This window comes from Leuciscus leuciscus (assembly GCF_965113295.1).
Source record: "Leuciscus leuciscus genome assembly, chromosome: 8".
Classification (NCBI taxonomy): domain Eukaryota; kingdom Metazoa; phylum Chordata; class Actinopteri; order Cypriniformes; family Leuciscidae; genus Leuciscus; species Leuciscus leuciscus.
The window spans coordinates 40,037,346-40,100,256 of record NC_138732.1 but is presented as its reverse complement, the minus strand read 5'-3'; the positions used below and the strand labels follow the sequence as shown (position 1 = coordinate 40,100,256).

The following is a 62,911-nucleotide window of genomic DNA, read 5'->3' as shown; positions in this document are numbered from 1 at the left end:
TGCCAAGCGAGTCCTCAGAGTCGCTAATGGCAACAGCTCGCAGTGATGGCAGCCGCCATCAGCGAGCGCGAGAGCTGCATGTTCTTGACCCAGGCAGGAAGCGCAGATGACATGGCGGTCCCCGTCGCTGAGTGTGGCTTTGCACGAGCCACAAGCAGGCATCTTGAAAAAGACGCAGCTCTTTTAGACAGTGTGAGTCGCGCCGGCGAACACACACACACAGTGCAATAAAGGATATGGGCGCTGGATAGCGCAGCAGGAAGGCGATGAAGGCGGCGCGGCCAGCAGCTTCGTCGACTCGTCCCGCTGAGGTGCTTCTTCAACAGCGCGGCTTCTTCTCGGATCCAGCGATGTGAGTTGCTTCGCTGAAGGATGAAAAATCAGAGAAATAATGCCTGCGAGCGGTATTTATAGACCTAAGCCACGCCCGTCTCGGCGGGACGTGACGCAGAGGGCGCGAAGCGCCCTCATTGGGTCTGACGTCACTCTAGGTCTCGCTCGATAGGCTTAAGCAGTTGCCAGCAGACCAGCCAATAGGCGCGCGAGCTGCCTCGCCTATGTCTGTATGCTGCCGCAACGCGTTTTACATTAATACAAAATTAAAGGATAATTTTTTTGGCTTCAGTATTCTCGTGGAAAAGGATTTTCCCCTAGCGTATTCTACGCAGTACGAGAGTATCTCTCGTAAGAGAACTGACACTGTCATTTTCTTTTCCTCTTTCTTACCTCTGTATAAAGTCGTGTTTATAAGTGCAGCTGCTTTTTTACAGGAGTACACAAAGAAACACTTCTTCTCCATGAGCGCCACCTGCTGTCAGAGAGTGAATATGCATTTTCATTCAGTCCGTCTGTTTTTGTTTTGATGCAGGATTGTCTTATGTAACAATTTCACAAAACTAAAATCAGACCACGACTTGAAATTATGCAATCTAATTTAAATAAAAAAGGCCAGTTTGGGACTTTTATAGAGCAAATTAACAACAAATAAATTTACTTAAAGAAGAAGAAGAAAAAAAATGGCAGCTGGTATAGGAATTGGTCAATTTGCTTGTAACAAAATCGGAATCTCCATGAAAAATCTAAAGGTAGATGTAACAAGTTAGCTCAAAGGGGAAATATTAATAATAGCTAATAATTATCAATTATGATTAATTATTAATATTTGGGTCAGTCAATTGGATTAACTTGAGGTAGCTAAATTAATATTACAATCAATTAATCTGTTCCAACGAACTCTTTTCATTATTCATTTATTCTAAGAAAAGCATATCTTTCATGGCCACCAAAAAAATGATTTATGAGTCTTTGTTCTAAGCGTGCTCATTTGCATGTGCAGCTGGATTGGTTTCTGATGACGAAACTAAGAAAGATTCTTGTAATACTAATATGTTGTGCAGCTATCGGCATATCATGTACACAATCATTCTGATCTTCAAAGTAACAATTTATAGAGACCAAACATGGTATACGTGAGGTCACATTGACCATTGGTTCTATAATAAAATACATATTATCAAATAAATAATAGTATCAAAAGATAATAGTATTAAAAGACACAAGACAGTAAATCATTCACAAAATGTGCTGGGATGCATGTTGATTTCATGTTAATCAGTTCAGCGATAAATGAATGCAAGAGAGTCTGTTCTTTGAGTTTCACATTGCTAAGAGTCATAAAACCAACTTATCTGATCGTGGTCATGGTAACTAAGACCTTCTTGCCCTGTTTGGGGGGGGATGTGGCCACAGATCCCAGAGTGAGTTCTAATTATGTAAGGGTTAATGCCCGACGAGGTGTCCATTGTCAGGTATTAATGGACGACGGCGAGGCGTGAACCGTGCTTTCCTCACTACCATGACAGTTCTTCCTCACTACCATGACAGTTCTTCCTCCAACCCTCCACTGCTCTTATTCTTTATTTCTATTTATTTGTTACAAACTTATTTAAGTAGTCCTTTACAGCTGGAGTTGTATCTTGAGCCCTCTATCTTGGACAGCATGTCACATCTACTTACCTTCATCATACTCAAACATTATATGAACAAGCAAACTGCTAAAAACATTTTAAATGAATGCAACCCTTCAATGCCTCTGGGATCATAATGGATGCTCAATTATGACAGATTTCAAACAATGTAAAATGTGCAAGCTGAAGTTTTAAATCATATCACTAATGTCACGTTTGGTTTGATTTTGAGCACAGATAAAATGGTTTTGTGTTAAAGGTTTTGAGAAAGTGAGTGATGGTTTCAAGAAATGTGTTTTAGAAATTCAGAAAAACTGTAATTGCTGTGGGATTGTTTGCTCTTGTGTGCAACACCTGGAGATATTCTAGGATAGGCTAAATCACTTGTTGTGTGTGTGTGTGTGTGCGTGCGTGCGTGCGTCCGTGCGTCCGTGCGTGCGTGCGTGCGTGCGTGTGTGTGTGTGTGTGTGTGTGTGTGTGTGTGTGTGTGTGTGCGAACAACCAATATTTACTTTATCCCTATCATATTTCCCATAAACTCAGGGACCTGTTACATGGCAAACATTCGGGGCTAGATTTAAATAATTAGTAGCTCGAGTCCCAGCACCGCCCCTGGTTGATATATGATAATAAATACAGGATGCTCAGCATGTTTTGGTCAGACCTGAGAAGCGACTCTAGTGTTTGTGGTGACACAACCCTGCTGTAAGAATCATTTGCTGCTGCTGCAGGAAACATCATTTCTGTGAGTATTGCTTCTTATAGTCTAATGGAGAATTATCAACAAGGACAGAAACCATGGAAGTAACCCATATAGGTTATGGTAAACAACAATTTAAGTATAAATTAGATAATAATAACTGTAATAATAACAATATAAAAAGTTTGTTGACAACCTTTAAGTTGGCTTGAAAAAGCCTAGCCTGAAAGTTTGAAGTAGTTTTAAAGTTTGAAGGTTTTCAGTTTGAAATAGTTTAAGTTTTAGTTTGTAATTTTAAAATATAGATAAATAGATTTTGTTTAGAGATAGTTTAGAGTTTGAGTTTATGAGTTTAAGTTTGATTTTGAGTTTATGAATTTACAGTTTATGAGTTTACTATAGTTTAGAGTTAGAGTGCATGAGTTTATTAGTTTAGAGTTTATGAGTTTAGAGATTATGAGTTTATTAGTTTGAGTTTATGAGAGTTTGAGTTTATGAGTTTAGAGTTTGAATAAGTCTTAATGGCTTATAAATAATATATAGAATGGAAGTTTAATTGAGCCTAAAGGTGATACACTCTGCAACTTTTTGAGCAATATTGCTGGGCAATGTTGCCATTAACGGGGAATCAGATGAGAACAGGGCCCACGACCGATCTAAATTATCCAGATAGAAATTTGTTGCCCATTCTCAATGGGAAAGTGCCGAAGCAACAATCGCTCTGCAACATTGCTCTAAAAGTTGCCCTGTGTATCATCACCTTAATGGGCTTCAGGGAGTTTAGATTTGAATTTTTGACAGTGTGAGTTTAAAAAGTTTGAACATTCCGTCAATGTAAGTCTATTGGAGTTTGGGTAACACTTTAGAATACTGTATCTTACTTAATGCATAACTAATAAGGAATTATTGAAGAACTAGTAGGTAATTCTTCATTAACTAGCCTACTTCTTCATTACTGTTAACTACTAAGGAAGATGTGTCAACTAATCAGTATGTAATATAATTGTATGATTGTGTTAAAGGAGCCGTATGTAAGATTGTGGCCAAAACTGGTACTGCAATCACTTTCAAATGACTGTAGAGCGGTGTATCCCCTCCCCCCTGACTCGAGGTTGCCAGTTAGGCTGCAGGATCCAGCAGGAATGTAGGCTGATACGTAGCTGTGGTAACTAGAGCAGAGCTGGCAACCCGGATGCCGAAACGCTACTGACTTCGTGATTGGTAGAGGTGGAGGGTGGAGCATCAGGGCCAAAAAAAAAAAAACACTGGCCAGCAGCTATATCATCCTGTAGCCCAAGACTGGTTGCCCACTGAAGCTAAGCAGGGCTGAGCCTGGTTAGTACCTGGATGGGAGACCTCCTGGGAAAAACCAGGTTGCTACTGGAAGAGGTGTTAGTGAGGCCAGCAGGGGGCGCTCACCCTGTGGTCTGTGTGGGTCCTAACACCCCAGTGTAGTGATGGGGACACTATACTGCCAAATGAGCACCGTCCTTCGGATGAGACGTTAAACCGAGGTCCTGACTCTCTGTGGTCATTAAAAATCCCAGGATGTCCTTCGAAAAAGAGTAGGGATGTAACCCCGGCATCCTGGCCAAATTTGCCCCTTGGCCTCTGTCCATCATGGCCTCCTAATCATCCCCATATACTGATTGGCTTCATCACTGTCTCCTCTCCACCAGCAAGCCTGTGTGTGGTGGGCGTTCTGGCGCAATATGGCTGCCGTCGCATCATCCAAGTGGATGCTGCACATTGGTGGTGGTTGAGGAGATTCCCCCCTTCTTTGTAAAGCGCTTTGAGGTCTCAGAAAAAGCGCTATATAAATGTAACAAATTATTATTATTATTATTATTATTACAACATGACAACATCAACATCAGTTGAGGGCTGCAACTTCACTTTTTAAATGACAATATCCTGGCCGGACTACTGTTGTCAGTGATATAAGTATTTGAAATGAACATGATTTCTTAATGTCTAGTGACATATCAGGGCCATTTTATGATTAACTGAAATACATTTCTTACATACAGCTCCTTTAAGTAACAGTTAGTTAATCAATTAATAATGAATTATGTCATACCTCCTGAAGAACTACCACTAATTATCTACTAATTAAGGTTAACTTCTAAGTAACTAATGAACAGTCATACAAAACTAACCTCAGATTAGTTTTTATATTTTATATACAGTACTGTGTGTGTGTGTATTCCTCAGCATAGAATGCCATTGAGTAAATTCATGTATTTGAGGCAATGACTGAGGGGAACTGAAAATATAGGGAACTTATTAGTAATTAATAAAGAATTATTAGATAATTCTTCAGGAATTACTTATAACCTGAAACAGTATTCTAAAGTGAAAATATAGGGAACTTATTAGTAATTAATAAAGAATTATTAGATAATTCTTCAGAAATTACGTAGAACCTGAAACAGTAATCTAAAGTGAAAATATAGGGAACCCATTAGTAATAAAGAATTACCATATACTTCTGACTCAAATAAAACTTACTGTAAAACACTATTAACTATTAAAAACACTATTAACGTTATCATCTAAACCTTTGTAAAATACACAACAATGACTCGTTTAGGCTACATGATATCTTCCTTTATTTCAGATGATATTTCATTTTAACATGTACAATAGCCTACAGCCTACATTTAAACTCGTTTAACAAACATTTTAAAATCAAAAGTTAAACCTTTAAAAGCAATTCAAGTTATCAGCTGGTCTCGTTTCCACGGTAGTGGTGCTGGATCTCTTGCTGGAGCTGGGCTCGTGTTCACTGTAGTGGTGCTGGATCTCTTGCTAGAGCTGGGCTCGTGTTCACGGTGGGGCTGGATCTCTTGCTGGAGCTGGGCTCGTGTTCACTGTAGTGGTGCTGGATCTCTTGCTGGAGCTGGGCTCGTGTTCACTGTAGTTGTGCTGGATCTCTTGCTAGAGCTGGGCTCGTGTTCACGGTGGGGCTGGATCTCTTGCTGGAGCTGGGCTCGTGTTCACTGTAGTGGTGCTGGATCTCTTGCTGGAGCTGGGCTCGTGTTCACTGTAGTGGTGCTGGATCTCTTGCTGGAGCTGGGCTCGTGTTCACTGTAGTGGGGCTGGATCTCTTGCTGGAGCTGGGCTCGTGTTCACTGTAGTGGTGCTGGATCTCTTGCTGGAGCTGGGCTCGTGTTCACGGTGGGGCTGGATCTCTTGCTGGAGCTGGGCTCGTGTTCACTGTAGTGGTGCTGGATCTCTTGCTGGAGCTGGGCTCGTGTTCACGGTGGGGCTGGATCTCTTGCTGGAGCTGGGCTCGTGTTCACTGTAGTGGTGCTGGATCTCTTGCTGGAGCTGGGCTCGTGTTCACGGTGGGGCTGGATCTCTTGCTGGAGCTGGGCTCGTGTTCACGGTGGGGCTGGATCTCTTGCTGGAGCTGGGCTCGTGTTCACGGTGGGGCTGGATCTCTTGCTGGAGCTGGGCTCGTGTTCACTGTAGTGGTGCTGGATCTCTTGCTGGAGCTGGGCTCGTGTTCACGGTGGGGCTGGATCTCTTGCTGGAGCTGGGCTCGTGTTCACTGTAGTGGTGCTGGATCTCTTGCTGGAGCTGGGCTCGTGTTCACGGTGGGGCTGGATCTCTTGCTGGAGCTGGGCTCGTGTTCACTGTAGTGGTGCTGGATCTCTTGCTGGAGCTGGGCTCGTGTTGCACCAAATCGGCGCGGCGCTGAGAACCCTCCAGAAGAGTATGCAAATGCCCACGCTCTTGCATCACCAAATCACTGTAAAATGTAGGCTACCGTGATATTACCAGAACTTGAATGGTGCAAAAGAAGTTTAAAATGTATAAGAACTAAGTATAATCATATGATTTTTACTTTTTAAGTACTTTTTTTTTTTTTTTTACCTTTGTACTTTTACTAAGGTAATTTTGAAAATGGCCTAATTATAATTTTAATGGAGTAATATTTTATTGGGGTATCTGTACTTTTACTCAAGCACTTGATTTGTGTACTTCATCCACCACTCCACTGCTAAAAAAAAAACCTGGATTATTGTAGTGACTACTGTGTATGACTGTTCATTAGTAGTTACTTCATAGTTATTTTTCTTGAACCTTAATTAATAGATAATTAGTAGTAGTTCTTCAGGAGGTATGACATAATTCATTAGTTATTGATTAACTAACTGTTACTTAACACAATCATAACATTATATTACATACTGATTAGTTAACACATCTTCATTAGTAGTCAATAGTAGTGAAGAAGTAGTTAATGAAGAATTACCTACTAGTTCTTCAATAATTCCTTATTAGTTATGCAGTAAGTAAGATACAGTATTCTAAAGTGTTACCGGAGTTTGTCCAAGTTTTGGTTATTGTTTTTTAGGAAAACTGCAAGTCGGAACAGTTAGAAAAGATATAGCCCCTTAAGAAAAATATGTTTTTTTCAAGTGTGCTATTATACTTCTTTTAAACTAAAAACAAGAAAGTACTTTCAGTCTACTTTTTATACTCCTCAGAAATATACTTAAAATTGCACTTAGGTATACTTTACTTGTACTGACAGAGAGGTCTTAGTTTATTTAGCCTACTTGTCCCTATATTTTGATCGAGATATACTTAAAAGTATAAGTATTCTAAAATATTCGAATATAAGTATTCTATAAATGTCATAATTGTCACCTTGGCCCAAGATGTGTTTGATCAATTTTGACAAATTCCAATGTTTCTCTATGGCGCTGAAACCTAAAGATGTCAGAGTTCTGGTCCCCGTACAATTGATACATCTGCGTTCGAGGGGAGGGGCTTACCAGTAGGTCAATTGAACTAAGGCCTAATACTGACTTAAAGTGATAGTTCACCCAAAAATGAAAATTCTGTCATTAATTACTCACCCTCATGTTGTTCCAACCCTGTAAGACCTTCGTTCATCTTCGTAACACAAATTAAGATATTTTTGATGAAATCTGAGAGCTGTCTCACTCCTCCATAGGCTTCTATGTAATCGATATCTGCCATCCCATTAAAGTTAGAAAATACATCGTTACAATAGTCCAAGTGACTACAGTGGCTCAACCTAAAGTTTATCAAGTGACGAGAATACTTTTTGTGCACCAAAAAAATTAAAAATAAATAATGACTTTATTCCACTATTCATTTTCTTCTGCTTGGGCCTGAGTGAGTTCACGTAGTGTAACAGCGCAGCGCTTCTGTGTTGTACGTCACACGCATCACACACATGACCAGCGTCGGCCAATACGCTGATTTCACGCAGCCGTTATTTTGAAATCGAAAGCGAGGCTCCGGTGGTAAGAAAACCGGAAGTGTCGCCTTTAATCACAGGAGAGTCGTGAATGCGATGGCGTATTGTTGTGTTTAATGATGTTGTGTCAATTCTAAAAATGTACATACATTTCTTTCATACTTACAGTGAAATTCATTTATAAATTTTTTTTTTTTATGTATATAATTCAGAATGTAAAAAAAGAAGCAGGAATGAACTATATACATATCCTATATTGGATATTAACATCTAATAGTGTAAATCGCGGCAGCAGCTTCAGGTTGGTAATCCAAGGCATTGTTGTTTATCTTTACTTCCAGGGTTCTTCCCACCGGAGCCTCACTTTCGATTTCAAAATGGCGGCTGCGTGAAATCAGCGTATAGTGAGCCTACATGGTGATGTAGAACCCAGAAGCGCTGCGCTGTTACACTATTACCCCTTTTCCACCAAAAAAAGAACTGGTTCGGAACTGGTGCTGGTTCAAAGTTGGTTCAACTTGCGAACCTTCTCATAACCTGTTTGTTTTTCCACTGACTTGAGAGCCCAGTGAACGACGTCGTAACATCACTGTGTACGTTGCCATACGCCTTAGTCATACGAGGACCATACCGCAAACAAACAGTTTGTCTCCTCCACCGACCACTGTTTTGCTTTAGAATCTATCTTTCTTCAATCATTCTTTCTACTAGCTAGCGCTGTGTTTTTAGCAATGGCGGTCACAACCTTTCCCGTCGAGTTGTTGGTCACAATAACCCCACCCCCAGCCCCCGACGTAAGCATGACGTGGTAAAAGAACGGTTCTAGTCCAGCAAAGAGTTGGTGCCGCTTTGGAACCAATTTTCCTGGCCGAGAACCGGTTCTTTGGCTGTCGAAACACAAAGAACTGGTTCGCGAGTAGGCAACGGCTCCGAACCGGCACCAGCACTGCCTTGGTGGAAAAGGGGTATACGTGAACTCACTCAGGCCCAAGCAGAAGAAAATGAATAGTGGAATAAAGTCTCTTTTTTTTTTTTTTTTTTTTTTTGTGCACAAAAAGTATTCTCGTCACTTGATAAACTTTAGGTTGAGCCACTGTAGTCACTTGGACTATATTAACGATGTCTTTAAGACGTTTTCTGGGCGGGCAAGTTTCAATCCCAAAGAAGCCTATGGAGAAGTGATCCAGCTCTCAGATTTCATCATAATGTAACGGAGAGCAGATCACCAGTTGCAGGGTGATTAAATCAAATTAATTAATGCAGTCTAAATCTACAAAACCCCTGTCTCGCTCTGACTCAAGCTATTCTCACATTCCAAAGCACTCTCATTTACGACACCTCTGCTGTTTTGAGATTGCTCTGCGCAAGACGTGCAGCCCAAACGGCGCCGAAAAATGGTGTAAATCATTGACTATCTCTCACTCTACATGATCTCTTACGTCTAAACCAACAGAGACCGTCTGTTTATGGCCGGGAGAGCCTAACGCTGACCAATGAGAGCGATCCCGAAAGCACCCCCCCCAGGGAGTCTCTCGGACACTGATTTACACATAGACACTAATTAACTCTTCACAACAATAAAACAGTGTTGTAGAGACCAGATGCCCAGAACATGTGGTCTGTGCCTAATACATCAATCCAAAGAGCCAAACGCACGCACACACATAAGCCTCACCCGCAGCGACGGGGACAAGAGTTCAGCGGACGGGTATGAACTTTCAAGACGCACTCACATACACACACACAGAAACACACTCAGGCACCACCACGTGTGATCCAAAATCCTTGTATAAAACATTTTAAATGTATTTTCTTGATGTGTATGATCCCCTGTCCCAAATATTATGCCTATGTAGTTTGTTGGCCTGAAATGATGTACCTCCTTGATTTTAGATATTAGAACTGTCATTCGCGGTATTGCCGTGTTCCACGAACCCCAACGATGCTGAATCTTTAACACAAAATATCAGAGAATGCATTGTTTTATTAAATACCAGTGTTATTAAGTTATGGACGAATTCATCGTTTCAAAGCCCCGCGGAAAGGAGGCGCATAGACCTCAAAACGTCAGGAGGTGGGCCCATACGTTGTTAAAGACGATTGGCCCACGTACGTGAGGGAGGCGTGAGTTTAGCCCTTTAAAATTGCGCGCCCCTTTCCTCTCATTGCAGTCCGCCAGAGAGAAAGACGACACGCCTCCTTCCCTCAAGGAAGCTCCGCTCGCTTTTATTTTCCTTTTATTTCCAAGTCTTTTCTTAGAACTACTATAGTATAGTCTTCTGAAACCAACCCACAAAACCAACTTAAGGCTAAAGATAATCTTTGCTGAGTCTTCGCTCGCTCCAAGTCGCCATAGCAACCAGAACGCTGTGACCACGTGATCCAGGTGTCTTTATCCAACACAGACGAACGCACCCAAGGAAGGCCGATCTTTCAAACAGAGTAACGTAGATCTTTTAAATTTGCAATCTGAAGGAAATGCTGTTTAAAGTTGTCTAAATATTACTGAGAAACGTTGGGGTTTTGTGGTGAATGACTAAACTGTTTCTATCCCTCTCTCTAAATTCTCTTTCACACACACAAACATACACATACACACACACACATATACTCTCACCCACGTGTGCCGAGACAAACACACTACCACGTGCTCACGGAGCGACACACCCACCTTACAAACGCTACCATCTCCACATCTCACACACACACCTAAAATCATTCGTATCTCAACTATTAGTTTCCTCTCGCTGAGTTCCTCTCTCTCTCTCTCTCTCTCTCTCTCCCAAATCTCTCTCTAAAACCTTTTTATTTTGTTGTATTTCTGTATTACGATCGTTATATTGCCTGTTTTGTTTATGCATTTTTACTCCTGCGTGATTTAAAATAATTGTGTAATCGCTAGCTTGTTTAAATAAACTTTGTTAAATCATTTGAATTAAGTTTGCCTGTTTTGTTTCAAATTCTGAGTCCCTGACGAGTGCAGATTTTACCTTATAAGCTCTACGATTGGTTTTATTCTTAAAAGAAACCTAAAAATTGTCTAAAACACGGAGATAATTATCTTCTTTGTGGCCACAAGAAAGTGTTATCTATCAGTGTTAAAGACGCCTGATTTCTGTTCATAAATTATACATTCTGTCCGCTGGACGGCCAGTCTGCATGGTAAATGAACCTTCTTCAACTTCTACCTCAAATTCCCCAAATTGAGTAAATGCTACCCGTCTCTATCAGTGATTATTACAAGTAATTGTGTAATCGCTGATACAAGCCGAGATTTTGACCTATTCCCTAATTTGAATAAATTAATTTATGGAAGCAACAGATGCATATTCACATTGATGAATATTACCGCTAATTTGAGCTAATTAATTCCCCAACACAAAGTCATTGTTGTTACATAAATATTGGTTTTTTGAATGCGGGCACTCTCATACTCAGTTTTGATACAAATTGTGCAATTTGATATTCATGTGTGATTTTTGAAAGTTTAACGTTTTTGTGCGCGTTTGAATCTTGTAACGTTACTAAACAAGTATTGAATTACTGAATAAGTCGACTCGAAAAACTGATCAAAGGGCAAAAAGCCATAACCCACCAGTTAAGTCTGGTCGTGGAGAAAAACTGCAGTTAAGTTTACAGTAGTGTTGCGAGTCCAAAATTAGAGGAAAATAAACATCTCTTTTGCTTGACCGTACATGTAATTCTGTTTTAATACCTGTGTTGGAACAAAGGAGTCCATCAGGCATTGTTACCGGTATTTCTGTAAACCCCGAGAGCAAAGTAAGCTACTCCGGTCAGAAAGAATATATTCTATTGTATGTCGCTAGCAACGACACTTACGGGTTAAACCACTGGCTTTGCTAACCAGCAAGAAACCCGCGTTATAGTTCTGCACAGAACAGAAACAAAAGATCCGCCGTGATCTCTCAAGAATTTATTTGCAGTGTGATTTTTGTGTTTGCAAAAGGTCTGCGTGACCTTTTTAAAGAATTTATTTGCAGTGTGATTTTTGTGTTTGTAAAAGGCCTGCACGCGTGAAATTGCGATTGCTGAAGTCAATCTTACAGGCGTGTATTGTTCTCATGTTTTAAATTTACCACCTCGTGTCTTTGTTCCGCGTAAGCGCAACACTGCCACCGCGTGGTCGACGACGGGGTAAACACCCGTCGGCCATTTCCTTCCGCCTTGATTTTTGGTGATAAAAAATAAATAAATAAATTCGCGGTCGTAAGTATCTAAGACGCTGTTTAAATACATATTTGTATTTACAGCTCGCTAAGTTCGTTTAAAACAACCCTTGTATTTTGGACTGAGACAGTTTATTGTGAATTTAAATTCCCAGAAAGGAAACCGGAAATTATAGGGTGTCTCAATCCAAAAGCACTGATAGTTCACCCGGAAGAGGACAGTGCCCCACGTGGCCACACCCCTCCAGGTCAACTATCCCTCTTCTCCTCAGGGTCACTATACCCTGCTGTGTTTTCCACTTCTAAATCTAGATTGATGATTCTGTTTGGGTTTATTCCCATTTTTAAATAATCATTTAATAACAACTTCAATGTTATAGTGATTATTTTATTTTGTTGTTGAAATCCTTCCATTTCTAAAAAAGAAAAAAAAATTTTTTTTTATTCCCAATCATCATACCCCTGAGAAAGACAGAGCCCCCTAGTGGAAGCTCCCTGTCCAAGTCAGCTTTCTACAAATTTACTCTGTTGAATTTCATTCCATAGATGCTGATTTCGAATGATTAGTTTGTAATCATTACAAAATAACTTAAGTGTTGTTTGATTGTTATAAATAACCATTCGAATTCTCTGTTAAGGTACCCCAGGATTATTTGGATTTGATTTTAAGCCAATTTTGAATTAAAAGTTTAAGTGTGTCCAACAGTTAAGGCGAACCGACGAGAGGAAGAGCGCCCCCTAGAGGCTCTATTAAACCACTACAGTGGTCTACCGCACCGCTTCTCCTGTTTCCACCTACATCGAGAAACCGCTAACCTTCTTCTGTTTCACCTTTAACTGACAAGACCATACACCCCTTTAATTCGGTTTTTCCGCTTCAAGGTTGGTTTAATTTTACTTTGTTTTGTGTTTTCTTCCTCTGCGGAGTTTTATTTTGTTATTTTACCACATAACCCATTTGGTGCAAGCAAGAAATCTTAATTCACTTTAAAGTCCCTTGTTTCACTCCATGTTGTGGCTCTTAAAGGCAAGAATCTCAGCACTTGCAGTGGACTAGGAAAGTCCCGGTTCGACCTCTGTGGGTGAGTCTCCCGACTGACGTTTCCGACACTGACCGTGCGGTGACCCTTGAGTTTCTCTTACCTCTGCCACGGGCGGCGGCACGCAGTGCGTGACCTCAGCAATCCGGTGCTTCGGAGTGTCAGCCATAAAAACCGACGCAAGAGTCAATTGTTGGGACCGCTGCGCAAACACTAGGCAGACCCTGCCATCGTTCTGTGACGCACCCACCTTTGCATTGCGTTTGGTTGGTTGATATCTCCGGAACTACTAGGATTGTGTTAAAAGTCACCCTGTTTGAGGGGTCGTGTCCGTGAGCAGAGTAACGGAGAATCCAAGGTCACGGCGGCCAGGTGTTCGGGGCGCCAGGAAGGTTGACCGCGCTCGGGGAGGGCCGGCCGGGGCGACCTCCGTCCATTTCAGGTAAGACTAAATCATTTAAAAAAAAAAAAAAACTCTGCCTCCCACTATAAGCCACATAATCTTAAATATCTCCCCCAAGGCACATCCTTTGTGCTATTAGTGTCCAAATTACAGCTCAGATCAAATCACTGATATTTTTGTTTTTGTTTTTGTGTTCAATTTCTGTTTCTTCCTCCCCTTTAAATCCTCGCCTACTCGGGCCTTGCATGTTCTGTGGTAACTTGTTTTTCAGTGCACCAACGAGACCCCAAAAAGCTAAGTAATAGAGGGACAACTGAACAGTCTCTATTCCGGGTCCTATGCTGACCCGCCTAACTGTCTAAAGTCAGTTAGCCCAAAGTTCTATAGACGGCATACCGTCCTATAGTTTATTAGCTTCACGACACGATTGCATTGGCCCTTCTTGTGTGTGTGTGTGTTGTGTTTTCTCTCGCCTACAGTGAGTCAACATGTCGCGCTCATCCAGCCCTGCGGCTCACTGGAGTAGCCTGGAAGCGTGGTTGTCCGCCATGACTACGGGCTGTCTATCCAAAGACTTCGGTGACCCAAAACTCCTGACCCAACAGGAACTGGACAACAACGTGGACCAGATCATGTCCCAGGACCCCACGCAGGCCTACAGTTCAAAAGAATGGAGTCGCCTCATCGGGAGTCTCTCTCACTACCTGGTGTCCCAGGCACGTCTGCTGGAGGAGGACAAAGCCCAGCTGGAAAAGGACAAAGCCAAGCTGGAAAAGGACAAAGCCCAGCTGGAAAAGGACAAAGCCAAGCTGGAAAAGGACACCGCTGGACTAAAGACTCAGCTAAAGGAGGCCTGCAAACAAAAGGAGCTGGCACAACAACAACTGGACGAGCTACTTCTGGGAACTGAGGAGGAAACACACCCGGAACTACAACAGGAAGTGGAAAGACTACAACAGGAAGTGAAAAGATTACAGCAGGCCCTGGAGGACCTGCGTCTGGACACGGACAGGACAGTGGAGGCGGAGAAACAGACCACTGCTGCCCTAAATTCCAAGCTGCTACGTGGAGAGGATCTGCTAGCAAGAGCACGCACAAAATTAACGGACAGAGACGCTAGAGTCAAAGTTTGTGAAACATTTTTGCAGAAAGCCCGAGCTGAAATTGACGAGCTCATCCAACAAAGACATGAGCTTAAGGGCGAGCTGGACATGGTCCACTGTGAACTCAAACATGTGTACGACCTACAAGATAAGCGGGAGGGGGAGACACACACCACCCCGTCTCTCCTTACCCGCGAACCTGCACTTCACAGCCAAACTATTAAAGCTAAAGAAGAAGAGGAAAGCCCACGTCCTGACACTATCTCACCTGCTGGCCCCGTCCCGGAAAGACGAGCCACCAGTCACCGCACAGCCTCTAAAGAACTGGACAAGCTGGCAAGAAACATCCCTACATTCAACCCAAATCCAGCAGGTGGCAACGACGTGCACTCTTATTTAACCGATATTGAATTTCACTTGCAAACTGTGGACAATGTCACGACTTGGGACAAGTTATATCTCCTTCGGACCACTTCTGGGCGCATCGTGAGAAGTTTCCTGGATCGCCAGCCAGAATCCGTTAAAACGAACTATCCACAATTACGACAAGCCCTGATCCGTGAATTCTCTGATCCAGACTCGGACCAAGGCATCATTGCGGCAATGGACCTCAAACAAGCTCGTCTGGAAACGCCGCAAGCCTACTACGAACGTCTGCGGCTCGCCTACTTCGGACCGAGGAATGAGGCACACATGGAAGAGGACGTGAGTTTCAAAACGCTTTTTCTGCGGAATCTCCACCCAAGTCAAAGTGCGCACCTGGGCGTTCTAGTCTGTCCACGGACCCTGTCAATTCAACAGTTACGTGACCTGGCCCACAAAGCGTACGTAAAACAAAAGACTGTGTCTGAAAAACCTGTAAAATACCCCACAGTGTGTGCCGTCGCTGCGCCCGGTCCAGAACTTGCCCTGGAGGGTGCACAGCCCGCCAACTACGAACCCGGCAACAAACAGTCCCGACCGTTCCAAGCCGGCAGAGGACAGCGAAACCGGGGGGGTGTCCGCCCAAGGCCGCAAAATGATCGTTTCGGTGGATCCTGGGACCGGCATCGCTTCCCCCACAACCAAAAAGGCGGAGGCAGCTGGGAAGCCGACCGCAACCCCAGAAGGGGCCGACCCCGATCTCCCCGAACCACAAGCCCAGATAAACGGCCAAGGGACCCATCTCGACATGACGACGGTAAAGTCAAAATGGAGCCCACACCCGACAGAAACAGTGCAGCCACGCCCGAAGAAGCAGAACTCATAAGAGCACTGAGAAATCTTGTCCAAAAGAAACCTCACAAGGAAGACAAAGATAAACCAGACACCGCATGACTAGCCCACAGGCCTGAAACCAATGCTCCTCACGCTGACAACCCACCTGAAACTATTGTTAAACCTCAGACTGCTGAACTCGCTGTCACATCACAAAATGACAGCTCCACTCACTCCCTCAAACTGACAGCCCCGCAAAACACTGCTGTCAAACCAAAGACTATCGAACTCGCTGCTGCATCACCAAATGACAGCTCAACTCACTCCCTCCAGCTGACAACAACACTTCCTGCACAAGACTGCAGCAGCTCTCACAACAAAATGCCAGACAGCGCTGTCCTAGTAATCTGCACCAACAACGAGACACTAGAGACTTACCCCCACTGCTTGTCAATCAGCACACAAGAGCCCATGCCACAACTCCTGGGCAACCTCATTGAGAGAGGAGTGGCACGAAAACTGTACTTAGCCATCACCTTAGAAAAGGAAATGCAGCTCGAAGCCCTGGTGGACACAGGTTCTGACCTAACGCTAATTTCTGCTCAACTATTTCAAAAACTCAAGTGTGAAGCGCAAAGACAAAACCGAACTCTTAAATTCCACACTTGTGAGCTGAACGTGCAGTCATACAGCCAGAACGACATCCAGCTAAAGAACTTAGCTCCCATTCACCTGGCAATCGGCCCTATGAGCGTAGTCCACCCTGTGTATATTTCCCCTATGAACACTTATCAATTTCTCATAGGCAAGGACCTGCTAGACCGTTTTGAACCCTTGTTGGACTTCAAGCATCTACAAATTTGGGCTCAGGTGCGCGAACCCCTCCCCCTCCAGCCGCACAAATCCATTGAGCCAGAATGCCAAGCCACAAGGATCGTGGAAATGCCCTCAGCCAAACATGAGGATGAAATCCCCACAGCTGTTCAGGGTTCAAGTTCGCTACTCTGCACGTTCAGAACAACGCCAGACTCCGATAATTACTGCCCCCAGGTAAAAACTCCCCTGCAGCTGCAGGACGTAACCGCAACAGACATTATCCTGGCACTATGGGCAGACAACTCAGCTATAAGCTTGTCACTATTCAATGCAATTCTTGAACAGACTCCAGACCTGTCCTACACCTGTAAACGCACCCGTTTCCCTTTGAACCCAGAACCAACCTCATTGACATCTGCCAAAGGGATCTGTGCCTTGAACTTGACATGGAATCACCGGCACTTGACCCATTACTTCCTGATCCTGGAAGACCCAGCTCACGACGTCTACATTGGAGCAGACATCTTGATTCGCCTCAAGGCTCATGTGGACATGTTTAATGAGGTTGTATGGGCTCCATTGATTTCACTGCCACCTGTTCCCATCAGTCATGACAATCTACTGTCAGGTCAGACCATCCTTGAAGTCTGCACCCTCATCAACGAACAAGGAACCGTCGTACCTGCTTACACGAAAGGCGTCGCCGTGCGCCTCAACCTGCGACAGGGCCAAACCCTAAACCACACGCTGGCTTTCTTCCAACCTTCACCTGAATGTGTAGAACTCGGACTCACCCTCGAAGCCACACCCCTCACTGAAGTGTCATCTCGGGTAGTCTACATTCTGTTCAACAACTGCACAGCAGCTGACATCAACATCCCCAAAGCCTACCGACTGGGATGGCTAGTCAGTAATGACTTTCATGACTTTGAACTGATACTACCCGTAATAGGGCCCATTCCACCTGCACTGATACCTGAGGGACATACTGACAATACATTGTTCACAGCACCCTTCCAATTCATTGCCATCACATCTGTCATGTCGGTAGCCAAACACCGTGTGTGCAGAACAGAGCTGACAGAGGATCAACACCTCACAGTGTACACAGTCTCCCACCAGCCCGTCAGTGAAGCTGACGCACCTGCCGTGCCGGTTGAAACCAACCCGACTGATGACAAACCAACAGAGGAACCATACCAAGGTTTCGAATTGCAAGTGCAACAAATTCTACAGGATGCTGATGCCCTTCAGGATGATGCAGACCGCCAAAGACTAAAACAAGTCCTATACAAGTTCAAAGAATCATTTGCGAAAGACTCTTTAGACTGTGGTCTGACGGACCTCCACACAGTGCGTATCCCCACGCACCCTGAGGCTCCGCCCACCTTTGTCAAGCAATACAAGATTCCCATCGCCTCACACGAACCGGTGTGGGAAATCATCGAATCAATGCTTGAGAAAAATGTCATTCGAGCCTGCAACAGCACATACTCTGCGCCACTATGGCCTGTTCTCAAGCCTAATGGAAAGTGGAGACCGACCATCGACTATCGCAAATTAAATCAACAGGTGCCATTGTCACGATGGCCCATGACTCAGCTGGAACAGGAAATCCCACAAATCAGAGGAGCCACCATCTTCTCTACACTCGATGTGGCCTCTGGATTCTGGACCATTCCAGTACACCCTGACGACCAACACAAGCTGGCATTCACGTTTGGCAACCGACAGTACACCTTCAACAGGTGTCCGTTCGGATATGCAAACTCACCAGCTGAATTCAACATATTCCTGAACAAAGCATGTCCAGACGCCAGGATGAGAGGTAACCTGATTTACGTCGACGATGTGCTTATGAAAAGCACGACGGTGGCAGACCACCTAAAAGAAATTGACTATGTTTTAAACCAGTTATCTGCTGCCGGCGCCAAAATAGCCCTCCACAAGGGGCAGTGGTGTAAAAGCAAGGTCAATTACGTTGGCTTGCTCATTGGACCCCATGGCATTGAACCACAATCAAACCGTATTCATGCCATCCAAAACATCAAGCCCCCCACTAACGTCTCAGAACTTCGAAGCTTTCTAGGAGTTTGCAACTACTCCCGACAGTTCATCGAAAACTATTCAGACATCGCCAGGCCTTTAACAACTATGTTGAAAAAGGACTGCCCTTTCGTCTGGTCAGATGCTCAAGAACACGCCATGGTAGAACTAAAAAGACATTTATGCACAGCTCCATGCCTTGCTTACCCTGATCCACAAAAAGAATTCCACCTGGAAGCTGGGTTTTCAAACCAATGTCTCAGTGCTGGCCTATACCAACAACATGACCAAGACAAGAAGGTAGTCGCATATGCCAGCAAGACACTTCTCCCTCCAGAATGTAAATTCTCAGACTGCGAAAAAGCTTTGCTCTGTACAGTGTGGGCAATTCAGCGCTTCTCCAACTACATTGGTGCACAGAAAGTCATCATAGAAACATGCCACCAGCCCGTCATGTTCCTCAATAGCCAGCGAATCCGCGACGGCGTTGTCACTAATTCACGCATTGCTACATGGCTAATGGCTCTCCAAGGACGAAACGTCGAGGCAAGATATGCACAAAACCACAAATCCGCTCTAGGTAACGGCTTGGCGGCCTGTCAAAACTGCTCTGACAACTCTCCTGCCGCAACGCTGAACACACCTGAGCCCCAAGAACCACCACTGACCTGCCACAGGTACTTTGACAAGAATGTGTGCGAAGGCATGCCCACAGCCTACGTGGACGGATGCTCCTACAACAGCGAGGGCATCCTAAAAGCAGGTGCAGGGGTACTGTGGGTGAACGACCACCCATGCCCACCACAACACTTCAAGCTAGGCCCCAAGTCATCACAGTATGCAGAAATCGCAGCAATTCTCATAACTCTGCAAATCGCAGCATCAAACAACATCAAAGAACTTCTCATCTGCACAGACTCTAACTATGCCAGACTCAGTTTTGTATGCCATCTCCAGACCTGGAAACAGAATGGTTTCAGAACTGCTAACAACAAGCCTGTAAAACACCAACACCTGTTCCAGGAATGTGATAACATCACAACGACACACGATCTCGCCGTGTACTGGAAAAAGGTAAAAGGACACTCCAAACTCCCAGGCCAAGACAAAGACTTCAATGACCACACTGACGCCCTCGCAAAAGCGGGTGCCCTACACGGTGAACCGTGGAATTCCCCGAAACCCTCACCCACCCCCGATGTAGCAGTGCTAACCCGAAGCAAGAAACCATCACCTGCTACTGCACCTGCTTCGCAGATGCTGTCACTAACCCCACAAATTTCAAACAACGACCTTGCAGAAATGCAAGCCTCAGACACTGCCATAAAGACTATGATTCTCCACCTCAAAGACCCCTCCCCCAACCCAATCGCACCGTCTGACACCTCTGATAACTCAGATCTCAGACACTTACACAACAGCAAACACATGCTGCGTGTGCGGGACGACATTTTATGGTTTGTCACCGATGACACCACTTCGCCCAAGCTTGTCGTGCCCCGATGTCAAAGGGGGGAGATGATAAACCACGCCCACAACGCACCTTACGCGGGGCACCACGGTACCAGAGCCACGTATGAGATACTTAGACAAGTGGCATACTGGCCAGGTATGCAGCAGGATGTGGCAGAGTATGTGAGAGAATGCCTGGTCTGTTGTCAGTTTCACCCAACAAACCTAACTCACAGAGCCCCGTTGCAACGCAGAGGAATCACATTTCCCTGGTCAGATCTCCAAATTGATTGGGTGGGACCGCTGCCCAGATCGAGCAGAGGTAACAAATACTTTCTCACGGTGGTGTGTCAGTTTACCAAGTGGGTAGAGTGTCTGCCAGCACCTAACGACACCGCCCAAACAACGGCATATCTCCTGATGAACCACATCTTCTCCCGATTCGGGTTGCCACTGAAAGTCAATTCAGATCGAGGTACCCATTTCACCGCAGAGATCATGCAAAAGATCTGGAGAATTCTAGGGGTACAAGCCAAACTTCACATCAGTCACCATCCGATCTCATCCGGACAGGTAGAAAGGTCTAACCGAACGGTGGTCGCCATGTTGAGAAAATATGTGTCGGCTAACCAGAAAGACTGGGATGTGAAACTTCCCCTGGTGCTGATGGCTATCCGAGCCACACCACAGGAATCCACCAGAGTGGCTCCATTTGAACTCATGACTGGGAGGCAGATGACTCTGCCCTTACACCTGTTGTACCAACCAGGAGACAACAACCTCGTCACCGCCTATACTACGTCCCAATATTTGGACGAGCTCCATAGACACTTGAAAACAACTTTCGCTTTCGCTCAGCAACACCTGAAGACCAGCGCTGAAGGCCAGAAAGCCTTTTACGACAAAAAGGCATCACACCAAGAACTCAGTGTGGGCGACAAAGTCCTGTACTACAGTTTCGCCTTGCCACCCAAGCAACTGTCAAAAAAGTTTCTGCCTCACTGGACTGGACCACATGAAATTGTGAACAAACTCTCTCCTGTAGCATACCAGATCCAGCTTAAACGGGGACCAAGAGAACCCGTTCTCAAATGGGTCCACCGAAATCAAATTAAAAGATATGTGGCCCGTAGTAGGGACAGACAAGAAGAGGCCAATACGAACTAAACTCAACCGCCGTCCCTACAGGAAAGAAGACTGTCCCATCCCCCGGGACAACCCTTGCTGATCTGTGCCTTCTTTCTTTCCCCTTCTCATCCACACCTCTCTCACTCTTGCCTGTAACAGGATGCTGCTGTGGATTGCCATCATGTGCTTTCAGTCGACCAGAGGCCAGCCACCACCCGATGTCATCTCACCGGGGCCAGCCTCGGGAATCGTGTTGAGAGAACAGCCTGGACTGCTTATCACAAATTGCCGCACACACACACAGAAAGTGTACGTGCGACTCGACCCCCGAAACGTCTACCGTGCGCACTACCCGAGATCCGCCACTCACTACAGTTGGGCGGGTGCCAGATGGACAGAAACCGCCCTCGACCATGCTGAAGCTGACATCGTCCACATGCTGAACCAACTTGAAAAGGTGACTCTCACCCAGGCCGAACTGAGTGGACACAACAGACGGTCCAAAAGGTTCCTCGGAGCCCTACTCGGAGCCGCTGCAGCTGTGGGCACGCTGTTCAACATCGGTATGTCTAGCGTCAATGCCGTGAACATCGCCACGGTACGAAGACATGTGACAGAAATCCAGACGGAACTCCCACAGCTGAAAGACCAACTCACCACACAAAGCGCATCCCTAACCACCATAGGCAAAACACTGAGAGGTACAGTCACCATCCTTAACACACATAGCGTCATGTTGAACCAAACTTTGAACTCAATGAGACAGATGTTCACAGTCTTCCAGAATGACTTTGCCCAAACTCAGTTGGTCACCGCATTGATGTCCGACATGCTCAGAGAAGTGAGCTCCTCCATGGACAACCTAGCCATGGGAAGGATCCCGCCTTACCTAATACCCCTGAGTCTCGTACAAACCGTGCTGGCTTCCGCCACCACCGCACCCACGGATCCGATACAAACCCATCTCGCCTACTCTTTAGGTAGCGCCATTCCCCTGTACGTTGACCCGGCACAGCGGGAGGTTGGCTTCCTCCTCAATCTGCCAATCATCGAATCAAGCCGAATCTACCGTCTTAAAGACATTGTCAACATCGGATTCTGGCAACGGGACACTCAGTTTAAAGTACGGACTCCCGACGTGGTAGCGTACCATGACAGCGACCCACAACTGTACCTAGCACCTAACCTACACATGTGCACCCGCACGAAAGACATTCACTATCTCTGTCCCAGCAAACCTTTCCTCAGAGATAACACCGATGGGATCTGCGGCCTCCAACAACTAGCCAACGACGCACGTTGTCCGGCCGATGCGAAACCTCGCAACCAGGTCACCGAGACGCAAGCTGAGATCGTAGGAAACCGATGGCTCGTGAACACTCCAGTACGGTCAGCGACACTGACCTATGACCAACACGACACTGCTACACGTGTCAACCTGCTCAACCAAAGCATGTGGATTCAAGTCCCACGAGGAGCCATCCTCCACCTAGATGACCTGGCCTTGTACCACCTCCCAAGTGAAGAGTACCAAGCCGAGCTAGAAATTCCGTCGTTCTTCAAGAACCGCAATTTCACTCTAGATCCCGAACTGGAAGATTGGATTGAAAAAGGGGGGCCACAAGTTATCGACATAGCTCCCCTGGACTCAGCCCTTCAAGCATTGTCTCGACTACCCATTCTGAACACTTCACCTGTGGTACAAACATGGACAGCCGCTGATACCGCACTGTGCATTACCAGCATCCTCGGACACGCCCTAGCTTTGGGTTTGGCCTATATCCTGTACAGAAGGATCAACGCAATTCGAACCTCCACAGCCAAGCTCACAGAGGCAGTCTCCGTCGGCTTCAGGAGAAACCTCCGGAAGGATGACTCCCCACTAGAGCAAGCTGAAGACCTCATCGAGCTCACGCTGCAGTCCTAAGCAACACCCGTGTGCAGCCTCCGCCCATCCATGCACCTGCCATCTGACCGTTGTTACCGTGATGACTCGACTAGGCCCATACACGCCCGGTCGACTCATCAAAAGGGGGAATGTAACGGAGAGCAGATCACCAGTTGCAGGGTGATTAAATCAAATTAATTAATGCAGTCTAAATCTACAAAACCCCTGTCTCGCTCTGACTCAAGCTATTCTCACATTCCAAAGCACTCTCATTTACGACACCTCTGCTGTTTTGAGATTGCTCTGCGCAAGACGTGCAGCCCAAACGGCGCCGAAAAATGGTGTAAATCATTGACTATCTCTCACTCTACATGATCTCTTACGTCTAAACCAACAGAGACCGTCTGTTTATGGCCGGGAGAGCCTAACGCTGACCAATGAGAGCGATCCCGAAAGCACCCCCCCCAGGGAGTCTCTCGGACACTGATTTACACATAGACACTAATTAACTCTTCACAACAATAAAACAGTGTTGTAGAGACCAGATGCCCAGAACATGTGGTCTGTGCCTAATACATCAATCCAAAGAGCCAAACGCACGCACACACATAAGCCTCACCCGCAGCGACGGGGACAAGAGTTCAGCGGACGGGTATGAACTTTCAAGACGCACTCACATACACACACACAGAAACACACTCAGGCACCACCACGTGTGATCCAAAATCCTTGTATAAAACATTTTAAATTTATTTTCTTGATGTGTATGATCCCCTGTCCCAAATATTATGCCTATGTAGTTTGTTGGCCTGTAATCACTCTGTGGTGCCCACAATTACAAGAAATGATGTACCTCCTTGATTTTAGATATTAGAACTGTCATTCGCGGTATTGCCGTGTTCCACGAACCCCAACGATGCTGAATCTTTAACACAAAATATCAGAGAATGCATTGTTTTATTAAATACCAGTGTTATTAAGTTATGGACGAATTCATCGTTTCAAAGCCCCGCGGAAAGGAGGCGCATAGACCTCAAAACGTCAGGAGGTGGGCCCATACGTTGTTAAAGACGATTGGCCCACGTACGTGAGGGAGGCGTGAGTTTAGCCCTTTAAAATTGCGCGCCCCTTTCCTCTCATTGCAGTCCGCCAGAGAGAAAGACGACACGCCTCCTTCCCTCAAGGAAGCTCCGCTCGCTTTTATTTTCCTTTTATTTCCAAGTCTTTTCTTAGAACTACTATAGTATAGTCTTCTGAAACCAACCCACAAAACCAACTTAAGGCTAAAGATAATCTTTGCTGAGTCTTCGCTCGCTCCAAGTCGCCATAGCAACCAGAACGCTGTGACCACGTGATCCAGGTGTCTTTATCCAACACAGACGAACGCACCCAAGGAAGGCCGATCTTTCAAACAGAGTAACGTAGATCTTTTAAATTTGCAATCTGAAGGAAATGCTGTTTAAAGTTGTCTAAATATTACTGAGAAACGTTGGGGTTTTGTGGTGAATGACTAAACTGTTTCTATCCCTCTCTCTAAATTCTCTTTCACACACACAAACATACACATACACACACACACATATACTCTCACCCACGTGTGCCGAGACAAACACACTACCACGTGCTCACGGAGCGACACACCCACCTTACAAACGCTACCATCTCCACATCTCACACACACACCTAAAATCATTCGTATCTCAACTATTAGTTTCCTCTCGCTGAGTTCCTCTCTCTCTCTCTCTCTCTCTCTCCCAAATCTCTCTCTAAAACCTTTTTATTTTGTTGTATTTCTGTATTACGATCGTTATATTGCCTGTTTTGTTTATGCATTTTTACTCCTGCGTGATTTAAAATAATTGTGTAATCGCTAGCTTGTTTAAATAAACTTTGTTAAATCATTTGAATTAAGTTTGCCTGTTTTGTTTCAAATTCTGAGTCCCTGACGAGTGCAGATTTTACCTTATAAGCTCTACGATTGGTTTTATTCTTAAAAGAAACCTAAAAATTGTCTAAAACACGGAGATAATTATCTTCTTTGTGGCCACAAGAAAGTGTTATCTATCAGTGTTAAAGACGCCTGATTTCTGTTCATAAATTATACATTCTGTCCGCTGGACGGCCAGTCTGCATGGTAAATGAACCTTCTTCAACTTCTACCTCAAATTCCCCAAATTGAGTAAATGCTACCCGTCTCTATCAGTGATTATTACAAGTAATTGTGTAATCGCTGATACAAGCCGAGATTTTGACCTATTCCCTAATTTGAATAAATTAATTTATGGAAGCAACAGATGCATATTCACATTGATGAATATTACCGCTAATTTGAGCTAATTAATTCCCCAACACAAAGTCATTGTTGTTACAATAAATATCTTAATTTGTGTTCCGAAGATGAACGAAAGTCTTACGGGGTTGGAACAACATGAGGGTGAGTAATTACTGACAGAATTCTCCTTTTTGGGTGAACTAACCCTTTAATCTAAGCCCTGTCTGTGAAACCAAGCCTAAAAGGGTTATTGTATAAAAGTTTTGACCCCCTCAATGAAAGTCCAAAGGACTTTTATCAAGCCAACATAATTCTGAGAAAAGGTCTAAAATCATTCTGATTTGATTTGAGTTGGTCTCTCAAGCAGTGTAATTCATACATTCATACACGTGGCTGAAGTGCACGGTGATACTGTTACTGATACCTCTACTATTTATTCTTTCTGTTTATAGGGCTAGAATTTTACAATGGGTAACAATACATCTTCAAACAGCAATTCAATTCCTCTCGACGACACACCAGCAGAAATATTATTCAAACAGGAGGCAAAAGTTGGTGATAAGCAGGTGACGTACAGAATTCCAGCTCTCATCTATATCAGTGCCAAACAAACCTACCTTGCCTTCGCTGAAAAGCGGAAAACTCCTGACGACGCTGATGCAGAAGTGCTTGTGATGAGAAGAGGATTGTGGAAGAATGACAAGAAAGTTGAGGTACTAGACACGTTTAACCAAAATCGTAAAATATTTTTCATAACAGACAATTTTCTTTTTTGAACTATTTCATAGATTGTTTTCACATGATGTCATGTTTTTATTTCAGTGGGACAGTGTTCATCTGGTGCTCGATAAAGCTCGTCTACCTGGCCACCGCAGCATGAATCCATGTCCGGTCTATGAGAAAGATTCTAAAACGCTCTTCCTGTTTTTTATTTGTGTTCCCACTAAAGTCTCTGAAGATGATCAAATAAAAGCAAGAAAGAACCAGGCACAACTTTGTTACATAACCAGTAAGGACACTGGCAGAAGCTGGAGTGATGTTACGAACTTGAAACATGTGATCAGTGAAAAGGAGAAACACTGGGCCACCTTTGCTGTTGGACCAGGACATGGTGTTCAAATGAAGAACGGGAGGCTGATTATCCCAGCATATACATATTATTTTGATTCCAAAACTGCTTCATCCTACCCCGTATCACGTGCATTTGCATTCTACAGTAAAGATAAAGGAAGCACTTGGAACGTAGGAAACCAAATGGAAGATCTGGTGTCTAATGAGTGTCAGATGGCTGAGATAGACGACACACTGTACTGCAATGCTCGAAGTACATCCGGCCACAGAGTCGAGGCTCTAAGCGAGAATGGTGGAGAAACTTTTAACAAGCCTAAGGCTATGTTCACACTTAGCGTCTTTTTTGACAAGAAAAAGTTGACAACGGCGTTTTTTTTGCAAAAAAAAATGCTGGCAGCGTTCGGTTACAAATAGCAGCCGAGCGCGTCTTTTGTTGCTATAACAAGAGCTGCAACAGTAGCCTAGTGCTGTGTGATGCAAAAAATGTCGAGAAAGAGAAAGTTGGCTCTTACGTTGGCTTTTGAAGTTACCAGGGAGGAGAATGTCGGTTCACAAAGACGTTTGTGGGTGCACGACAGACAGTTGTTCTTGTTGTTATGGAAACGACAGGTCTCGCTACTCGCTTGTCATTGGTCAGCTGTCAAAAAGGCGCTTGACGTAGGGCGTTTTTTTCAGAAAAGTTGAACTTTTTTCAACTTAAAAAGACGCTCTGAGCTGCAGAAAAAGACGCCGGCGGTGGCGTCTAAAAAAGCGCTCAGGACTTTTTTGAAAAAACGGTTTACTCCATAGGGTTATAATGTAGAACAGACGCTGGCAGTTTGAAAAAAGACGCTAAGTGTGAACATAGCCTAAATCTGCACTGCTGATAGAGACTGGTAAGGGTTGCCATGGCAGTGTGCTGAAAATTCTTTCCTCTGATCAGAGTACATGGCTGCTCTATTCTCATCCATCTGATAAAAACAAGAGAAAGGATCTCACAATCTATGTGAAAAAATCACCGATGGATCCCATCATGCAATGGAAATCAATGTAGTGCATCAATGAAGGTCCAAGTGGATACTCAGATCTGGCAGAGTGTGGGGATCAAAAGTACATTGCCTGTCTCTTTGAATGTGGTCAGAAAAGAGAAATTGAAAAGATAGCCTTCAACCTTTCCAATATCTAAGTTCATGTTGCAAAAATTGTTGTCTTTTAATGTGATTTGCTTTTTTCTTTTTTTTTCATTATTAACATTATTAACGTGCTCTGTAAACATAATTTTTTTTTTTTTTTACTTTAGACCAGGTTTCAGTTGGTCAATGGCTCAGTCTATTTCAGTTCCTCAAAATAGCAACGCATCAACAATGCGCCTGAACACACCTCGTTTTCAGACCAGCAGCCCATGGCACACAGATGGGCGCAAATGCATTTTTTTTTTTTCTCGGCTAGAATTAATTTGTTTATTAATGAAAATGTCTGAATGTTAAAAAATCAAGTTGTAAATACATCAGTTTCTTAATTCAAATATTATAACCAAACAAATATGCATTTGTTATATTAAGTGTATGCCAATAATTCTGAAATATTCAATTTTAAACCCTATATATTCCATTCACCTGAATTATTCAATATGTAAACAGTAAACATATTTTCATTAGTTTAGCTATATTCTTTGGTAATTTCATAACATTACATAAACATAAAATAATTACATTCTCTGAATGATGTTGAAAACTGTCTTTGTAAAATACTTAAATGGAAAATAAATGGAATCTAATTAAACAGAATAGACTCTTACACCGTGTCAAAATCCATTAGGGCCGGTTCACACAGAACGCGTTTTTGCATTTAAAGACATGGCCCTATTTTAACGATCTAAGCACATGGTCTAAAGCGCAGGGCACAAGTGCAGTTAGGGCGTGTCCAAATCCACTTTTGCGCAGCGGAAAGACTGAACGCTTCTCCACAGAGGAAACAGATCTGCTCGTGTGTGAGGTTATAAACCGCACAAGCAGACCATATTTTACATTGTAATCCTTTTTATTTTTAATATTTGGCTTGTTTGTTGTGCATGTGCTGCTGTGCGTCCCTGTGCGTGTAATGAGCAGAGTCTATAGGCACACATTATTAACGCGCTCTGTAATTTTTTTTTTTTTTTACTTTAGACCAGGTTTCAGTTGGTCAATGGCGCAGTCTGTTTCAGTTCCTCAAAATAGCAACACACCAACAATGCAACTGAACACACCTCGTTTTCAGACCAGCAGCCCATGGTGCACAGATGGGCCCAAATGCATTTGCTGTTTATAGTTTTTATAGTTTTATAGTTTATAGTAAAGAATTATAGTTTTTACTAGTTGAAATTCAGTTATTGATATCTAGAATGAGCATTTTAACCAGTAAAAATTTAATTGTTGATATTCTCATTTGATATCAAAAATTACATTGTTACTAGTAAAAATGTGAATTCCTGATATCAAGAATTACGTGGTTACTAGTAAAAATGTCTATTCTTGATATCAACAATTAAATTGCTACTAGTAAAAAATTTAATTTTTGATATCTGAAAATGTATTTCTGATATCAATATAATTTCAGATATCTAAAATGGCTTTCTTACTAGTAAGAATTGTATTTCTGATATGTGAAACTGGAATTTAGTAAGAAATCAATTCTTGAAATCAACAATTGATTTTGAATGGCAGCCTATGGTGACATTTCACTAGTGAAAATACAATTACAGATATCAAGAATTATAGTTTTTACTAGTTGAAATTCAATTATTGATATCTAGAATGAGCATTTTAACTAGTAAAAATTGTCATTGTTACTAGTATAAATCTAATTCCTGATATCAATAACTATAATTTGAACTAATGAAAATTGAATTGTTGATATCAAGAATTCATATCCTGGAAATTAATAAAAGTTAAAACGGCTTGCCATATGGTAGCAAGCATTTTTAGAGCGAGAGCTTTGAGAACTGGAGAATGGTGGACTTCGGCCTTGTTCACTAATGCAGTCATGCGAGTCTTGCGAGTGAGAATTGTACTTTCTCACTCGCAATACAATTCTTACTAGTAAGAAAGCCGAAAGCTTACTAGTAAGAAACAGTGACAGAAATTTGCAGTGGTAGCAGTACGCAGGGTACTGCTACCACTGCAAATTTCTGTCACTGTCCATCTTTATTATGGGGTTCAGATATTCAGAAAGTGAGATATTTCAAGCCTTTATTTGTTATAATTTTGATGATAATGGCTTACAGCTTATGAAAACTGCAAATTCAAAATTAGAATATTGTGAAAAGGTTTTCATAGCTGTAAGCCATAATCATTAAAATTATTAATAACAAAGGCTTGAAATATCTCACTTGGCATGTAATGAGTCTATATAATATATTAGTTTCACCTTTTAAGTTGAATTACTGAAATAAACTAACTTTTGCACGATAAATTTTTTTCGAGTTTCACCTGTAGCAGGGCATTCAGTTACTTCTGAAAGGACAAAAATAAGGTGTCAGTGTATTTCATTAGACTTTAGCTTTGCCAGCTATTAAAAATCTAGCATTTCCTCACGTTTTACCACTGATTTTTAGTGACAGTCGATATGCATGGGCCACTGGCTGATGACAGTTTGTTTATTTAATTCATGTTTTTAAACGTAGATTAATAAAACAATAAAAAGTAAATTTATGAATCATTTTAAATGCACATGTTTAATTGCTTTAAAAAAAAAAGCTTTTGGCAAACCTTTTCTCTCTCTGTTTGCCAGATGCTTTTCTTTGTCGTTTTGCCAAATGCTTTTATTTATCTATTTGTCAATCGAGTTAAAAAATGCCATTGGACAGCACACACGTAGGAGCAACCAATCAACTTTCACCTCAATTTGAAGCGCCAAACCGTCTCCCACTTGGAAATGTAACACGCACTGTCATTGGACAGTTAGAGAAACTATACGTCATTACATCGGGAGTTTGAAGACGGGTTCTAGCGACGCAAAAATGTCCGGTGAATCTGAACGTGTTTGGAGAGGGGTTGTGGATGATTTGTTAGTTTTAGCTGATTTCTGCGAAAGAAATTCTCCTCTCGATTATCATTTTGTATATAGAGTTTCACAGTTGAGGGAAGACGTAGCAAACACAGCGGATAATTGTGGTTGTACAATAAATGGAAGGATTTGGGTTATGTTTGATGAGGCACAGAGTGTCATTCAACGACTGAGTCCCTCGGACCGTAGCAGCCGTAACGCTATTGTACTTCCAAGCATTCTTGAACTACACCAGTCGTTTGGATGTTCCAGCAGAAGAGACGGCAAGATGCCTTGAACGGCCTGCACGCGTTTAACTACAGCGGTCAATCGCATGACTGACTTTATAGTATTATATACAGCATGTCAAAACATTAGGCTGGATATTTACTACAGTTAAGTCAGTTTGGTTACGTGAAGGCGGGGAACTCTTGAATGTATGTGAGTGCTTTAAAGGGCATTGAAGTCGGAATTTGTTCAAATATTATAATATAATTGTATTATATAATACCTTACTATGATTAAAACATGCTTTGTTTTTAGGTAACATGACTTGAACACCTCCATTACGAATGAGGAGTTGGATAGAATATTGGCGGAAATACACCACAGATACCCCAGTGCTGGCTACAAGATGATCTTGGGACACATAAGATCCAGGCAACTGCGTATACAAAGTAGGAAATGTAGCAAATATTAACAGTTTAATCATCTAATGTCTCATCCAGGTTTGATATTAACAGATTTAAGGACGTCAGGAGTCAATGTATAATGGATTACAGTCAGGAGTTAATGGATAATGTTGCTAATGTCCAGGGTCACACAGAATCTGCACTTACAGACCTAAATATAATCCTTTACACATGTCTACAAAATAAAATTCCCATCAGTCACAAAGTTTTATATATTAAACATTTTGTTTTGTTTTCAGCTACCAATTATGGTGTAATAGTCTTATATTCTGATAGATCTGAAAGAATACACCATTTTCTATACCTGTTTCTTTACCCAAATCTGCAACAAAAAAAAAACATGCAAAAAGTCTGCATTTTTAATCTAATTGTTGACTGTGTAACTTGTTGACCACTACTTTTGTAGACATGTGCAAATGATTAAATTTAGGTCTGTAATTGCAGATTCTGTGTGACCCTAGACATTAGCAACATTATCCATTAACTTTACCAAAGAAATGCTTAAAACCAACCGAATAAGTTTATGATTCCCATCAATGTGCCACACACTGTTGGGAACTGGTACACTGTAACGTAGGCGTCGGGCCGTCCTAAGACGTCCTTAAATCTGTTAATATCAAACCTGGATGAGACATTAGATGATTAAACTGTTAATATTTGCTACATTTCCTACTTTGTATACGCAGTTGCCTGGATCTTATGTGTCCCAAGATCATCTTGTAGCCAGCACTGGGGTATCTGTGGTGTATTTCCGCCAATATTCTATCCAACTCCTCATTCGTAATGGAGGTGTTCAAGTCACGTTACCTAAAAACAAAGCATGTTTTAATCATAGTAAGGTATTACATAATACAATTATATTATAATATTTGAACAAATTCCGACTTCAATGCCCTTTAAAGCACTCACATACATTTGAGAGTTCCCCGCCTTCACGGAACCAACTTAACTGTAGTAAATATTCAGCCTAATGTTTTGACATGCTGTATATAATACTATAAAGTCAGTCATGCGATTGACCGCTGTAGTTAAACGCGTGCAGGCCGTTCAAGGCATCTTGCCGTCTCTTCTGCTGGAACATTCAACGACTGGTGTAGTTCAAGAATGCTTGGAAGTACAATAGCGTTACGGCTGCTACGGTCCGAGGGACTCAGTCGTTGAATGACACTCTGTGCCTCATCAAACATAACCCAAATCCTTCCATTTATTGTACAACCACAATTATCCACTGTGTTTGCTACGTCTTCCATCAACTGTGAAACTCTATATACAAAATGATAATCGAGAGGAGAATTTCTTTCGCAGAAATCAGTTAAACCCAACAAATCATCCAAAACCCCTCTCCAAACACGTTCAGATTCACAGGATATTTTTGCGTCGCTCGAACTAGGGCTGGGAATCGATTCCAAAAAGAATTGATTCCGAGGCGTTGGGAATTGAGAGTCTATTCCAAAGGTTGGATTTTTTTTTAACACAAACCGCGGCCTGTAGACGATTTCATTTGTCAACACAATCACGTCACCTGTAAAGAAATAAAGTTCAGACTAAATAAATGGATCCAGTCGTTAGGGGTGTGAACCGACACTCGATTACGATTATCATGTCATCGATTCAGTTCAATTCAATATCACGATGCATCCTCAATTTAAAATTTTACTTCAAAAGTGATGTGTGCACGCGTGTGTATGTGCTCGCCTGTTCGGGAAGTCGCAGTGACAGAAACAATGACATTCCAGTTCAAGTTTCAAGGGATTAAAGCTTGTTTATGCCATTAAGAAAAGGAAAATCTGTCAAATAAATTTTGTTTTAAAGAAATGTTCATTTAAAAGCAGCGCTCATTAATCAGGGTATTATGTTACCATTAAAGATGCACGCATCAACCGTCATCGAATCTGCTGTTGAAGGTGACGATCATCCATTTATAATCACGCGTAACAACACAGAATAATTATTATTTGACCATCGGGTGCGGACACTTAAATCATTGGGGAAATTTTACTGGAAAATTATTGGGGCGGGTGGATGATTTGTTTTTGGCTGCGGATTCGGGTGACGTTGGAGCTCATCTGCGCATCTCTAACGGTACTGATCCACTTGTCATGATCCTGGTTCTTTTCTCTTTTCTCTCTGTCTCCATCTGCTGACTTCTCTCTGTTCCTGTTTCTCCATTCTCTCTCTCTCACCCGTTATCACTCACTCATCTCCTTCAGCTGCTCCTCGTTCTCTCATCCTCACACCTGCTCTCTATCTCCTGTCATTAGTCTCTCTATTTCTAGCTCTATCTTTCTCCTTTTCTCTGTCGGATTATTTTTGCCTGTCACGTATGTACTCACAATTGTGTTCTACCTACAGAAGATTAGTCCAGTCCAGTCTTTATCTGCCGTGTGTTACCTGATTTGTGCTTTGCCCAGTTACCTGCCGTGGAGAGTAGCAGAGGGTCCGACGCCTCACCAGCTTCCCTGGCCTCGCTATATACAAGCCTTCCGGACCTGCCGCTTCAGTTGCCGTTTGAGTTTTCTCACAGTCTCTACCTGAACATTTCTATTGTGAAATTCCTTTGTTTAATCGGCCACAGCGGCTTTGCCCTATTTCTATTAAAGAACTATTGCACCTGCTTTTCGCCTTTTGGATTCACTCTCTCTCTGCATACCGTGACACCACTTTTGTGACACGACTGTCGCGTGGTGTCGCGACGCCTCCCCACATTTGCACGTTGATGGGCGTTACTGCTATGAGCGTGGTTTTGACCGAGCGGGAAATGTTGCGTATTAGAACAGAGGACCTGCGAGAGACTTCCCCCCGTCTCCATATGCTACCGCGACAAAGCACGTACGCGACAAATGACGTCAGAAAAGCATCAGTACATTACAATCGGTTATGGGCTGGGTTTCCCGAAACGTTCTTAATGCTACGTCGTTCTTAATGCTGGGTACACACCAAAAGATTTTTTACATCTTAAAAGATTTTCAAAATGTGACAGACCACAAACATGAGGACAAAAAATCCTAGATTTAAGCGTTTTGCTCCTATAGTGTGTGGTGTGCCATGATGTGACAAAGACAGCACACCACACACAAACAGATTTTCAACCAGAGTCTCGACTATGAACACAGGAAATCTCGCAAAATATCGTGAGACTTCAGAATAAGCATGACGGACGATATGCAGGAAGAAATTGCGATAGTGTTTGGAATGATTTTCACAGAAAATTCACGTGAAAAAACCATTGTACCTACCATTATATATAACCTTTTATACAGAAATATATTCATTCTTTATTGTCTTTATTTATTCTTTATTGGATTTATTGTCTCTTTAGAAAAAGTTATTTAATCCCTCTAGTCTATAGAACCTCACTGAACCCTTAACACTCAGCTTTTTATTTTATTTTATTTTTTTTTTATTGATTTTAAGAATTATACAATTACAGTCAGGGGGGTACAAAGAGTAAAGCCGATAAACAAACATAAAAAGACATATACATAAACAGTGACAAACTTAAAAGTTAAACAAAAATTTGAAAATGTTTACAGATTGAAACGCACTTTGCAGCTTTCTTATTTTTCAAACCCAATATTGTGTTTAGGTATTGTAAAATTTCTGCTCTTAAAATGGGAGTGGCGCAATGGATAAGACACATGCCTTTGGTGTGAGAGACCCGGGTTCGAATCCACTGTGAGACACCAATGTGTCCCTGAGCAAGACACTTAACCCCTAGTTGCTCCAGAGGCGTGCGACCTCTGACATATATAGCAATTGTAAGTCGCTCTGGATAAAAGCGTCAGCTAAATGAATAAATGTAAATGTAAAATGAAAAACAAAGGCTTGTTTCCTCGAAATTTACACTTATGAATACTAAATCTTAACATTAAGCTTCCTGCAAGTGTGTGTGTGTGTGAGAATGACCGTGTCTTCCATCATCTCGCTTTCTGATTGGATATTGTTTCGTTTCACGTGATAATCTCCAGAGCATGCGCGTGTTTGTCCTCGGGGTTCCCCCCCACACATCAGGATTTCTGATCGTAAATATTAAACGTTTAATATTTACGATTCGCGATCGGAGCGGCTCCGACGTTCTTCCGAGCAGGTTCGGACACTCTTAACACACCTCACACCAAGGGAAAATCTGATAAAATAATCAGTTAAACCATCAAGATAATCGGGACATAGCTAGGATTGTCGGAAGGGGAGAAATCGGCCCAAAATCAGCCCGATTATCTTTTGGTGTGTACCCAGCATAAGTTACACCTTAAGCTGTACCTTATCGTTAATACGTGTTTCCCGAAACGTTCTTAGTTAAGTATACCTTCTATAAGTCATACGTTCGGAAGGTTGGTCTGGACCACTCTTAGCTTTACCTTATCACTGTTGCAGGTCTATATGAATATAATTCTTACGTTTTAATACACACAGACAGTGTTCAATTAGGCTAATTCAAGTGTTTTCATGCAAATAATAAAATTGTCAGTACACTGATTTGTTAGAATTTTAATTATATTATTATATATATATATTATATTATTAATTTAATAAAAGAGCGCTTTTAAAGGCCAGTGAAAACATAGGCTACTGTCAGTTAAGTCCTATTCGGATGGGCTCGTCCGGTATTTTAAACATTTACAGGGGTAAGTCTGTGATTTTAGTGCCGTCCGAATCCATAATATCAGTGTTTTTTTCTCACCCAACCCGCGTAAAAATCCCTGGCCAAGTTAGTACCTACTGTTTTTTGACAAACAGGTCGTGTGGTGATTTAATTGCCATCTGAATCCAAATCTCTGAGTTTACAAGAAGAGATTCAAAATTCACTGTTTAAATCCTTTTTGATCACTGCCGAGCACCGTACGTAAGATGTACACTTTTATTACTGAAATGCTGGAAAGTATTTACAAGAACAATATTTCTTCGCAGCTCCACCTCAGCGAACAAAAATGGGAAAGAGAAGAAAGCACATAAAAAATGTAAATGGTTATTATGGCAGCAATATATGATAAAATTTTAAAATATGTAGGCTAGGCTATTATAGTTTGGTTTATTTTTTTATAATATCCCATGAGTCCTAATAAAGGCAATTTCAACTATTTCTAAAGTGCTTATTTTATAAAGAACACCGCTTTCTCACATAAACAGCCCCTGCACGAGAGAATAATTGATTCTCGAGCCGTCGACATCAGCAGATTCAGCAGCATCGCCACGGACAGCACCCAGTAACGTCGTACGTAAGCAGCTTCCTAAGGTATAGTTCGGGGAACACGCCTAGAAATGGTATACCTTTAGTTAAGTTATACCTTAAGAGTCTTCGTAGCGCGCTAAGAGACAACGTTATCTGGAAACTCAGCCATGGTCTATTACTGAACCGATACCGAATCGTCCTCGTCTGCATCGCGATGCATCGTAGAAACAGAGCCGATCCTGACCTCCCTGGGGCCCTAAGCAAAATTCTGTTTAGGGGCCCTCATACCTGACCCGTGAGCCATGAACTATTTGCCATTGCCACACAGTCACACCTGACACCCCAGTGTTCCCACTACAATCCCTCCTTTAACTAGTTCTAGTGAAAATGTAATTCCTGATATCAGAAGACATTGTTACTTGTAAAAAGTTAATTCTTAATATCAAGAATTCACATTTTAAATAGTACAAATTGAATTATTGATATCAAAAATGCATATCCTGTGAATGAATAAAAGCTAAAATGGCGCCATAGCATGTCACTGTGTTTTTAAATGATAAAAGTAATTCTTGATACTCTTGATTCTTGATGGTTATTATTTACTGAGGGATGTGCATCCATATTGACCAGAATCTCCAGCCAATCAACATTTTAAATTCAATGGAGCCTATCAATAGTCAATGTCAATACATTGCTTTCCATATTGCATTTGGGCAGAGTTGTAACTAAACCTTGACTTAGCGACTAGATAATCATCGTCTTGTTTTAAAACTATAATGAGGAGTGCCATCACGCCCATATTGTACTGGTCCCAACTCACAACAGATGTTTCTGCTGGAAAGTGCACGTTTAATTTCATGCACGTTCATATGATCGCATGTTAACGCGCGACGCGGTTATCTTTTCCGAGCTGCAGTTTATAAACAAACACCGTTGTCCTTTGTCGTTTATTAAACATAATAAATCAACTCACATCAACTTAACTTTAGCCTACTGTTCTTTGCTGACATCAAACTTTGAGAGGAGAGCACACAAGTCTGCCTGATAACTGTTGCCGCAATTAACTCTCATGGTGTTTTTTTCTCTCTCTTTTCGTGACCAGAAAGATAGTTCCGCTTCATTTTCTCATCGATATTGTAAACATTGATTGACGCGCTTTGACACGAGGGGAGGCGGGGCCTTGAGTAATTTGCGGGGCCCTACGCACCTTGCGTAGTGTGCGTATAGGGCTGATCGGCTCTGCGTAGAAACGATTAATTTTGACACCCCTACCAGTCGTGACACAGAGTATGGTTTAGGGTAGGATGATTATTTCAGCATTGTGTAGGCAATCAGCGCAATGACTGACCAAATGAAATCTTTAGAATCAGTTGCAGTTACAATCAATCACACTCACATGAAGAAGAATGAATCCAAGGTCAACATCAGTAGTCTGGCGCTACTTTACGTTAGATTCGACAAAAAATTAAGTTAAATGCCATTTTTAACTTTTTTTTGCATATAATAAAACAACATCCCCAATGATAAAACATCTTAGGGCCGTTCACAAAAAGGAGGTGACAGAGGAGGATCAGGTCACAATTAACTAATCTGATGCACCATTTTACATCAGATACATAAGCAGATCAATTTGAAGGTTTAAAAGACAGGGGAATGTAAATCAAACTGCTCAATAAATTACTAATGATTGGGGTTAGTCAGATTTAGGTAGCCTAGCCTCATTAACTCAGGAAGGGTTTTTATTTTTCCTAATCGCAATTCCAAAAGGAGGATGGGGAGGGAGAAACTCCACCTGCCCCGAAAAAGCATTTGATCCAGGCCCAGCCATCAATTGAACAACAGTTTGGGGCCAAGATGCCATACGCTGGTAGGTGTTTACTCAAATTATATATTGTAAGATTATTTGGTGTAGGGAAACTAAGCAAGTATACAGTATAATCATCCCATAAAAAAAGTCTGATGCATGTCAATAATAGTGCTGTAGTAATTTCAGTCTTAGTCGGTTAGTTTAGGTTATTTTTTGCACATAAGATTTAAAATGTCTTTCTTTTATCTGACTCTTTATATGATTGTTCTTTCATTGTAGCTCATAGTTTTCCCAAACAACAACTATATCAAAATAGTGATTGAGTTCATAATCAAGGACATGCACACTATCTGTTGTGGAGGATAAAGGTTGAGCATTCATGAATACACTTGATCCAAAGTACAGGATTCCATGCAGACAAACAACAAAACAACTAATTTTGGAAAGATATTCAAAAGAAAAACAAGCTCTGAAGGACCAGCTCACTGTACGTCTGAGTAACTTTTTTTCCTGTTTGTCATTATTTCCCCTCTATTTCAATATGCTGTTTTGCTTTATGCTTTCGTAAATGCAAAATGTTAATTGGCTATTCATAATTTGATTAATCATTTAGTAATCACCATATACTTATACATGTAAATGACAGAATTCTTATTTATTACAGTTTTTTTTATTCGCTTTGGTACTTTTTTCAAAAGTAAGGTGTACATTTTCAAAACTCTTAGTACAAAAATCCAAACTGATCACACTTGTAACACAGCTAGTCATTCTTTCAAAACCTGATCTCATGCTTTCATTACAGTTATACACTTTTCAGTCCACATAATCATTGTTTCAAACACAAGATTATTGTAATATGTAATGAGAACATTTGGTTTTAATCACAGAAACACAACAGTATGATCTTCTTTCAGTTTAGTACTTTTAACAATCAGTTCATTCAACAGCAAACAATGCAAGATACATGTTTCAAATCACCGTTGTTGCTGAATTAATTACAGTAATACAGGCTATGCCACATTAGAAAATACACGTGCATATCCTAACTTATGTAATTGAATCCATAATGTTTGTAATAGTATCTATCCAGTGTGTTATCAAAAGGTGTGATGAAGCACAGCCATGTGTTATGTGGAAGCAGGAGAGAGAACGCAGGAGAGAGAACCCAGGCGCAGACAAAGTACACTAAACACGATTTATTATAGGAAAAACAGGAAAAACAAAGCCCACGAGGGGGCAAAACAGGACAATGAATACTAACTAGACTATGACATAGACTTGACGTAACTAGACTACAAATTAACAACAATACAAATTAACAACAAATACAGGATCAGAACTTCACTGGACAGGAATACTCACAAAGTGATCACACAAAGTATGAAATTGATCGACAATGAACCGACACAAGACAGCAGACATGAGGGGATTAAATAGGGAACAAATAATCAGGAACACAGGTGATAATGGGTAAAGCAATAATGACAAAACGAGGATAACAAGGGGGCGGGGCTAGGGGACGAGACAACGCAAGCACATGGCCAAACAAATGGCCATGTGCTGCACATGAAACATGGGCCTGTCATGATTCTGCCGCAAGACAAGAGAAAATCAAAGACAAGGCAGAATCATGACAGAACCCCTCCCCTAAGGAGCGGCTTCCAGACGCTCCCTAAGGGAACACTAAACACGTGACATGACAGACTGAGACAAGGACACAAACCAACAAAACATGACAAACAACAACAACGGCAAACATGAATAAACAATGACAGGATTGGGGTGAAAAATCAAAAACAACAAACAAGGCAGAGGAGGTGGAGACAACACAGAGTTCATAGGGGGCAGTCCAGGGTGGATGAGAGGACTGGGGGGGAAACACAAAGTCCTTAGGGGGCAGTCCAGGGTGGATGGGCGGGACTGTGGTCTTGTGTGGACAGGACGATGACTGAGGACGAGGGGTCCGGGCAGACTTGGATGGGGAAACACGAGGAACAGTCTTAGGGGAAACAGACCGGGGTGAAGTGATGACAGGGGTGTCCGGGGAAACAAACAGAGGTCGGGTGACAGCTGGTACGGGGCTGGACACAATAGCTGGGACAGGACTGGACACAGACATCCTCCTGTCTGCTGGGACAGGACTGGACACATCTGCTGGGACAGGACTGGACACATCTGCTGGGACAGGACTGGACACATCTGCTGGGACAGGACTGGACACATCTGCTGGGACAGGACTGGACACATCTGCTGGGACGGGACTGGACACATCTGCTGGGACGGGACTGGACACATCTGCTGGGACGGGACTGGACACACTAGCTGGGACGGGGCTGGACACACTAGCTGGGACGGGGCTGGACACAATAGCTGGGACAGCGCTTGCAGTGGCGGGCTCAGGAACAGCGCTTGCAGTAGCGGGCTTCAGATCAACACTGGCTGCAGCTGACTCAGGAACCGGATCTCTTGCAGCTGTGGATTCAGGACTAGAGGACTTGACAGGACTGACAGGGACCTCAAGGATCTTGCCTAGACATGACAGATAATTAGATAAGGTCTTTGCCGCGACAACAACAGGTAAGTCTTGATGGGCTGATACGGCTTGAAGAACTGCTTCAGCAGCTGAATCGGCCGCAGCTTTCTCCTCAGCACTCACGGCAGTGGGCTGAGGAACAGCGCTTGCAGTAGCGGGCTCTGGGACAGCGCTTGCAGTAGCGGGCTCTGGGACAGCGCTTGCAGTAGCGGGCTCTGGGACAGCGCTTAGGACAGCGCTCGCAGTGGCGGGCTCTGGAACAGCGCTCGCAGGGGCGGGCTCTGGAACAGCGCTCGCAGGGGCGGGCTCTGGAACAGCGCTCGCAGGGGCGGGCTCTGGAACAGCGCTCGCAGGAGCGGGCTCTGGAACAGCGCTCGCAGGAGCGGGCTCTGGAACAGCGCTCGCAGGAGCGGGCTCTGGAACAGCGCTCGCAGGAGCGGGCTCTGGAACAGCGCTCGCAGGAGCGGGCTCTGGAACAGCGCTCGCAGGAGCGGGCTCTGGAACAGCGCTCGCAGGAGCGGGCTCTGGAACAGCGCTCGCAGGAGCGGGCTCTGGAACAGCGCTCGCAGGAGCGGGCTCTGGAACAGCGCTCGCAGGAGCGGGCTCTGGAACAGCGCTCGCAGGAGCGGGCTCTGGAACAGCGCTCGCAGGAGCGGGCTCTGGAACAGCGCTCGCAGGAGCGGGCTCTGGAACAGCGCTCGCAGGAGCGGGCTCTGGAACAGCGCTCGCAGGAGCGGGCTCTGGAACAGCGCTCGCAGGAGCGGGCTCTGGAACAGCGCTCGCAGGAGCGGGCTCTGGAACAGCGCTCGCAGGAGCGGGCTCTGGAACAGCGCTCGCAGGAGCGGGCTCTGGAACAGCGCTCGCAGGAGCGGGCTCTGGAACAGCGCTCGCAGGAGCGGGCTCTGGAACAGCGCTCGCAGGAGCGGGCTCTGGAACAGCGCTCGCAGGAGCGGGCTCTGGAACAGCGCTCGCAGGAGCGGGCTCTGGAACAGCGCTCGCAGGAGCGGGCTCTGGAACAGCGCTCGCAGGAGCGGGCTCTGGAACAGCGCTCGCAGGAGCGGGCTCTGGAACAGCGCTCGCAGGAGCGGGCTCTGGAACAGCGCTCGCAGGAGCGGGCTCTGGAACAGCGCTCGCAGGAGCGGGCTCTGGAACAGCGCTCGCAGGAGCGGGCTCTGGAACAGCGCTCGCAGGAGCGGGCTCTGGAACAGCGCTCGCAGGAGCGGGCTCTGGAACAGCGCTCGCAGGAGCGGGCTCTGGAACAGCGCTCGCAGGAGCGGGCTCTGGAACAGCGCTCGCAGGAGCGGGCTCTGGAACAGCGCTCGCAGGAGCGGGCTCTGGAACAGCGCTTGCAGGAGCGGGCTCTGGAACAGCGCTTGCAGGAGCGGGCTCTGGAACAGCGCTTGCAGGAGCGGGCTCTGGAACAGCGCTTACAGTAGCTAGAGATGACGAGCGAGAGGCTCCCTTTCTCCTCTTCTTTCTCCTTGAACGCGAAGCCAAATCTGTAGCTGGGCTAGCGACCAGTTGGAGATGTTCAGCTGGAACCGTAACAGGAGCAGGGATGGCGTTCTCGGGCAGCGCTGACTCGGTCGAGGAAGACTCAGACGGGGAATCCCAGGAAACTCGTCTCTCTCGTTTACCATGGAGAACAATGGGAACAGAAGAGGCCTCAGGAGAAGAAGTGGAACCAGCCTTATCACCAAGGGCAACAACGGCCAGGACGCGACCCTCTGGGATCACAGGAAGCTTGGCAGAAGGTGGAGAGGACAACCACCATTGTTCCCGGAGCTCCGACTGCCACTTGAGAAGAGACACACTGTCTGCTGGGTTCAATGTTGGTCGGTTCATTCTGTTATGTGGAAGCAGGAGAGAGAACCCAGGCGCAGACAAAGTACACTAAACACGATTTATTATAGGAAAAACAGGGAAAACAAAGCCCACGAGGGGGCAAAACAGGACAAGACAGGACTATGAATACTAACTAGACTATGACATAGACTTGACGTAACTAGACTACAAATTAACAACAAATACAGGATCAGAACTTCACTGGACAGGAATACTCACAAAGTGATCACACAAAGTATGAAATTGATCGACAATGAACCGACACAAGACAGCAGACATGAGGGGATTAAATAGGGAACAAATAATCAGGAACACAGGTGATAATGGGTAAAGCAATAATGACAAAACGAGGATAACAAGGGGGCGGGGCTAGGGGACGAGACAACGCAAGCACATGGCCAAACAAATGGCCATGTGCTGCACATGAAACATGGGCCTGTCATGATTCTGCCGCAAGACAAGAGAAAATCAAAGACAAGAAGGCAGAATCATGACACCATGAGGTTCTGTGCTAGAACAGAGTTTGCTGCAATGAATACAGTAAATGATTTTGACTATTTGACTGAATCTATACTGTAGTGGACCTTTACAGATGAAGGTTGAGTTACAGTAATGTAACTACCATGTCTCTTCCATGTTTACAGTATCACATGGCATACATACTGTAATGTACAATGCTGTATTTCATGCCGTCTGTCTCCCTTCTACTGATGCATCTCTGATCAATCTGATGTTTTACAGTCATTGACTGTTTCCTCTCCCTTATACTCTATTCTGCTTTACAGTATTTTCACAAATGGCAAATTTCTCTGTATCTCTCTCTCTCTCTCTCTCTCTCTCTCTCTCTCACACACGCACACACACACACACACACACACACACACACACACACACACACACACACACACACACACACACGCTTGTGCACACACTTTGAACATCATGGTGGTTATTATCTATAAATCACTTATGTATTCATTACATTTGGTTATCCATATCAGAAATGGCAAACAAGTTCTATAGAAACTGTTTATAGAATCAATATCTATAGAAATCTATAGGTGTACCAAATTATTAATTGATTAAACATTAAGATCAGTTGGATTAAATCATAGAGAAATGTATTAAACTGAACAAGAAGAGATGCAAATCAAAAGTTTTATAGTAAGAGCTTTATGAAAGGCAGTGACTGTGAATGAAACATTTATGCAGATGAACCCGCATGCGCAAAAGAACAATAAATGACATCAGACGCAGCACGCGGTTGCACTAAAGTTCGGGAGGTTATGGAGGAAGTAAGCATATTCACATTTATTTAAACATGTTTGTGTAATGGAAGCCGTAACATTAATGAGCAGGTGCTGAGCAGGAGAAGAACGAAGAGAAAGAGAGCAAAATTGGCTATTTTTGCCTTCTGCAGGTTTATGGCTGCAAATTCACTACTGAGGTCTGTGTGGATGCGTAGTTTGACACTGCAGCCACGTTATCCTGTGTCCCCGTTCTTCCATTTCGTGTGAATTTTTTTCAAAAACGGAGCGGTTATGGTAGGATCCTTCTAGTTTAGCTTGAATTGAAGTACCTCCCTATATAGGCTACTAATTAGGTCTAACACCTCACTCTCAAGTTTTTAATGTTAGGCTACTATCTATGTCTGTTGTGTCTAGGGCTTCATCGCCGACGCATAATTGTGACAAATGTCGAAGTAGATTGACGTAAAAGTCGCATCAAATCCGCCTTGGTTGTTCACACTGCGGCCGCATTGAAAAAAATCAGATCTGGGTCTGATTTAGTACCACATACTGTATGTATGTGGTCTAAATCTGATTTGAAAAAATCAGATCTGGGCTAGATTTGAGTGTTCACACTACCTCTGAAGAAGTCTGACCTGGTCACTTGACCCCAAAAAAATCAGATTTGGGCCACTTTTGCCTGCAGTGTGAACGGGGCCTAAGAGACCTTGAGCCTCCGTTCACATCACAGTATGAGGTGAAAGACCATCAGACGCGGGGGAAGAAATAAACCACACACACTTTACAACGTGCAACAATCAAAACAAGACTGTTTCCAGAAGAAATTAGGAATGGTCCAGATGTCATATTACAGCGTGAGAAACATCTGAAGACTTTCGCTCTGAACTAGAAAATGCAGGTTAACACAGTGTTCTGCCAGATTCATCACTTCTTTCTACTTCGTGCAGCCGTTCAGGCATACATTGCCACACAGGACATGTTACAGTTTACAGCCAAATGAATGTTTCGAGCGCACCGGCGCCGGGTCACTGGACGGAGGAGTTACGAAGAGAAGACAAACATTAGCATTCAGACGTGGAGAAAGTCATCGCGTTTGGACATGATTCAGAAAAACTTCAGAACATGCACAATAAGACCAGGAGCTTTATTGAAGAAAGTGATACATGCAAAAGTGACCCGAGAGGAGGACATATGTAAGGTACGATCCCGGCAGAAATCTGAGGTCAAAAGGTCAAAGGGCGGACGAACGGCTGCGAAAACACCAAGTGAAATTTTGCAACAAAATCAGTTACTAAGTTGATTTGAACTGGACTGAAATTATTTAACATGTCAAACAAGAAAAGACTAAATTCATATATTATGTGCCATGCATATATTAAACAGCATTTTAGCCATGACTATTCATAATTTAAGTGTCCAGATACTGTCTCAAACTTTTTATTATTATTAAATTAAGTACCCACTCAAAAAACCTAAACATAAGTATCTATATTTTATTAGATTTTAACATTGTAAAAATATAAATATAATATAATTTAGTTGACTTTTGAAAACAAGAGGTAGTAAAGACTTTCAAATGTTAGTAATTTTGAGGCATTACTGTTAAAGTAAACCAATATCCTGAATATTTTCAGCAGATTATATTTACAGTGGTTTGGCATTTGAATTTAGTGACTTTTAGACTAATAATCATGAATTGCGTTCACACTTTACTCAAGTTATAATAAAATAAAAATAAAAAGAAATAAATGTCTGTCTGATAGGGATAGTTCACTAAAAAAAATTAACGATCTGTTATTTACTCACCCGTGGCTTTCAAAGTCACATTAGAATAAAGAAAAATGCTACTTTTACTGTTAAATAATTGAGAAAGGACTGAAGTCACATGACATATTATATACTTTGAAGTCTACATGAAAGTGTAATGGAGTAAAAAAAGCATTATTTTCAAGAAAAGTACAGATTCCTCAGAGTTATAATCCAGTATATTAGCAAAGTTACACAACAAATATGTCCCCACATAAAGTCCTTGAATTTGAGGGTATTGGACCTGGAAAGTCCTTGAAAGGTTTTTGAATTTGAAGTTAACCAAGGTGTGGGAACCCTATCTGTGTTAAAGGGTTGGTTCACCCCCAAAAATCTGAAAATTAATAGCGGGGCACAACGTACGCGGGGCTAGTTGTAACACTTACAGTAATTAGCATGTGAGTCAATCTCGTTCAGCAATCAATCAGCAGAAAGTGGATGCAAAGAGCAGTTGTAGGTAGGCCTACTGTGCACATACGATTCTTTATATATTCATATTTAACATACAGAACATAACTCAACGTTTAATATGATCCCAGATTTATGAATGTGTAAATGTCTGACCAAATAATAAAAATGTTAATTATGCAAGGAAACCTTGTGCTTTTTGGTCATCTGAACCACTTAAATAGACGTATTTTATTCATTTAATGAGTAGATTAGGCAGGCACACAATTTAATAAAGACAAATCTTTTTTTCTCTTTTTTTTTTTTTTGTAACAAGTAGACTTAAGACATAACACATAAGACACTCTTTTTCGCCACCTGCAACATTTATGTAATATGAAGAAATGGTCAGTGAACGAATCTGAACAAATCATTTTGGTGAACGAAATGAAAATGAACAAATCTGTTGAAAGAATCAAAATATCCACCACTAAACACACTTGTTTTAAATACTTCCACACGTTAGCATGGCGAAACTTTGTAACGTGACGAAACTTAGTGTATAGTTGCCATATCAACACTATATTGAGAAAAAATGTGCCAAAATTCAGATATCTTTGGAAGATATCACTGAACATTTATTTAACCATAGAAAAAGTAAATTTCTTACTTACGTTAATTTTTCATCTCTATTTTTTGTGTCTATTTCAAATGAGACAAATCTGATATTGTTTTAATCTCCAAATATTTTATTTAACAATTGTTCTTTAATGCTTTGCTTACTGGCAGAAGACACTAGCCGGGTTTAAATCCCAGTTGTGCAGGCGGGGCATGTTGTCACTGCGTTACAGTTAGAACTATTGCTATTCTATTCGATACATTTATGAATTCTATTGAGAAAAAGGTGAAGACTGAGAGTCAATGTTCAGAAATGATTAATTATTATGTTTTGTACTATGTTGTACAGCTGTGTTTTCTGGTGTGTTCATTGTCAAACTCAAAAATGTGTTTATTTTTAATGATAAAAAAATGCCATTGTTTTATATGGAAAAGTTAATAATTGTATTTTATTGAGAAAATATTTTAGTTTGTGTTTATTTTATTTTTTTATTACATCAGATAGCATTTTAAGCTGACATATGGTCATGTTACAATGTGCAACACCTATGGGGCATGTTGTCACAGTTCACTTCCATTTCACTCCCACTTTGACACTTCAAAAAGTTCATAAAGAGATCGTAAAAAAACGAATCCGTATGAATTGAGCGGTTTGGTCCAAACTTTCTGAAGAAGAGACTCGATCACTTTATATGTTGAACTAGGGGTGGGCGATATGGTAAAAATATCATATCACGATTTTTTTCAGGAAAATCACGATTAACGATTTTATCACGATTCTTTTTTATGTTGGTTTTACTATTTTGTGACTGAGCATTACAGCCAAACTAATGTCCATATTTTAAAAACAAAGCCTTAGGTAACAAAATATAAAATAAAAAAGAATGGCAGACGGAGCGAAGATAACAAATATTTGTCATTATTTTCTTTGTTATTAAATATTAAGATCAAAGATACACATTACACACACAACTTAATATACAAATTAAATAAACAGTGCTTTGTTTTCAGCTACAGTAGGTGTATTTAACAGTAGCATTGAAGAAAGTAATTAAATGAACAAATATGAAAATAAAACAAAACATAGACTTCACTGTATAAATTATAAATTGATACTTATTAAAGCTACTATTAAAGTTATCAGTCAAGAGCAGTGAGTGATTTTCTCTTTGCATTTTGTTGTTTTATTAACAATAAAGGGATAATTCTCCTAAAAATTCAAATTGTCATAATTTACTCTCTCAAGTTGTTTTAAACTCGAATAAGTTTCTTTCTTCTGTTGAAAATAAAAGTTATTTGGAAGAATGTGACTTCCAGTATATTTTTCTCTTATGGAAGTCAATGGGGACCAGCTACTGTTTGTATAGCCACATTCTTCAAAATATTAATATTAGAAAAATATTAGAAGGAAATTAATACAGGCTTGGAACAACATTATAGTGCGTAAATAATGAGATCATTTTTATTTTTGGGTGAACTTTCCCTTTAAGGACAAACGGCAGCGTGTTTACTATTACTACTGTCTCTTTAAGAGCTGCACTCGACGCGTCTTTTATACACGCATTTGACAAGCAGATTTTCTCTCAATTTTCTCAAGTTTGCTTTCACTTTAGACATAACCGACTTTGTTTATGTAAACCTTGTGTGTATTTGACAGTATTAGCACAATAAGACTCGAAAGATAACTTAGACCAGTATTCAGGCGCTGGTAGACTGGCTTTTAGTGCATGTGAGCTTCACATATACACGCTGAGAAACGCACACGTTAGAACAGCGCATCAGCACGCGAATTAAATGTTTAACCGACAAGGCATTAAAGCACATGCAAATTATGAACTTTTGTGAACTGTAGTGTCCCGTTCCGCTCCGTTAACATTTGATCTGAATATACGTCGCGTTGTTCAGTATGTTGGGACAGAGGCGCCAGAACAGCAACTGAGAATGCGCGATCCTACGAAATTTCTTCAAAAGCAGATCGTGGAGACATTTTAATCGTCCACGATAAAAAATCGTCATATCGCACACCCCTATGTTGAACGTTTAGAATTTAGGCTTTTATTCACAAATGAACATTGATCAGCGAACATAAACAGAAGCTCAACAACATACTTGCCTTAATGCGTGAGAACAAACCTCATTGGTTCTAAGTGAAGCTCAAACTGATGCGTAACATGAGAATGAACCTCATTAGCCGCGTTTCTACTGTCGGGCCAGAAGCTCTACAGCGCTTCACTAAAACACACCCATAACACGACTCTCTGGAACAACGTCACACAAACCCATCATTTCACCAACAAATGGAAGTTTTATCAGAAAACGAATCAGAAAGAAATCACTGGAAACCGCGTGATCGTGAAACAAACATGACAAAGGCGACCGTTTGCTGCCATTTTTGTTGTTTACTTGAATATTTAAAACCCAAGAATCGATGTTTTACCACAGGTTTACAATAAAAAGTGATACATTGATCATAATGAATTAATTTGTGTCAAAATGGCACATTGGTCACACAGAAATAAAGTGGTTTACCGTTAGGTCTATTTAGACTTATTCAGTCGCGTCTGTTTCTGTTTATTTGGTAGAGGACATATTTACATCACATTTAGAAAGAATGATCATTTCTACAAATATGCCACCAAATCTGACCTGATGAGCTTTAGCACTCTCCCAGTGGGCTATACAGTTATAACATACAGTCAGTGAAAGAGGTATAAAGAGACTTTATTGGCTACTGACAGATAAAATAAATACATAGCCTTTATGATTTGTCTGATTTCTTCAAGTGTTCATATTTACCATGTTTACTATGGTAATGGTTAGCAGTCTTTTGCATCTTATACAGTGATCAGAATCCTATGGAAGCTTGTTTCCGCCACAGAATAAAACATTTTAAAAGATAATTGCGACTTTTTATCTCAGAATTGCGAGATATAAAGTCAGAATTGCGTGAAATAAAGTCGCAATTGCGTGATATAAAGTCAGAATTGTGTGAAATAAAGTCGCAATTGACTGAAATATAGTCAGAATTGCGTGAAATAAAGTCGCAATTGAGTGATATAAAGTCAGAATTGTGTGAAATAAAGTCGCAATTGCGTGATATAAAGTCAGAATTGCGTGATATAAAGTCAGAATTGCGTGAAATAAAGTCGCAATTGTGTGAAATATAGTCAGAATTGCGTGAAATAAAGTTGCAATTGCGTGAAATAAAGTCGCAATTGAGTCTTATAAAGTCAGAATTCTGACTTTTTTTCTCGCAATTGCGACTTCATAACACACAATTGCGACATTATATCTCGCAATTCTGACTTTATAACACACAATTGCGACTTTATTTCATGCAATTGCAACTTTATTTCACGCAATTCTGACTTTATATCACGCAATTACGACTTTATATCTCCCAATTGCGTATATCAAAAAATTGCGACCTTATATCACGCAATTTTGACTTAATAACACACAATTGCGACTTTATATCACTCAATTCTGAGATTAAAAGTCAGAATTGTGAGATTAAAAAGTCGCAATTACCTTTTTTATTTTTCACTCTGTGGCGGAAACAAGCTTCCATAGAATCCACATCGGACCACAAACAGAAGGCATTCAAACATGAAAGTGAGTTTTGAGGTTAAGAGTCTTTAATGCTGACAGAATCATCCAGCACTGCCGTCTCCTGACTCAGGTTAACCCCGCCTCTGTTCGTAACCACTCCTCTGGCCCGCTTTGGACCGCTTTGGTATTTGGCGGGCCAGAAACCCCGTCCGTTGGCCCCGACGAGGCCCGATCAAGCCCCGGAAGTGACAGTGGAAGCGCGACTGGCCCTGGCACACACTAGCAGCCGCTTTTGGCCCGACAGTGGAAACGCGGCTATTGATTCCTCCTCCTCTATGGCCCTTTGATAATAAAAAAGATCTATGTTGCCCTTATAATGTTGATCAAATGCAAGACACTAAGAATGACGTGTCTCTTAAGTTTACTAGTCGTTCTTTCTATCAGACAGAAGCGAAACCGGAGATGATCTTATTGTGGTGAAACTACTTCACTTGTACATTCACTGTTTTCTGCACAGTTTCTAATACAGAGAATCCTTCTGCTGAATCACTGGTACAACAATGCTAATGCATGAACAATAACATCAGAGACACATGAGAACTGACAAACAATGAAACAATGGCATAAATGAGGGAAAACAATAAATAAAAAAATATAGGAATAACATCAAAGAAAAATGAGAACTGCCAAACAATGAAACATAATGGCATAAATGAGGGAAAACAATAAATAAAAATCACAAAAATAACATCAAAGAAACATGTGAACTGCCAAACAGTGGCATACATGAGAGAAGAAATGAATATAATATTTTTAAAATGAATATAATACATAATATGAATTGAAAATAATTAAAGATAGGGTAGGCAATGTTTTTCATTAACACTTTTTATTATACTTGTTGAAACTCTCCTCACATCCTGATAGCAATCAATAATAGAAATTCTAAATTACAATTAAAATGTACATCTTCTGTGGAAGTCACACGCACTTGCGAACTCCCCTAAGCACTTCCCCTCGGGGGAATCCCTGCCGCTGAAGTGGACCATAGATATCCATATAAGGCTAGATGTCGGCGGCCATCTTGTCACAGGGAAGCTTTCTGGCGAGCTCTGTGGTATCTGAAGTAAGATGAGTGATCGGCACGCACACAAATCCTCTTATCTCGCTGAAATGTTGACGGATTGGTTTCTTACAAATGTTATTAACGTGGCTATAATTCTGAACGCTGGAACATGTTGAAATTGCAGATTTTCTTAATTATTCATATGTATGCAGTGTCATAACTACATCTCTGACGTTTATAACAAACATTTTGCAAGTTATGGTTATTTAAAAGTACATGCACCATTAAAACACAATGTTAAGAGTGAGCGAGCTCCCTGTGGCAAGATGGCCGCCGTGTGCGGAGTGCGGACGTCGACCTCCATTGGCCAGCAGCGCGGACGGGACATCTAGCCTTTATTATATGATGTCTATGAAGTGGACGGGGGAAGTTTATATGGACAGACCCTCGTTCCCTCGATTTTGACCGAGGGAGCGAGTCTACTTCATATGTACACTTCAGGCACCTATATGTCCCACAATGCAGTACGATTGTGACGTCACCACCATAGACTGTAAAAAAGATGGACGACGCCCCTTCGCTCTCTTCCATTGATGAAAACTGAAGCCGCCAGTGTCCCGATATGGCGCTGACATATTGGAACTTGAGTCTGCGCAGTAGCGATCTCGGGACCAGACCTGCGCAGTAGCGATCAGGAAATAAAGCCGCGAAATCAGCGCTCCGCCCTCACTCTCGCAGAACGCACTCAGGGAGAGTGGATTCTGCACACTTTTTTAAAAATGTATTGCAGTACGACAAGAGGCTTGTTAAAATAAAGTAAATACAATCTCCTCAGTCCTCCGAAGATCCCGAAAAAAATGCCCGTTGGTGTTTCAGTGACTACTTCGCTCAGAGAACCTGTCAATCACAGCTGTCAATCATGATGTTACACCACCGCATCACGTAACTAACTAAAAAACAACTTATTTTTGAAACAGACACTTGAACTTACATCAGCGTGATAAAAACGACAGCAAATGAAAGAAACCACCTTTGGAAAAAAGATATCTGAAGTGTATTTAATTGTTTAGTTGGTCTCACGTCCCGTTGAATAACACGGGGAGGCGGGGCTTATGACCTATACTAGGACCAGTCACCGGGTGGCGATCGAGACGTTTTGGCTTCACTTTTTAGGGCTTGTGCGGCACGCTTGGTCACCACGTATCTCGTCTAATCACCGCCACAACAAACAACTCTATGATATATTAATTATATATTTTTTAATTTAAAACAACCCAAACACGCTTATATACATTTGGATGCTGCACTGAACAAATTCTTAAAGGGAAAAAAATCTAATAATAAATAAACTCCACAGCTGATTCCAAGTGATCAAGGGCTTAGGACGTTCCAATTCAGCCCATTACAGTTTCCACCAGTAGTGGGCACTCGTGCAACGTAAGCAATGACGTACCTCCGAGTGAACGAGACGGAGGGAAGTTAGCAAGTGAAGGGCATGACAATTTTGGACTGGAACGCAGCACTAGTGTGAGAGGGGGAGTGGCCAGCTGTGCTCACTCAGTGTCAGTGTGAGAGGGGGAGTGGCCAGCTGTGCTCACTCAGTGTCAGTGTGAGAGGGGGAGTGGCCAGCTGTGCTCACTCAGTGTCAGTGTGAGAGGGGGAGTGGCCAGCTGTGCTCACTCAGTGTCAGTGTGAGAGGGGGAGGGGCCAGCTGTGCTCACTCAGTGTCAGTGTGAGAGGGGGAGGGGCCAGCTGTGCTCACTCAGCTTCAGTGTGAGAGGGGGCGGGGCCAGTTGTGCTCACTCAGCTTTAGTGTGAGAGGGGGAGGGGCCAGCTGTGCTCACTCAGTGTCAGTGTGAGAGGGGGAGTGTCCAGCTGTGCTCACTCAGCTTCAGTGTGAGAGGGGGAGGGGCCAGCTGTGCTCACTCAGTGTCAGTGTTAGAGGGGGAGGGGCCAGCTGTGCTCACTCAGCTTCAGTGTGAGAGGGGGAGGGGCCAGCTGTGCTCACTCAGTGTCAGTGTGAGAGGGGGAGTGGCCAGCGGCAAAAGCCAATGTGCGCTTCTTTTACCGATTTATTTACCGATATCTTTTGCATTTCTAATCCAAACAACGGCAAACTTGGCACTGCACTTACTTGTTCCCGTAGCAAGTAGGGCTGGGTACCGAACTTCGATACTTTTATGGTATCGAAAAAAATACTCCAATTCTATGAGTATCGAAAAATTCTTTATCTTTCGGTGCCAAATTTCGGTTCCATCTGAGCGCGTAAGCGCAAGCTTATCTGTCCTCTCTGCATATTGACAAAGAGCGGAGCTCCGACCCACACACACACGGAGAGGTGCGGACGGATTAAACTGTTTGCAGTTTTGCTGAAGTCACAGAGAGTCACGGTTGGTCTCAAGTGTGGTAACAGTTTTTTAAAACTTCACGCAGACAGCGTTTGCTGCGATATGATATTAATTTAATGGCGAGCAGAAAGCGGTCGCGGTGCTGTTGACGTTACACTTCCTCTTACTAAACAAGCAGCCACAATGGTGTTTTCTCTCCCCTGATGACTGACTGACAGGCAGTCATTTTATTAATGTTAGGCTATGTCTACATTAATCCGGATACATTTGAAAACGGCGTTTTCGTTTATAAACGCTCTCCGTCCACACTAGCGTTTTCAGGCGTTTTCGGACGTTTCAGTGTGGATGAGAAACTTTTGAGAAACGCCTGAAAACGCTTAATTCACCTTACTGCGCATGTGTTAATCCCCACCAAAGATCACTGATATGATTCAGATGGAAAAATAAATAATGAAGTTATCGCGCAATTCGTCTGACAGGATAATTTTATTTAGTAAAATATCTCACCATTCACTGATGCGGTCCAGGTCGCACGCAGTCACCGTATGTTTGGTCTAAAACGCAACTGCTCTCATGTATTGCCGCGTTTTCAAATGTATCCACTATGGAGTGCGTTTTCAAAAAAGCTTCATTTTCATTAATAAAAACGCCGTCTCCGTGTGGACGGAAGGCCAAAACGGAGAGAAAAATATACGTTTTGTGGACATGCTAAGTGAGTAGTTTTACCAGATTTTTTATTTTATTTTGATAACTGTTTTGATTCACAATTAAGGTGGAAAATAAAAGCTTTGTGTTTAATGTATTTTTGTTGATGTTGAAATTAATTTTAAAACATATGGTATCGAAAAAAGTATCGTTAGGAATCGGTATCGAAACTGAGGTATCGAAATTGGCACCGGATCGAAAAATTCTGAACGATGCCCAGCCCTAGTAGCAAGACACCTGTCAAGTTTGAAATCCATTGGACTAACGGTTCAAGAGATGTGCTAATAACAGACAGACGTTCCTGTAATTTATAGATTGATTCTGCCTCCATAAAACCTGTCTATAATACAGTCATCTGCTTCCTTCCCGTTATATTATTTGCCTGATTTACAATCCTCTCAATATAATTCTTATTTTTCACATTCAGAGAATTAAACCAGCACAATAATGAAAAGGATTATAGCGACTCAATACAGGATCTGTAGAACATTCACATCAATGTTTTATTCACATTAAATGACCTTAGTTTCCGCAAACAATACAATCTTTGCTGCCCCCTCTTACAAAAAGCATCAGTATTTGTGGAAAAAGTCAATTTGTTATCTAAGACAGTATCTAAATACTTGTACTGTTCAACACTCTGAATACCCTGCGTTGAGGTGTTCAACTACAAGATCGTCCATAAAAATCTCAACCTTGTCTGTTACATCAACATTTCTTATTTCTGGGTCATCTCCATCCGTTACATTCAAAGCATGCAGATAGTCTTTAATATATACCATTTCTGGGGATTCATCAGAAGAATTCATAATCATTTGTTCTCCATTTCCAATATGTATTACAAGATATTAATGTTGAGTTAGCTGTGTTAAACTATTTAATGAACTGTAAGCTGTAAATTTTTTTAGGCCCATCCTGGATTAACGAGGATCTAGAGGTGGGGTGCGACAGAGACTAAAAAGAAGAGGCCATAAACCTCCTTTACCTGTAATCACCCTCTCAAATGTACGGTCCCTAAGAAGTAAAACCGATGAACTGCTATTGAAAGTGAAATATGACAGCGATTTCAGACAAAGTAACTTGATATGTTTTACTGAGACTGGCTAAAGGATGGAATACAGGACATCGACATAAGTGGATATACAATGATAAGAGCGGACAGAAATGTAGCCGCATCTCAAAAAGCAGTTGGAGGAGGTCTGTGTATCTACGTGGATAATAGGTGGGCCACTCGATTTCGTATATGTGAACAGGTATGTACTCCGGATTATGAACTCTTGTCAGTGGCTTTTAGACCTTTTTATCTTCCCAGGGAGTTTGGGCAAATAACAATTATTTTAGTATATGTTCCTGGACCGGATCATGTGAAAGCCGGGAACAAAATAGCAGAATGTTTTAATGAAGCACTGGCCCACTCACCTGAGCAACCAGTATTGATTCTGGGGATATGAATTCATGTGATCTGTCAACTTTTTTACCTGCTCTACATCAATATGTTGGTTGCCCGACTAGACTCTCGAGTATCTTGGATAAATGTTATGGCAATATTGCCGAAGGATACAAAGCCATCTGTCGCCCCCCTCTGGGGAAGTCGGACCACAATATTGTACATTTATTTCCCAGATATCGGGCTAAGATTAAACGAGAGAAACCGACTGTGAAACAAGTACATTTGTGGACTGAACGGAGCAAAGAACAACTGAGAGACTGTTTTGAACAGACGGACTGGCAATTGTTTTTTAATGCTAATGACAATGTTCATGATATCACTGAAAGTATTACGTCCTACGTACATTTTTGTGAGAGCAACTGTGTTGAAACAAAAACTGTATGTATATACCCAAACAATAAGAATTGGTTTACAAAAGATTTAAAAGTATGCCTCAATGAGAGGAAGGTAGCCTTTACGACGGGGGATAAGGTACTAGTTAGAGAGAAAAATAGAGAACTTAGGGGGAAAATTAAAAGTGCTAAACTAGAATATAAAAATTAAATTGAAAGTAAGTTCTATAAGGGTAATGTAAAGCAAGCTTGGGAGGGACTGAATGTGATGATGGGAAGGAAGGGAAAGAAAACGAATCCCATTCAATCTCATAATGCATCTTTTGCTGATGAACTAAATGTATTTTTTGGCAGATTTGACACTGGGGTTGATAGGATCTGTTCTGATATCCCCTTATATGAAAACATTACCCTGGAAGAACATGAAATTGCATACTGCTTGTCCCGCACAAAATCAAATAAGGCACCTGGACCTGATGGGTTGAATGGGCGTGTACTAAAGGATTGTGTTCATCATTTGACCGGGGTCTTTACACAGTTATTCCAGCTTTTGTTAAATACACGAATAGTACCAAACTTATGGAAGGTATCCACAGTTGTCCCAGTACCCAAAATTACAGGAGCAAAAGGGTTAAATGATTTTAGACCAATATCATTAACATCTGTTTTGGGGAAATGTATGGACAGAGTAATTATGCGGCACTTAATGTATTTCGTGAGTGATGTCTTGGATCCATTGCAATTCGCATATAAAAAAGCAAGAGGTACTGATGATGCAGTTTTAACATTATATAATTCGGTTGCTGAGCATGTACAATTAACTTAAAATTATGCTAGAATTTTGTTTTTAGATTTTACATCAGCTTTTAACAGGATGAAGATTCACATTTTAATTCAGCGACTGATTGATTTGGGGGTAAATGGTGGACTTATCTGGTGGATTAAAGATTTTCTATCTAATCGCCCGCAAAGAGTGGCTATTAATGGCAAATTGTCTGGAATTATCACATTAAATACAGGAGCCCCTCAGGGAGCAATTCTATCACCAATACTATTCTCTTTGTACATTAATGAGTATAAGATAAAAAATGAGGGGTTTAGTCTCCTTAAATATGCCGATGATATGGCACTTGTGGGTCTTATGAAAGTGGGAGATGTTGGTAGTGCTTCTGTATATTATGAACATGCTGAAGCACTTTTTGAGTGGTGCCAGTCGAGTGCACTGGTGATAAACACAAATAAGACAAAGGAGTTGGTAATAACTGGAGACAAGCGTAATATTTTGGGGTTGGAACCTGTAGTACTAAATGGAAATCCAATAGAATTTGTCAGTAATTTTAAGTATTTGGGGACATATATTGATGGCCAACTTAATTTTTTAGAAAATACTGATAGCATCTGCAAGAAGGCTCACCAGAGGTTACATCTAATTAGGAGGTTGAACCACTTTGGTGTGAGCAAGATTATACTCGAAATGGTTTATAAAAATTTTGTGGAAAGTATTCTGGTTTTTAATATGACATCATGGTATGGTAACCTGACTGTTGTGAATAAAGCTAGACTGTCCAAGATTGTGATTGAGGCAAGCAAAATAATTGGCAAGACACAGAGACACTTGAATGATCTTTATCGTGGAAAAAGTAAGGAAAAGGCTTTAAAGATAGTAGGGGATGTTTCTCATCCTCTACATAGCAAGTTTCAACTGCTGCCGTCTGGAAGACGTTATAGGCAACCACGAGTAATTAGGAAGGTTTACCAATTATCCTTTGTGCCAAATGCTGATTTTAAATGGTAATGATTGATGTGTGCTTTGTTTATTACATCCCCCCCCCCCCCCTTTTATTGTACTTAATGTGTTATGTGTTGTTGTACTGATGTATGTGAAGCCAGAGACAAATTTCCACTACGTGGACAATAAAGTAAAGTAAAGTAAACTCATGAGACACAAATAGATGCAGTGTCTTTATGTAAAGTCAAATCTTTAGTTTGAAGTAAGTCATGTTGTATGTGCAGTCAATTCTTTGTGGAACCATCCTAAGGCCTAGATGATGCAGTCAGCAGAGATGTGCCGAGGAGGACCATTTCCCCTTGGCATGGTGTGGGGTCGTGACCTGCAAAACACACAAACATGCTGTATGAAACGGTGTATTTGTACACTCGTAAAGTCTGATGTGCTATGTGACATCACTCACTGTTAGGATGTTGTGACATTGCAAGGCTATTTCAATGACACACTCCACAAGATAATATATCTCGGATATCTCAGCCCAAAAGTGACTGAAACCTTCCGTTCGTCTCAGTATTATAAGGCTGATCTGAACAACAAAAGATTAAAAAAAAAGTAATTACTCAATGAGTTAGTAATTCGGTTGCCCGTTCCTGATTTTAATGTACAAAGCAGCAGTCAGTACACTATATTATATACACTTTGAAGTATTATATATATTGCAGGACATCATATTAGCTAAGAACTGAACAAAAAAGCTAAATTTGTCTGGCCCACCTCTGGGCCTCATATCCTTCAATTCTGGCCCAGTTCTTGCTGGGTCCTCGGCCCAAAACTGAAATTTTACTTGAAATTTGCAGGTTTTGCATTTAAGTTCATGTTCCTGTTCAGCCAATTTCCAAGAACACTAGAGAGATTACAAGCACAGTCCTGAAATACTGTGTTACATAGAAGTCACACAGTTATTATCTTCTACTTAATATCTGTATTTATGTCCACTGTATTTATGACTCACTGTCATCTAAACTGGAGAGATCTGGCACAGGCGGCAACTCTTGATACTGGAGGATCCTGGGACACACAGAGACTCCAGATCTTCTAGACCTGGCCTGGCACACACACCAACTCAGGATCTGCAGGATCTGCGTCCGGTGTTTGCTTGATCCTGGAGGGACCTGGAACACACAGAGACTCCCGCCGGGCCGGGCCCTTGATCAAGCATTTATGTTTTTCTAATCATCACTTTATTAGCCTAATTGGCTGGGGAGAAAGCTATGCCATAATCAGAAATATTATATATATATTAGGGGTGGAACGGTACATGTATTCATATTGAACACGGTAAGTCATGTCATCTTCTCCTCTTATTGTCACTTGCACTTCATGTAACATGTATAGCATATCCTTGTCTGTCAGCACAGGATTTACATGTGATAAATGCAGGGAGATAGTAAAGCTGACCAAACTTTAATCAAGGTTAATTGTAAGAGTGCAAGGGCTTTAGATACTGCTTTGAATGCGACTAGCTTAGTGAACTCTACATTGTTCGGTTCCGGCTGAAGTAGAGCCCATGCAGCAGGGCAACTGTGTGACGGTGTGACAAAATACCGCCCTTCCGTTCCGATAACAACATTACACAGGTTCTCCCCACTCAGGGAAACACCCACTGAGAATCCTGTTGATTGTGCCCTAGTTATTGGCGATTCTATTACATGGAACGTGAAAACAGAGACACCAGCCACCAGTCACATGTTTGCCGGGAGCCAGAGCGCCTGACATCAAAGCAAATTTAAAAGTGCTGGCTAATGCTAATCGTAAATTCTCTAAGATTATTATTCACGTCGGCACAAATGATGTTCGACTCCGCCAGTCGGAGATCACCAAAATTACTATAGAATTCATAGACAATTGGAAAGGTTTTTGGGGCAGACCTGACCTGGGTATTCATCCCTCCTGGGATGGTGCTGCTCTTCTCTCTAGTAATATAGCACATAGTCTTAGAGCTCAAACATGACAATCTGAGGCTCAGGTCAGGAAGCAGACAGACTGGCTTAACCAACCGTCTGCTAGCTGTCTCACGTCACCAAGGTCTGATAAATCCCATCAGATAGAGACTCTTTCACCTAGCTATCATCACATAGAGACTGTGTCTGTTCCCCAAATTTGGAAATTCCAAAAAACGTTTCAACCCATCTAAGGTTAAAAATGTAATTGATGTTCAACAAATAAAAAACCGCTAAAACAGATGAGCAAATGATAACGCTTGGGTTGCTGAATATTCTATCCCTTACTTCAAAAGCACTTATTGTTAATGATATGATTACTGACTATAATCTAGATGTGCTGTGTTTGACAGAAACCTGGCTAAAACCAAACGATTACATTACTTTAAATGAGTCCACCCCGCAAGATTACTGTTATAAACATGAACCTCGTCTGAAACGCAAAGGGGGAGGTGTCGCTGTAACTTATAGTAATATTTTTGTGTAAATGACAAATCACATTTGAGATTTGTGCTGGCTAATGTATACAGGCCACCAGGGCACCATAAAGATTTTATCAAAGAATTTGGACCCTTGCTCTTCTCCATCTACACATCAGTCGGACACATCATACAGGCACATGGTTTCTCTTACCACTGCTATGCTGATGACACACAGCTCTTCCTCTTATTTCAACCAGATGATCCCACAGTAGCTCCACAGATCTCAAGCTGTCTGGCGGACATCTCGACATGGATGAAGGAACATCACCTGCAGCTCAACCTGACATAGACTGAGCTTCTCGTCCTCCCTGCCAATCCATCTCTACAGCACGACTTCACTATCCAGCTAAAATCATCATCAATCACCCCATCAAGGTCGGCCAGAAATCTGATGACCAGCTGACCTTCACAGATCACATTTCAAAGACAGCCCAATCATGCAGGTTTGCACTGCACAACATCAGGAAGATCAGGCCTTTCCTAACTGAGCATGCAACACAACTTCTTGTCCAGGCCCTGGTCATTTCTAGGCTTGACTACTGGAATGCTCTTCTGGCTGTGTGTGCTCGTTGTATTTTCTTTAATCTTCTTTAAGCGCAACAGTGCAACTCTGTCTAAAGTGCTGGAAAAGAGAGAGTTAAAAGTTTCTGTCGCAATATCGAGTTCTTCTAAGCTATCTGGGATGCTGAGATGATGAAGCTGATTAGGAAGATTATTGATAAAGCAATCTTTAGTGGCAGAAGTGATCGGTCTAACATATTTGTAACACGGAGTCGGCTTTGCAGCCTTGGCTGAATGTAATTTACACGAGACTAGATAATGATCTGAGATGTCATCGCTCTGCTGCAGAATTTCAACGGCATCAACATTTATTCCGTGTGATATTAGATCTAGAGTATGATTACGGCAATGAGTAGGCCCTGACACGTGTTGTCTAACTCCAATAGAGTTCAGAATGTCTTTAAATGCCAATCCCAATGCATATTTTTCATTATCTATATGTATATTAAAATCACCAACAATTAGTACTTTATCTGCAGCCAATACTAACTCTGATAGAAAGTCAGCAAATTTACATTTACATTTAGTCATTTAGCAGACGCTTTTGTCCAAAGCGACTTACAAATTAGGACTAAATTAAGCGAGTCATCGTGAAGAGGCAAAAAACAACGCAAGAAGTGCTCAAAATACGAAGTTCAGGCATTGTTCAGAGTAGCATGATCCCACAGTAGCTGCACGGATCTCAAGCTGTCTGGCGGACATCTCAACATGGATGAAGGAACATCACCTGCAGCTCAACCTGGCAAAGACTGAGCTTCTAGTCCTCCCTGCCAATCCATCTCTACAACACGACTTCACTATCCAGCTAGATTCATCATCAATCACCCCATCAAGGTCGACCAGCTGACCTTCACAGATCACATTTCAAAGACAGCTCGATCATGCAGGTTTGCACTGCACAACATCAGGAAGATCAGGCCTTTCCTAACTGAGCATGCAACACAACTTCTCGTCCAGGCCCTGGTCATTTCTAGGCTTGACTACTGCAATGCTCTTCTGGCTGGACTTCCATCATGTGCAACCAAACCTCTACAAATGATTCAGAATGCTGCAGCTCGTCTTGTCTTCAACGAGCCCAAAAGGGCCCACGTCACTCCTCTCTTCATCACTTTGCACTGGCTACCACTCGCTGCTCGCTGGAACCACGAGACATCGCTCGTTGACCGATCGTAGGCTTCTGGTAGGGATGTAGACTCGTAGAAGTGAGTGAAAGTAGGAGGGAGCTGAGCCTGTGATAGATCTGTAAGCAAGCGTCAATGCCTTGAACTTGGTGTGAGTGGTAGCCAGTGCAGAGAGATGAACAGAGGAGTGACGTGGGCCCTTTTGGGCTCGTTGAAGACAAGACGAGCTGCAGCGTTCTGAATCATTTGTAGAGGTTTCGTTCCACATGATGGAAGTCCAGCCAGAAGAGCATTCCAGTAGTCAAGCCTAGAAATGACTAGGGCCTGGACAAGAAGTTGTGTTGCATGCTCAGTTAGGAAAGGCCTGATCTTCCTGATGTTGTGCAGTGCAAACCTGCATGTTTGAGCTGTCTTTGAAATGTGATCTGTGAAGGTCAGCTGGTCATCAAATGTTACTCCAAGATTTCTGGCCGACCTTGATGGGGTGATTGATGATGATTTTAGCTGGATAGTGAAGTCGTGCTATAGAGATGGATTGGCAGGGAGGACGAGAAGCTCAGTCTTTGCCAGGTTGAGCTGCAGGTGATGTTCCTTCATCCATGTCGAGATGTCCGCTAGACAACTTGAGATCCGTGGAGCTACTGTGGGATCATCTGGTTTAAATAAGAGGAAGAGCTGTGTGTCATCAGCATAGCAGTGGTAAGAGAAACCATGTGCCTGTATGATGTGTCCGACTGATGTGTAGATGGAGAAGAGCAAGGGTCCAAATTCTTTGATAAAATCTTTATGGTGCCCTGGTGGCCTGTATACAGTAGCCAGCACAAATCTCAAACGTGATTTGTCATTTACACTAAAATATTACTATAAATTACAGTGACACCTCCCCCTTTGCGTTTCAGACGAGGTTCATGTTTGTAACAGTAATCTTGCGGGGTGGACTCAT

At 42.3% G+C, this 62,911-nt stretch overlaps 1 protein-coding gene across 1 annotated transcript; it reads left to right on the top strand.

Annotated features, from left to right (window-relative positions):
* Positions 1-2,579: 2,579 nt before the first annotated feature.
* On the top strand, positions 2,580-33,741 carry LOC309504427 (sialidase-3-like; the record flags this gene model as incomplete). Its single annotated transcript, XM_082177526.1, has 4 exons — positions 2,580-2,712; positions 25,894-26,154; positions 26,264-26,848; positions 33,559-33,741. Exons 2-4 carry the CDS (start codon positions 25,909-25,911, stop codon positions 33,739-33,741), a joined length of 1,014 nt encoding a protein of 337 aa, XP_082033652.1. The 5' UTR covers positions 2,580-2,712; positions 25,894-25,908.
* Between the last annotated feature and the right edge of the window lie 29,170 nt (positions 33,742-62,911).